Source organism: Apus apus, chromosome 4, assembly GCF_020740795.1.
Source record: "Apus apus isolate bApuApu2 chromosome 4, bApuApu2.pri.cur, whole genome shotgun sequence".
Classification (NCBI taxonomy): domain Eukaryota; kingdom Metazoa; phylum Chordata; class Aves; order Apodiformes; family Apodidae; genus Apus; species Apus apus.
The window spans coordinates 71,585,407-71,657,495 of NC_067285.1; the positions used below are offsets into that span (position 1 = coordinate 71,585,407).

At 38.3% G+C, this 72,089-nt stretch overlaps 2 protein-coding genes across 4 annotated transcripts; one reads left to right on the forward strand and one right to left on the reverse strand.

Annotated features, from left to right (window-relative positions):
- The first annotated feature begins 296 nt into the window (after window positions 1-296).
- GUCY1B1 (guanylate cyclase 1 soluble subunit beta 1) lies at window positions 297-45,748 on the forward strand. 3 transcript variants are annotated; one of them, XM_051619849.1, is made up of 14 exons: window positions 297-382; window positions 741-814; window positions 16,534-16,634; window positions 17,608-17,726; window positions 22,730-22,927; window positions 29,875-30,105; window positions 31,537-31,653; window positions 32,492-32,625; window positions 33,351-33,548; window positions 35,349-35,586; window positions 37,759-37,899; window positions 38,987-39,141; window positions 39,447-39,573; window positions 39,925-45,748. In XM_051619849.1, the coding sequence occupies exons 1-14, from the start codon at window positions 380-382 to the stop codon at window positions 39,985-39,987; spliced, it is 1,899 nt and encodes a 632-aa protein (XP_051475809.1). In that variant the 5' UTR covers window positions 297-379; the 3' UTR covers window positions 39,988-45,748. The 3 variants fall into 3 exon arrangements, with proteins under 3 accessions (XP_051475809.1, XP_051475810.1, XP_051475811.1); XM_051619850.1 differs by having other exon boundaries at window positions 298-382; window positions 44,441-45,748; XM_051619851.1 differs by lacking the exon at window positions 741-814 and having other exon boundaries at window positions 314-382.
- Window positions 45,749-64,391: 18,643 nt separating this feature from the next.
- Window positions 64,392-67,873, reverse strand: ASIC5 (acid sensing ion channel subunit family member 5). Its single transcript, XM_051618289.1, is given in 6 exon segments — window positions 64,392-64,591; window positions 65,385-65,541; window positions 66,479-66,534; window positions 66,537-66,594; window positions 67,723-67,749; window positions 67,751-67,873. Coding segments are annotated over 6 exon segments (621 nt in total).
- Between the last annotated feature and the right edge of the window lie 4,216 nt (window positions 67,874-72,089).

A 72,089-nucleotide genomic window follows, 5' to 3' on the forward strand; every position in this document is an offset into this window, starting at 1 on the left:
TCACTTTGCTCGCTACGGCGAGTATCGAGGAGCAGAAACGAGGAGAGGGACCCACGCATTTCCTAGGCCTGCCCTTCCTTCCCTCTCCCACTCGCCGGCCTGGGGCGACACGAAGCAGGGCGCGGGGGAGCGGCGGCTCCAGGCGGGCCCCGCGGCAGCCGCTCCCGCTTCCCCCGGCCCAGCCCCCGCCTCCCGCAGCCGCCCTCCGTCCCGCCTCCGCCTCCGGTTCGGGGAGCAGGGCGGCCTGCCCGCCATTGGGAGCTGGAGCCGCCGCCGCCATTGGCTGCCGGCGGGTGCCACTCGGGGCGGCGGCGGCCGGGGGAGGTGCGGAGGCGGTGGGGAGCGGTGCGGATCCGCGGCTGCGGCGGGTGGCGGCACCATGGTGAGCTCCGGCGGGCCGCCGCCCTGCCTGGGAGAGCGGGGCTGGGGGAGGACGTCTGGTCTGCTCGGTCCGGGCCCGGGCTCGGGCCCGTGATGGGAGGGAAGAAGCTGAATCTGCTCGGGAAGAGGGAACCAGGGGGAAAGCCGGGCCCCAGCCCTTTGTTCTGGGGGGAGATGGGGGAAGGTGTTGCGGAGAGGTTTCTTCCCGCCGGGGTGACCGGCACCGGGGTGGGAGGCGGCTAGGGTAGGGTGAGGTGGGGTGGGTGTGATGCGGTGCTTGCGGTGCTTGCGGTGCTGCGGGACGGCGAAAGGGGGGTCGGTCCCCCGCCCGATCCTGACCGTGCCGCCCTGCCCCGCAGTACGGCTTCGTCAATCACGCCCTGGAGCTCCTCGTCATCCGCAACTACGGCCCCGCCGTCTGGGAGGACATCAAGTAAGTGTCCGTCTGTCTGTCCCTGCGTGTGTCGGTGCGTGTCCCTCCGCCCCGCGGCGGGGGCGGGCGGGGCTGGGGGTACCTGCCAGGTACCCGCCGGTCTGTGTCAAGGTCCTGTGCGACTGGCAGCGGCTCCCATCAGGTGGCTCTCGGCTGTGACAAGCCCAGCACGGTTCTTGCCGCGTTTCGTCCCGCTCGGAGCCTTTGCTAATGGAGCAAAAGCCCGCCTTGTTCCGTCTTCTCCAGGAGCCGCAGTGGAGATGACTTCCCACCGTTGTCCAAAGTGTCTGGCAGAAGTGACGAGGAGGCAAAATGTCCCAGAAACCACAGATGCCCTTCCTTGAGTCAGACCACCAGATGAACTGTGCAACAGTTGCACCTCTTTGTGCTCCCGAAGGAATTGAAGTACAGTTTTTAGCTAGTAAACTGTCTAAAAATAATGTGAGATTTAGTTAATGGGCTTAGCTGGAATTTTCAAAGTTTCCGCTATAGAGAAGTGTAACTTCGTGTGTGTGTAATTTTTTTTTTTCCTCTTGACCCTGATTTCCAAGGAGATTACTGTCTCCACTTTAATTTTTTTGATGCATTGTGGGATTGCACACAAATTTTGGAAAGAGTAGTGCAAAGAAAATTATTTTTACCATAATTATGGTAGTATTGATAGTTAGGCAAAACTACAAGAAATATTTTTTAAAAGACATAAAAGCTCACAGAGCTGTAAGCTTACTTTGTAAAGCTTCAGGTGGTTAATGTGATCTGTTAATATAATGTGTTTTCATGGAGAAGCAGGTGATCCAACCTGGATAAAGCAGTCTTCTTTCAACTGGATACCTTCTTCTATGCTCCTCTTTGCCATTTACTTTGGGTCAATTTTCGTATGTCAAGTTAGCTGTTTTGCCATTGTCCTAATACACTTTTTGAGTCAAAGAGCTGCTCTTAACTGTGAGATTTTTGTGACCATGACATTTTATTTTATTTTTAATCATGAGTCCGTTCATTAAGACTGGTAATCTTACACAGTACCATGAAATTAGACAATCATGTTAGTTGGAAGGGGTCTCAGGACATCACCTAGTCCAGTCTCTGTTGCAGCCAGGACTGTTCCCATCACTAGGTCAGGTCTCAGCTGTGACTTCTGTCTTGCTGAATCTTTAAAATCACCCAAGATAGAAACTCCACAGTTCTGATTCAGCAGACACATTTCATTGTTCCAGTGATCCCTGACAGTTAGTGAAATGCAGTATTAAGGACTGCATGGGTGAGTCTTCAGCGAATACCACACGGTTTTGGGCTGTAAGTTATGTGAGCTATGTAAGGTTATTTTTCTTACATACCTTATCTAAACACACTGATCAAGTTTGAATTCTTATGGTTTGATACTGGTTTTATAGGACACATGGAAGTTAAGAGACTTAGTAAAAAAACCCAAACAGATCCATATATCATTTTCCATGGAAATTATAATACAATATGTATAAAATACAGTAAAGAATGCTCACTCATTCCTGGTGTGCCATCCCTTACCAACACGCTTTTGAGTATTTTGGTCCGCTTGTGTCCAGATTACCTACTGAAGAGAATTTGTATTGAAGTGATCCATCTGAGAAAATACAAAGTTTCACTTCTAGTACAAGATTGTGTTGCAGACTGTCAGAACTTGGTCATAATTCCTGATGCATCCTATCTCTAGGAATTTACACACACCTGATATAATATTGAAGATTACTAACGCCTATGAGGAATATTACTCATTTAAATTTTGGAGCATTTTAATAAAAAGTAACAAAGTATTTTGCTAAAAGTCAGCTGTGAAAATTCAGGGAGCTGCTACATCCTGTTTCTGTCTTTCAGCTGAGAAACATTTCTGCCTTGTAGCAACCCAACAGTTAGGCTTTGCTGTTGACTCACAGAGAATACAGCTTTCTGGGAGGAAGTTGTTCCACAACACCATCCGTAGAGAAAAATGGAACATGAGCTGTAAGAAGAGCCAGCATATATGCAACACGTGCCATGGCTCCTTATGCAGAAAGTCTTTGCAGCAGGGTATTTATTCAGCAGGATTTGTCCTAAAGATAGTGTATCCTGGAGTATAGAAACCAGCAAACAACCCCCTATATATCTCACTGGAATGGATTATTGTGGTTGTGCTGGTTTAGGGAATGGTACGGGGTCAACTGGTAGCCATTAATTAAATGCTTGTTGTTTTATGTGCTTCAAGTCTTGTGGTGCACTTACAGAGATGTGGAAGAGGTTATACGTTTTACTTCAGTTAAACGAATGAAGGCTTCTTTCAAAGGCTTTGTTAGAACTGTTAATCATTTACGAAGTGATGGGAAGATACAGGCCTGTGTTGTGACATGCTGGTTTGAATCAGTTGAATGACTGAATTGGAGGAGTAATTGTTGAGGTAAACAGTCTTTGGCTGTTTACAGTAAAAGTAGAAGAACTGTGCAATGTTAGTGTGGTTGAATTTGCAAGAATGTAAGCATTTCTGTGAAGCATAAAGGTCTCTGTACTGTAGTTCTGCACAAAATTTGACATCTATGCTTTTTTTTGTTTAATGTTGAGCTGATCACATATTGTTATTTTGCTTTCTCTGAAGTCACTGCAGAAGTTGTGACTCAGCATTGCACAGTGGTGAATTGTGATTACTGAGTGATTCTCCAATGCCAGTGGGTGAATTTGTACTTAATATTGATAGGACTGAAAAGAGAATATAGAACTGAATAAACCAAAGTAATGAAAACAGATTGTTCTTCAGAAAAGAGTACATTCAGAAAAGTTAAATACTGAATTGAAAGGGCATGCTGCATTAGAAACATGAAAACTCTTGTCTCCTGTAGCTTCTTCAGTCAAAAATGACCCTGAATGAGATTCTTAAATATAGAATTTGGGAGAACAAATTGTTGAATGTGGTGCTTTTATGAGAGTGGTGTTTTTGTTGCCATCACTTACTGCTAGCTGAATCAGAATGATCGTAGCTGTTTCTGGTATTTCATTAATTTTTCAACATGCTTGTGAAACCATTATCTCTCTGAGAAAGATGCATACCAATTTTGTTTTCAAATGTCACAGAGTGGAATTCTTAGGAAAGTCAGACTCCATGTTTTTCCAACCACTTTTAAAACAGACCATAACTAAACAATGGACTGTATTTTTTTACGCATCAGGCAACTGATGACATTAATGATGTCATTAACTGATGCAATGAGACATTAAGCTCATGGAAAAATTACAGTTATACTCCCTGAAATTTTTACTGAGTATCAGTTTTGTCAGCTCAATGGAAATATGGCTTGGTTTTGCTGAAGAGCTGGAATTAAAATGTATAATACCCCAAACAATTCAAAGCCATCAATTTCTGAACCAACATTGTTGATCCTAAATAGATTGGATTAAAAGTAAGGTGAAAAAAGCTGGCATATGATCGATGGAAGATGATCTTGAGATTTACAGAGACTCAATTCATTTTCTCAACCACAAAGTCTCAAAAATTTGTTTCTCCTTAGTTTTTCTCTGGTTACTACTCATATAATTGAGAATTTGAGCTTATGGACAGTTTTTTCATGATGAATACCTACAAGGGTTAGATGGATTTAGCAAAGCTGGGTGAGAGAGGAGGAGTGAGAAAGCCACTTGGAAGAGTCCTGCAGTTGCTGAATTCTGTAGCAGCAGAGTTTTCATAGTGGAAAGTGATGTTTTTATGTAACAGTTTGTTTACTGGTGGTTGTAAGCTGCATATACACTTCATATTGTAGTTCACTCCTTCAGTCCTTGGAAGGAGAGATTTAGGACTTGGAATGCATGGAGACATGCTGCTTTGATCAGCACTCCACTAGTTCTGAAAATAGTTATTTTCGTAGTAAAAAAGTTGTTACTTTTTTAGGTTAACCCATTTCTACTGAGAAGACACTTTTGATTTGCTCCCTTCCTGCTTGAGAAAAAACCTCTTTCAAATTCCTTATTTTGTCACTATTACTTCCAGGGGGTTATTTCAGATCATGTGGCCACAGTTGCAATGGCTTGAAAAGATAGTTCTCAAGATTCCTTTAGCATTAGGTTTCTTCAGTTCCTCTGCAGCCAACAAAAGCACTCACTAACAAACCAAAAATTGTCAAACCTGACCATTCTCACATACATTTATTTGTGTGGTCATGTCTGATCAAGGCCAGATTGGTACTGCTGGGTGTATGAATGTGACATTAAGTAGTGTGTGTGGAATTATTGCCTATGTTACTGTCTAAAATACAAGCGGAGAGATTACATAGGGGGAAAAAAAAAAAGTCCAAGGCTTAGGAAGATCTGTCTTCTTTGGCATGTTTTTTGGTGGACATATTTCAACAGGGGCTTCTATCACGATAAAATGTGAGCTCTTCTGCAAGAAGTGTCACATGGCTGAGCTGAACATCCAATATATGTGAAATTCTGAGTGCCCCATTCTATTCAGCAGCTCTAGCAGTTTAATTGTGTAACAAACAAGCATTAGCAGGGATGTCATCTTGAAACAGCTCGAGGGCAATACGTGGGAGCTAGGGCCATGTCAGCAGGGAATATGTGCGGTCAATATATAGTAATTCATCCTGTGTTTCCTAACAGCATCCCTCTGTGTTTGAATAAATGAATAGAAAATTTTCCCACGGGCTTCTAAATCTGAATTTAGGCCAGGTTAGATGCTCAAACTGTGACACTTTCATATATATTGCCAAAAAAAGGAATGAGAACTCAAATGTAAGAAATGCACTAATATGCTGTATCTCAAGACTGTAGAATAAATTAGTATTTTTCCCACATAGAGGTATGTGAAGGATCTGGTTTTGGGAAATTAAATGGTACAACCAGTCAACTGCAGTTTTCATCTTCCTTCTGTTTCTATAGTAAAAGTTCCCACAAAATCATGTATAGCCTGACAGCATGGAAAAAAATAGAACAGAAGTTGAAAACACTGTGTTTGCAAAACGTACATATGCAGCAGTATTTTTTAATTGTTTTTTTTGGAAAATAACATCTATGTTGAAACTTGCACAGTAGCAGGATAGGCATTTTGTGCACCTAGAGCCATGTATCCCTTCTGGCTGTGCCTTCAAATGGGATGCAGAAAGCAATTAACAGTCTTATTTTCCTGTTGCTCTGCTCAGCATAGAATTAAGGCATCATCCATCCTGCCCTTGCATTGTTTTGTCCTTGTGGGTTAGGCTGGCATGTGCTGTCCACACATGCTCTGAAATGCCAAGACTCGAGGTCGGGAGAGACTGCTGGGTAGCACAAACTTTACATGGACCAAATGGTCTGGAAATGCACACAAAGAAAGAGCAAAAGTGAATTGCTTCTCCTATGAGGAAGGAGTTTTTTACTGTATTCCCCCAGACTTCACACTTTACCACCTACCAAGACCCCAGGCTAGTGGACTCGTCAGAATTTGTTTTCTGTAACTGTTCTGTTACAGTTAAAACAGTGAAACACTGAAGGTTGAGAAATTCTTCTGGTGCAAAGTAAGTGGAAAACTACTCTCCTCGATTTCAAACTGGATTCAACTGTAGTGGTAGAAAATGCTGTACAATTTGAGGGACTGAAATAAACTGCAGGGTTCTCTTTTGACAGATACAGAAACTTCTGCGTCATGTTGGTAAATGTTAACATAGGTCAGACTTTAGTTACTCAGTATGGCTTTTGCAGTGAAGTGTAAGTGATTTAAGAATACATATTTATTGGGTAAATTTTCAAAGGTATTCCTAGTAGTTAGGTACATTAGTGTTGTTGCAGGTTGGCTAGTAAAGTCAGGAAAAGTAGATGATTTTATTTATGCATCCTAAAATGTCCTTGACTTACTTTCACTAGAATTTAGATACTTAGGAGCTTATTGATAGGATGTAATATTCTGATTAATTTTATTTGCAGTTATATTCCAAAGTAGTAAATAATACAAAATCAAATAATGTAATAGAAAATCTACTCAACTCTGCCTTTAAGTATATGTATTACAATTTTTGTTATAGCGGACAGAATTGTTTTTTTAAAAACTTGCATTTTTTTTCCTGGGAATTTCTGGCTATCTATTTTCTCTGCTTCTTAAACAGAGCAGAGAATAGAAGACTTTTTGTAGCTGCAGAATAAAGGCACTAGCTTGACTTGTGTCTATATTCTGAGTTCAGAATGCCACCTTGTCAGATCCTTTTTTTCTGCTTACTAATATGGCAAAACACAATTTACATTTGTTGACAAATCCTGTAAAAATGAAGGTTTTGGCCTATTACTGTTGTTTAGCACAATGTTTAGATGTAGCAATAGTTTATATGCTATTTTTTGCCTTTTCAAAAACCTAGAAAAATACACACAAAAGCTGTAATGAAAGACTGTTGTTACAAGTTGCCATAGTAAGCTCTTAGGAGGTGTTTGAATTCAGATAACTTGAAGGTCTGATGCTGGTGGCATGTAAAGTCCATGAAATCTGTGTTTTGAGCATAAAAAGTACAGAGCACCTTCAAAAAACAGGTCCACCTGTCTCTAACTGGGTACCCAAAAATAACGAAACTATTTTCATCCGTGGTAATCTTGCCCATTTAAAATGGAAGCAGTATAATTGGCCTCTCAAGCTTGTCGGAGAGCTAATTAATGCTTGTGCATATGAGTAGTATAGGGATCAATTCCACAGGAAGGCTTGTTGGAAAGGAGTAATCGTGTCTTCAGAGCTGGATTTGAAAATTATGTTGCAAATCAAGCCTGAGGTTATATATTGTTTAATGGGATAAAATACAATATGGAATAGTCGTGCATTAACTGAGTAGGATCTAACCTCAGTCCTGAAAGTATCAGTAGGCTGGAGGAAAAGGAAGAGGTTCTGTGGGCTCATGGATGTGACTGGTAGGTTGTGTCATGCGGGCTCAGGGAGAGGAAAGGAAATGTGGCTGGGAGCAAACTTCACTAGTGTTGCTACAAGTGGTACCTGAGTCCATCTTTCCTGCTTTCACAAAACAAAAAAACACCTCATCAAATGCTTGTGGCTCTTTATGAGACCCTTGTTTTATTTTGTCATAATCATTCTGGGAAATGTCATGTTTTGTACATTTTCCACTGGCTGTATTTTCTATATACAGAGGCAACCACTTAAAAAGCATGTAAAACAGGACCATAGTCTACACCAGTCTGTGTGCAGTGTTAACAGTGTCACTCCTGCTAGGAGAGAAGATGGATAATCATCAGCTTAGAATGCAAAGGTTTTGGAGAGACTATATTTGTATTTGTGGATACATAAGGATATAAATATTTATGTGTGCATATTATGTCTGAGTAACCGCAATGTGGCCTGGGCAATAAAATGCAAACTAAACAGCATGTAAGAATCAAATGTCTGAACAAATGTGAGATGTGGCTTTTTAGTTGGTTACCATGTGTAATTAACTTGCATTAAAAGCCTTCCAGTTCCTTGTAGCATTTTTCAACAAGGGTTGATTTGCATGAGAACCTCAGTGCCAAACTCCTTTAAAACATCTAAATATAGGTTTAGATGTGCCTAGGATTTAATTTTTTATTTTATTTTTTTTAAAATCCTATTAATGCCTTTGAGATTTGTCCCATCAAATTGCTGCTTTTCCTATGCTTTTCTTAGGTACTTCTCTTCCAACACACTGTAGAAAAAAGTCTAGGTGGCTAACAAGTGGGTTATGGATTTTACTGCATAGACATGTAGAGCTGTATATTGCGGTGGTGGTAATCAGTCCCCCATGATTCATCTCTCCTGCTTTGTTGAACTGCTGTGAGTTTGCTCCATATTTCCTTTTCCAAGCCCAGAACTAATTCATTATAAAGAATGCTTACTGTACAGTTTACCTAAAGTTACTGATCCTTTGTGTTTAAAAATGCTGTAGACGTACAAACATGAAAACTGATTTTTTCGCTGCCTCCTTAACACTATGTGGGTTTACTCAGTGCTAAAGATGAAGCGTTCTATTCAATCAATTTCATAACAATTATGAAAAAAACGCAAATTACTTATAAATAAATATCAGAAAGAGACTTTTGGAAGCCATTATTGTTGAGAGGACAATAGTTTGTTGTTTGTTTTTTTTTAATCCATACGCTTCTTAACATTAGTGAGTGTTTATTCAGAAAGTGGGGTTAAGTAGGAACATTTACTGTTGTTACTGTTTCTAAGTTTTTATGTCATAGAGCTGCAGAGTCCTAAGCAGTATTTTTAACGTTTTGTTAAAACCTAGGCTGAATAGATGGTTCTTCACGGGTCCAGAGGTTAATATTCACAAGATTTGTATGGTGAGGACAATACATTTCCTGCCCCTTCAGTTCCTCACAGCGGAAGAACTTGCTTGGAGGTCAGGAGTTTGAACTGTGTGGATGCCAAATTCTTTGATTTGTCTGGGAAAGGCTTGGCTAAGGGTATAGTGGCATGTTGTTAATGTTCTTGCAGTATCACTCAGGTACTTTTGCAGTTTTTCCAGAACTGGGAGGTGCTTTTAGACTTGTCAGGATACCAGGTGTTATAAACATACTGCTCATTGTTATAAATTCAATGCATAAAAGAGTATTTTGTAAATACCATTCCTTTTAGTCCACTTATATAAAAGGAAGCAAAGTAATACTGGCTTTATCTTTTTAATAATATTTTTAGTATTTGGAGTAGTAGCAAAGAACTGCTACATTTGTTAACTGTATCTTCTAGGATTATCTTGTTTTGAAAACCTACATTAAACACTCTCATATCCAGCCTGTAAAACTGGGAAATAGCTGAGAACTCTGAAGTCTATAAATACACCTATTTACTTTATTCAGAACGTCATTTTCCTGGACAGATTCCCATTTTTATTTAATCTTGTAACTTAATATAATTTATGTTTTTCCCAGCTGGGTGTTTTAAAATATCTCTAGACCATCCACAACATGTACGAGTCTGTTTTCTTTTTCCTTTTGGAAGGACTGAGAAGAGTGGTTTAATATTTTTAATGACTTTTTAGCAAAGCACCTTTCTGAGATACATTAAATAAAGGTGAGAAGCATTTTGAAAACACAAACCATCTGTGAAGTAATATAATGAGCAGTGAGTTTGCCATTTTAATGGAAAAAGGGTGCAAAGGTGGTGAGTTTCACTGCTACCATCTTTAGTTCTGACACATGTAATTCTGTTTAATAGTGTTACTCTTGGAACAGAATTAAACTTGACATACTCCTATCAGTGAGATCAGAACCATGCTTCGTTTCTAAGTGCAGTAGTGTTATTTTGTCATTAAGGTTGTTTTGACTGGTCTCTTCAATTTAACGAGCACTTTTTTCCATCCTTGGTACACCAAGAGTAGTTAAGCACAATGGTGGCAAAGGTCCCAACAGAAACAATGCCTATCATGGAAGAAGTTCTAGAGGTGGTCTTGGAACTAGCTGTTGTTATGGTGTATTCAAGGTGACACACCCAGGGCATGCACTTCAGACTGGAGTTTTGGTAGGATGAGATCCAGTTGTGCTTTTGGGACACTAGATGATCTGTTAAAGTGACACAAACACCTTCTAAATAATAATGATATTGTTACATCACTGAGAAGCCTGTGTGTCTTCAGGATACAAAGTAATTGTTCCATGCACTCTTGTACCATCTTTTTTTTTCCCCTGATTGTAACCGTTACATGTTCTAAATATTTACTGTGTGCAAAGTTCTGTAATGGGAATGGTTCATTTTCTGTAAGATTTTAAAAAACAAAACAAACAACTTAAAAAAACACTAAAAAAATTATTGCTGACTACAGAGACAGGATAACAAGTGCTACTTTGGGGTAATAAAAAAGTTCTGACAGCAGCAACCTTCTTCTTGATTATGATTTATTCAAATTCCCTTTAAGTGCTATCACCTGACTGCAAAACTACATTAAAATCCACTTTGTGCAGAATGGGTTGTATAAGTAAGGCCAACCTCACGTGGCATCTTGTCCAGCTTTGTCATTTGTAAAATCTCTGAAGATGGCAAAATAAATCCTTGCTACATCAAAACAGAGAAAATATTTCCTCTCTGTGAAAAAAAAAATAATATATATATGTATATATGCAGTCTGTGGGTTAAAAATCTACAGTGCAAGATCTGTTCTAATTTTAAGAGTGTTTTTTGTTGGTCTGGTTGTCCACATTCAACATTTCATCCATCTCTGTGAATTATTAACACTACCTTTGAACATTAATAGTGTGTTTTAATTACTAAACTGGTTTCACAATGGGAAAAGATTTTCAAAGGCCCATTGAACACATGTAGTATCACCTGTAACACTATTCCGTGCTGCTAGACCAACAGCAGTTTGGGAGGTGTTAGCATGGCTGATGGAGAAAAGGCTGCTTTCAGACTTGATCCTGCTTTGATCTACTCAGTAGGAATTTTTCCACTGATTTCAAGGTCAAACCTGTACGTGAAAAATGTCCTCGATAAAGCTGTTATTTTCCATGGTAAAATGGTTGAGGTTCTTTGTTTGGTTTTGTTTTGTTTTTTTTTTCCCAAGTAAACGTCCGCACATTAACCTGGATAATATAAACATTCTGGAGGAAAACAAAGGCATTTTAGAAAAGTCTGGGCTGGAATCTTTGTTTCCCACAATTTGAATAGCTCTCAGTAATCATTCAAAATTAGTCTAGGGTAAATAAAGAGGGCTGCCAGACCATAGCAGTTAGGACCGGCACAACAGAGGATGTAAGTTTTTAACCATGAGGTATTGCATCCCATGTGCTGACAACGGGAGCCAATTTGGGCAAGAGCATTAAAATAATGATGTTGGTTTTTTTTTAAGTTTTGGAAGTGAACTGCATGGGGAGCAAAGCACATTCTTCTTTTGTCTCTAGAAATGTAAATAAGACATTAATTGTAAATTCTGATCTAGTTGACTGAGGAGGTTTTTTGCAGGAAAGACCATACATAAAATTTGCTACTGTAGTGCTGCTGCTTCACAAAAGAATTAACCAAGGCTTGGAAATTTGTCAGATCTTGTTGGTTTTGGCTCATTTCCAGTCAAGCCCTTAAGAAAGCCACCAACATGTTATTGCTGTTAATGCCTTTGTGATCAAACACTGTGGTCTGCAGAAAACATTAGAGCTATGCTAATTTGCTCCCGTAATTTTATCTGGTCAAAAACTGGGAATAAAGAATGTAGCAAAACATTTCAAGGGAAATACCATAGTTTTTCATAAAGCTATAGATTTTTAAGTTTTCTATGAAATATGGTCAGCCAAATATATTTTGCATCTAAGGATGCCGTGTTATATTGCAGTTCTAATGGCAGCTCATGAACCACATGTCAGCCAGGAGAGGGAAGCTGTTCAGATGAGAACAGTTGCAGCCTTCTGGTCTTTTATAGTTCACATACTCAGGTTTTTAGCCTTACCTTTTTGTTCCTCACAGACAGGTTTGTTTTCATATATGGTACTCAAAGATTATGGAGTTAAAACCAGTTATGTCACACTGGAGAAATTACTTTGATGTTTTTTTTTGTTGTTTGCCAACCACAGCAGCTCTGCAAAGCTGACAAATCAGCCTCACTTTTAGTACTGGTTATAACAGTTTTCACAACACTATATTTCATCATGTCACCCTTGTTGTAGAACTAGTTCCTTGGTGTAAATGATAGATCAGGTAGGAATCAGATAATTAGGTGAGAAAATGGCAGCCATGAGGAAACAATTTAGGAATTGCCCATTCACCTGAATGAATATTTCCATTTCTTGTGTTTTCCTAGACTGCTGGTGGCCACATCACGGGCAGCTTCCCTGGTGTGATGCTGTGCTCTTTAAAACAAGTTTATTAGAGAACCTGCAGTTTTGTAGACTTGCTGAAGGAAAAGTGCCTCAGTGAAAATATGAGTATTTTCATATTGCATTGTCCATTTTGGAAAAGCTTACAGCATCATTTCACGATCACATGTAGTCTTAAGGCTAATCAAATATTTCAGAGAGAACAACTTTCAGGTTACTGGGAGGGAGGCAGAAGGGCTTCAGAAGCTGCAAACCCAGCTAGCTCACTGGAGGCAAGGGTGACTTCAGTGAACCTCCTATCCTGTCCTCAGCCACTCGGGCTGGCTGCATGTTGTTCTGTATACACAGCAACTTCAGTGATCAGGTAAAGAAGCAGACAGGGAAATCCATCCAGCAGAAAAATGAATATCTAACTGAATTATATTTCAGCTCAGCATCTAGCTAAATTATTTGGATGTACATGCACAACAAGGCATTAGAAGTATAGACAAGGAAATGTCCTGGAAAAAAAAAAAAAAAAAGAAAGAAATAAATTAGGGATTTTAATAATTTTCAAGCACAGGCTTTAAAAAGGCAGTTTATCTTTTGACATGGGTCTAGATCAGACATTGTCATGGAATTTGCCATTTTTCTAGGACAAGCAAAGAGATTTTTTGCCCATGTGGTTTTGAATGAGTAGTGTAATCTCCTGCAGGAGTAAATATTTAATCTGACAGATTTTATAGAAAAAAAATCCCCAAATGAGATAGTCTTTTGTTGGATCAAATATTTAAAAATATACTTATCTCGTTTTAAAATAAAAAGTAAAAACCGAAACATTATTTTTGTTGGGTTTGTTGTATGTTTTGTTTGGAGTACTAGCCTGCAGTACAAACACTGGATTATTTTCTTGCTGGAACACCCATCAAGACTGCTAATAATGAGAGAGAGAATGAAGCCTTAGAGCAGTGAGTTTCACCCCAGAAAATTATATCCAAGGAATACAGATGTAACTGCTGTTTAAACTATTTTTGTTTAAAGTATCAGCAAAGTTATGTTCATAGGAAATACATCCTAAAGGCTACAGAGTAGATGGCTGCTGAGTGATCAAAAAATCTAGAGAAAGCTGGAGAAAAAACAAAATAGCTAAAGTAATTTAAATGAAATAGGCATTGAAATAACCAGTAGTGATTTTAAGAAGTGGTGGCTCAGAAAAACTGAAAGCATTGAAGAAAAACTTTGACCAAACAAACTAAAGACAATTAAAATAAGAATAAATTAAATATGGCTTGGCACAGGGGAGAAAACAGGAAAAGCTCAGTCAGTGTAATTGGAAAGAAATGTCAGAAGTCATGAAAGAGATACCAGTCAATTTTTAATAGAGAAAATTCTCATACACAAAAACTGTGTCTTCTGGATTGTGCAAGTATGCAGTGTATTTGAGGATGTTCATTGCTTTTCCACATGTGTGTGTTATCCTTTGTGGTTTGGCTGAGATCAGAGAGGCTAAAAGAAAGCACACTATATATCAAAGATATGGGAAAGTTTGTTCTTCATTTGCAAACTTCCCTCCAAGCTGACTCTGACTTCCAGTTACATACAGTGTTACGGGAATCAAAGAATCAAGATGGTTTCCTTTTCTCATATTAATTTCAGTTCAGTTCTTAAGAAATGTAAACTCTACCTTCTTGTCTCTGACTGAACTTACATGCTTCAAGGCAATGTTTGCCACTGATAAGTCTAGCTCTTCATTTAGGAAAAGAAGAAACATGTGGCGTGGGAGCTGTTTTCAGAAATCAGTGAGAGCTGATACCCTGCAGGCTGAAGTTTTCAGAGAATGACTGGGGAAGAGCAACAAAAGTACTATTTTGGCGTATGAAATATACTGTTACTTCAAGTAATGAATGTATTATTGTAATTGATTATTCTAAAAAAAAGAATAATATTGTACTTTATCTTTTTGTGTCTCTGGGAACACACTTGCAGCCAGTTTTTTCCTCCTTCCTAGTGTCCATTTATTCATTCCTTTTGGGAAGTTCCCAAAGAGTTTAATAAAAAACCCCACAGCATTAAGTTTATTAATCTTTTTCATGCCACTGAATTTAGAACCATGTTCCTTTTATGTAGAATTATGTAGGATGTTTAGTTTCACCTCCCTTATAGCCTTGTCATACTACTCTGGGAAAATTGCTTAGCTTGTTTTTAGGTCATTATGCCCATTCACACAGTGAGCATAAAAATGTATATTAAAAATAGCAGCTGCAAGACTTCATTAAGTAGATATATTTTGTAAATATTAAAAAAATGTAATATAATTTTTGGTCACCAGTAAGGTTGAGCAAGATTAAAGGAAGATGAAGAAAAAAAAGAACATGGGCTCCAAGCTTCCATTGATAAGTGAACCGTTTGTCAAAAACTGATGATTACTAATTGGAGAGTTAAATGGAAAGTAATTTCACTTAGATCAATAGAATACTGTCATATAAGATTGGAATCAGATGTTATCAGGAGTACCATTTACCATCTAGCATTTTTTAGATGAGCAATAGTTCTTAATTTTCAGGCTTCTTGCCCTCTTTGAGTAACAGAAAATGTTTCTGTTTGTATCGCTGGATAATTCCACTACAACTGTAAATAGTATTGGAATTATTGAATTGTTGTGCAGGCATTATTATTTTTTATTATTTCATTTTTAAAATAAATTATGCCAGCTCTAGAAAATTAGAATCTAAGCTTCAAAACCTTTTGGTTTTAGTGACCACTTATCATGTTATGATGATGGAGACAAAGATTTGTACATAAAAGGGAATGTAGGCTTTTACATACTAGATTTAGAATCCACTTTTAATAGGTTTATAATTCCTCAGATGACTATTAAAATTTTAGAGCAGTTAGAATTATTTGCTCTTAAACTGTATGTTTCAGCCTAATTTTTTACTCGTGATTGGTTCTCTTTCATTTGTATGTTATAAAAATGATTATTCAAGTCCTGAGTTGAGAACTGTCTTGATTTGCATGACTTGTGCTTAGTTTTTTATAAAAAAACTACCTTATCATCTATTTTTTGTTGTTTTGTTGGGGTTTTTTTGTTGTTGTTCCTTTGTTTTCGCTTGGTTTGGTTTTAGAGTTTTTTTGTTGGGTTTTTTGTTTGTTTTTGGTTTTGGTGGTTTTGTGTGGGGGTTTGTTTTTTTGTGATTGTTTTGGTTGGGGTTTTTTTTGTTGTTTATTTCCTGATTCTAAGGCTTTTTCTGAACAACAACTCCCTGTACTAATTTTTTCTGGGGTGTGACATAAGCACATGTTAAGCACATGGGGTAAAACAAGGAGGAAGACAATTGTGGACCCTCCCTAGTAACTCACTTGTGTCAAATACAAATGCTCTTGGGAGGCACAATAGTTCTTTTCCTAGAGATATCAACTTGCTCTGGCTAAATGGTGACACTTCACTCATGAAGGACTGATGTGCAATGCAAGGAAAAGGCTTACAAAATCCTACTTTTTTATTTTTAATGGGCATGTGCAGAATTCTGAAGAAAAGGTATTTGATTAGGTACCTACATCTGTATTTTAGATTCCTCTTTGAAGATTTGTTGAAATGGTTGTTAAAAACATCCCATGCCTTTTGTAAATGAAGTGTAATAAAAATCGGAATGCAAACACTTGCTTAAAAAGTGTTTAAAGAGATTATTGGGTATTCCCCTATTTTAAAAAGCAAATTCTATTGTTATTAGTTCAGCAACTTCTTTGTGAGGCTCTGTTCAGAAAAACAGTGTTTACTTTCTCACACCTAATGATTGTTTTCAGAGCACACATGGTCTGAAGTATTTATATTTTACTGTAATGACTGCCATATGGAACAGATTTATTTATTTCCAGTTTTCATCTTAAGTAACTTCATAAAGTTAGACCATACTAACTTATTTTATTTAAAAGGCTAATACCAAGCAATTTAGAATTGATTTACCAATGTGTTACTCTTCCTTGATCAAAAAGATGTTGTTCTATTTTCTTTTTAGGAAGGAGGCACAGCTTGATGAAGAAGGACAGTTTCTTGTCAGAATAATTTATGATGATTCCAAAACCTATGATCTGGTTGCAGCTGCAAGCAAGGTCCTTAGTAAGTAATATGGAAATCTTCTTTGCCTATTCCTCACAGGAGAGATGAAGCCCTCAACAAAAATCCATGTAGCAAAGAGAAACAGGGTTTAGCGCAGAGGAAGTGCAAACTAGGGTATTGATCAAAGAGACTTTTTTTTTTAAGTCTTGGAAGAAAGGATTTAATTTTTTTTTTTTATCTAAGATACTGCTATTCCAAGTCATAGGTTCACCTTAAACTGCAGTAATACACCTCATCCACAGAGCATGGTCAGTGTTACAAGCAGTCATGAAGTAACAATAAACTGCAGTATCTTCCTTGTCAATATACCCAGGTTTCAACCTCAGCTGCAAGAGCAGCCCATGAATGAATCCTTGATCTCTCTACTTAACAAGCATGACATGTTACAGAAATGTTTGTGGGATGGGTGCATCTCATTTCACATCTGCCACTGTTCAGGGTCATGTTCCTTTTCAATCATTGCAGCTCTGGAATTTAAAAGGTAGAATTATGCCCATCAGCATTATTTTATCTGCAGACTCAAGTGCAGTATGAACTTGTTCTGGATCAGTAATAAGCCAAGAACCCCTAAGACTATGATGACTATAGTAGCTATATTGAATTGGAGCAGCTGATGTGGTTTCATGCAACTCTAAACCAGAAGTAACTCCCCTGAGGCAAGCACTACAGAGTTCCTTTATTTTCAGGTAGTGATGTCTTGTCTCTATCAAAGTCCAAAATGCTATATATGCATGAAATGCAAAATGTTGCAAAGTCATAATGGCAATTGGTAAATCCTAATAAAATTTCTGTATCGAATGCTCATTATTTGCCATATGGACTCTGAATCTTTTTTTCCTCATACTCTTTATCTACTGGATCTGAATAGAGTGTAGGCACTGTCTTTCTTACTTATGAATACAAGATTAATGTAGTAAGCAAAGTGCACAAAATGCAGTGTTTGGACTGAATAATATTTTCCTGTTTTAACTAGATCTAAATGCTGGGGAAATTCTCCAGATGTTTGGGAAGATGTTTTTTGTGTTTTGTCAAGAATCTGGTTACGATACAATTCTACGTGTCTTGGGCTCAAATGTCAGAGAGTTTTTGCAGGTAAGAATTTTGTACCAAGTTGTTTCAGACACCAGAGAGAAGTATGGTCTAGTCAACAGATCTGATTGAGATTTGGTGATGCAGGTTGTAGGGTATAATCTTCTTCCTTGGCATTTCCATTCAACAGAGCTTTGCACTGATCAGCACTTTTGACATTATTGTTCTTTTCCCCACTTGGTTAATGTATTATTCAGTTACCTGATAAAGTAATAAATTTCCCATAGCATCTTCAACGTTCAGTTTCATAAAAAAAAGGAATGAGAACGCAGGTAGACTGGGGTTACAGAGGCATTCATAAATTTGAGAAGTGGAATTCCAAAGGAAAATTTTGGGTAGGAGTTTTCATATATAACAAAAGTATGGAGTACAAGAGACATGAAAAACCCCACAAATTCAAATTGTCTGTGTGTGCTAAGTAAAAAGGCTTACTTTTTTTATATTTACAGAAAATGTGTTCTTCAGATTTGTAGGGTATTTCTTCTCCAAAGTTCTCTTTGACTAATTATAGATACATTATATACAGAGCTAGGGTTCATACAAAGCTTATCTCTAAGACGTTATCCTTCATCCATGAGGGTGGGATGTAACAGCAGTGTTTAAGTCAATTTGAGTGCTTTCCTAACTGCAGAACAGTGTGATACTGCACTGTAAACCAAAACGAAAATTATTCAGTATCATTGAAGAGATGTAGTGACTTCTCTCAAGTGTGATTTCTAAGTGTAGAAAAAATTAGCTTCCCTATTTTGTCACCTGAAAATTGTTCACTTCAAAAGAACACTTTGTACTTAAGATTCAAGATATAATCACTCTTGGAGGTAACTATGTGCTGTAATGAGTTTAAAAATACAGAGCTGATTCAGATTTCATAGGAGATTGTCCAAAAAACTGACTGTCAGATGTCTGTTGATTTTCAGTGGAAATTTAGCAGCCTCTTGTCAATTGCCTTCTTAACATCTCTCCAGCAGTAATAAGATAAAAGAGGAGGGTGCATTACTAGATTACTAGATTATTGGATTACTAGAATATTTACTTCTGTGTCTCACTACCTGCCCCAAAACCTGGATTGTTCCAGAGCATCCTAGGTGTAGTCAACCCAGATTTCTTGTAGAAATCCCATGGACTGTAATTGCTGGGCAGACAGACAGGCTATGCATATGCTCGAACATGTGCACACCAGGTGTGATCTGTATACCATTGCCTGTCTATGGCATGTGACATTCTTTATATTTCGTAGCTTCATTCCCAGGCTGCCGTCCAAGCAAGCCTTCAATAAATGCCATTTTTAAAGATGACTCGTGTACTGATGTTGCAGTTAGTGTTCAGCAAGAATAGGGGAGGAGGGAAAAAAAGGTATAGCTGGCCTTTTACTCCCATCACCTTGGGTACACATGGATGGGCCAGTTCTTCCCTACTCCTTTCCTTCGTCCCCTTTTCCGTATAGTATACTTCTCTTTTCATTCTTTACCATGTGTGATGATGAAAAGACTGGACAGATTTGTAGTGCACACCAAATGTCCATAAAAGCTTGAACAGCTTACATTTATATTCTTCTAATGACAGTATTTTAAGCTGCTTTGTTTGATTTTCAGTGTTAGCGGATGACATTTGCTATCATATATCTGTGTGTAAATTTTAAACAGGACTAATGTATTAGTAGCTCTGCCAGAAGTGTATTTTCTAGCTTTCATTATGATGGAAAATCAACGTTATCCGTGATTTATTATTTTTGCATCTTCCAGCAGTCAGATTAGGTCAGGAAACCAATTTAATTGCAGCAAAATAAATGTGAGGGCACTAATTCCTCTTTTATAATAGTTACCAGATGCTCTGTATCACATGGAGCAGAAGAGCATTTGTTGTTTTTTCATGTGCCAATCACAACTCTTGTTTTTTGACAGGCCAGGATCTGCCTGATTTAGTATCACTGCTTGTTCTTGCTTGGACACCCCTTTGTGTTTCACCATGGAGCTGATCACTGCCATCCAAAGCTCTGGAATTAGTGTCTCTGATCCCAGCACAATGTCCATGGCAAACATCTGAGCAGTCTAGGAGCCAGTGATTCAGGGAGAGAGCTTAACCTGTTATTATCCATACCCGACTGCACCTCAGGTCCACAGCAGGTGAACAAACTAGGAAAAAAAAAAAGACACAGTTGTTCTTCCAGAAGCTGTAGTATCAATTCAGAATGGATCAAACACGACCAAAAATAGGAGTGGGTGTGGCAATGACAATGTCTAAATGACAGGGTCTGGGAGTGATTGCATCTTGTTGGTCTGGAAGCACATTTCTACTTCTTGACTATGTTGTTGTAAGGTTCTGAATACCATAAGCTCTTTGCTCACTCCATAATCAGTATACATAGGAAGAAAAGACACAGTAGGGTCTGAAAAGCAGCTGCCATACATCCTGGGCAAGTCCTTCACTCTGAATGATTAGAGAGTAAAGACTGAGGGTGATAACACATGGACTCACCTGTGACACTGCTTGAATGAAGTCAGTAATGTGGTGGTAGGGTAGCAAAGTGGTCCTGTAGAATGGGGCTACTACCATTTGTTAGCAATACTTGTGCAGGTAATGATTATATTAATTATACTTAACTGGTAATAATTAGACAATCACCTTATAAAAATTCTGTTCTTGACACTGGCCATTTCCCGTAACAAACTTATTTTGAAATTTTTCAGATGTTGATGACTGTGTAACTGGAAGATTATTGTCTTTTCCCATGTATCTCCTTAAGAATTTTTTCCCCAAAGGTCAATATATCCCAGCTGTTTCTGAGGCATGTGTACTGAAAGAGCAGTTCTGCCCCCAGTAAAGGAGATTGTGGGACGCTCTCTTGGAGCCAATCAGCTCTCTTGCTCTTCTCATCCACACTGTTTTGAAGCAGTCTCTTCCAAATTTCAGTGTCTTGAACCCAGCAAAGTTCTTACAGAATTTGCCTTCAAGAGTTATACTTTTTTGCAATTGAATGTCCACTAGCAGCTGGAATGAAATGACCCCCAGATTGTTGCTTTTCCAAGTTTCAATTTGGAGGTGTTGACATAGCAACAAAAACATGAATTTGAAACAAACTAAAAAACTGAAAGAGACTGCATGCATCCTACCAAATTCATTTCTATGAGTCTCATTTCCTTTGGAGGCCTCCCAGGAGAAGAGGCAGCTGTTTGAGCACTTCACAGCTCACATGAAGTCAAAAGTATGTTTTTACAAATTTGATGATCGACAGATGCTCATGAAAGGTGTAGAGTGGCCTGGACAGCACACTGGAAATATTTTCACCTTAATTCTCCTTTTGTTGGCAGAAAGCAGTATGAAAAACCTCGTGCCAGCAGTTACCTGAGGGACTGGGAGAACAACATTTAAAATATGAAATCTAGTGTTTGGTTTTAGAGCATGTAGAGAGAGAGACAGTGTGGGTCCTTGTGGACAAGACCTCTGGGACCTGCATTTCCCAGTTTTTCTTCGGTTGTTGGGTTAAAATGCTAAAGAGGCTTGAAGTAGGTAATGGCTTCCCAGGTTCACACAATCTACCAACTGCAAGATTCTTAATCACATAATGATGCAGTGGTAATTAACATCAGGCTTTATTAAAATATTTGGCATTTCAGTCAAAAGAGAACAGAAAGAGGAGAGCAGTCTTCTAGTACCTGAAGGGGGCCTACAGGAAAGCTGAGGAGGGGCTTTTCACCAGAGAGTAATGATTTTAAACTGAAGAGGGTAGGTTTAGGTTAGACATCAGGAAGAAATTCTTCACCATGAGAGTGGTAAGATACTGGAATAGGTTGCCCAGGGAGGTTGTGGAAGCCCCCTCCCTGGAGGTGCTTAAGGCCAGGTTGGATGAGGCTTTGTGCGGCCTGGTCTAGTGTGAGGTGTCCCTGCTCATAGCAAAGAGCTTGGAACCTGATGATCTTTAAGGTCCCTTCAACCTTAACTATTCTATGCAGTAATGTTCTGGATGTAAGATGTGAAGGAGTTGTATGAATTTTACAGCAAAGATAGATAATTATGTGGGTTGCAGCACTACCCAGCAAGGTTGCTTTAGGTTGGTCTTCCTGTGTTAAATACACAGTAAACAGTAATCTGGAGCCTTGATAACTGCTTCATAATCAAAGTCAGTGTTGTGTTCTAAGTGTGATTTTGATCTCATTGTTCTCTCTAATGTCCTTATTAGATACGCCTATCAATTTATCATTTACCTTTCCTCTCCACATAGCAACTTGTCTGGTCAAAATTTAAAGTTAAATATACAAGATGTCCAGGACATCAGCTGGAAAAATAGACTTCCTTTTCTTGAATAACCTGTTCTGAAACATTGCAGCAGCTGTGATATATTCTATGTATTCTTTGGATTTTTTTTCTATTAATCTCAAAGAAAGTATGTATTTGATGACTGTGTAACTGGAAGATTATAATCTTTTTCCCATGTATCTCCTTAAGAATGATACATCTTGCTACTAACTTTATTTGGCCTGAGTTTGTCAGGACCTGTAAACTTGAGTTGACTCTTAAGATGTCAGAAATAGCCTGTTTCATTGAGAATAAGGAAAAATATTCATATCTATTCAGACTTGTGTATTTGTATCTGACACCTAAGTTCACATCTGAAGAGAAGACTATAGGGACTAGAATTTGGAAGAATTTGGGAGGGATGAAAATGGATGAGGCACTGGATAGAGAAAAATACATAAGATCTTTAATCACTGGAGTGACAATCATTGGAAAATATGGCATAGTGAAGCATGAATTCTTACTATCTGGAGTAATTTTTAATAGTGCTGATTTTTAGGCCATTCATTGTCCAAGTATTGCCACAGTAGATGGAAAGAACATCATGAGCTACTTGAAAAGTCTGCTATCAGGAGAGTTCTACAAATAATAAGGCAAACGCACAGGGAGTATGAGCCACAGGAGAAAGGACATGTTCTGATCAGTCAGAATATGTACATACTTTCTTCAGAACTAAGAAAGTGAATGATAATGTCTTTAATTTCTTCTTCCAGAACCTGGATGCTTTGCATGACCACCTTGCTACTATTTACCCAGGAATGCGAGCCCCTTCCTTTAGATGCACTGATGCGGAGAAGGGGAAGGGTCTCATTCTGCATTACTATTCGGAAAGAGAAGGTCTCCAGGATATTGTCATTGGAATAATCAAAACAGTAGCTCAACAGATCCATGGTACAGAAATTGATATGAAGGTAATGTCTGAAGGGATGTATACACTGGAAGTTTATATCAGTAGGACAAAATCAAGAAAAACAGAAGTGAAGTTATGGTAAGAGTCATTGTTGCTGTCCTCTGTGAAGGAGGGAACAGTTCAGAGCAATATCCCCTTATTTAAAGGGGTTGACGTGTAGAAACTAGGTACTGGGTTATCTGGGGTGCTTTTTTCCCTCTTTTTTTTATATTTGACATATATTTCTTGCTATCTACTGTGTTCTGTGAGAACATGGACGTTTTGTCTCTGTTTCCTAGATTCTTCATCTATGTGCTAACTGCAAGGCTGATGTGTGTTGATGAGGCCAGGCTGGTGAGCAGTTTTTTCCTCCCAGCCTGCATGCCAGGTCCTTCCCAGAACCAAGATGTGATTGTGAGTCTTACACTACCACTGTGGGAGCATGGCTGGAAATAAACCTACAGTGCTGGAAGTTGAAAAATGTTGCTCAGTCACAGATTTTACATGATGCTATGTGTGCTAAAGGGAACAGGGCAAAGAGGCTTCTGCTTTGTGTCCATACACAGCAGCAGAAAGATTTAATTGATTGAGCCTTGCATATATAATGGTGTAAAATCAGAGCTTGATCCAAGGTGTAGATATATGTGGGGAAAAAAAGAAAGTAAAAGGTTTCTGCTGTTAGAAATATTGCAACTGACACAGAATACTTTTAATCAAGTAGAAAATAATCTAAGCAGGTACAGCAAGTGTTCTTTTTTTCTTTTTCTTTTTTCTTTTTTTTTTAACTAGTTCCTAGTCATATTACATTATTAGCAAGTTTCATTGTGTACTGTTCCAGTGTCATGAGTGCATCACAAAAACACAGTCTTGCTCAGGTAAGAGATTTGCAGGGAACCCCATGACAAATGTGTTTGTACTGCTGTATCTTAGTGTTTGCTTTTTAGGTTTCCTGTTACAAGCTAGCTTAGGTTTATAGTGAATGGCTAGTTCTGTGATGGTGATACACTTGATGTCCTTGTTTAGATTCTACTTTGTAGAAATCCGTAGTTCAAACTTCTACAGCAGATGTTAGTAATCAGATACGGAAGGATGCAACAGAATCAAAACAATTCTTTTCTTAGGTCCCTGTTTATTCAGAGTGTTGAGACAGACAAGGAGGACCATGCTGGAAAGTTGGCTGCAAAACTGCTGAAGCTGTTGCTTGACAAGCACTTCTGTTGGTATCACAGGCAGTTTACACAGTCCCCCTTCTTTTACTTCTCAAGCTTGGTCCTACAACAGCTTTTCAGCTGTGTCCCTCCAGCTGTTGTGAAGCTATAAAATAAACTAGACTGAGGAAATTAACTGGCTTCAAAATAAAAGGTTTTTGTTGGGTTATTTTTACCCACATTTGTGCCTTTATGCGCTTTGGTGTTCTGTTTAGAGGAGTTCTGCCAGCATAGTCAAAGGTTCATGCAGAGACAAAAGTGATCAGTGGGGCAGAGGAGATATGTGGGTTGTGCAAAGCAGCTACCACAAGAAACTTTTGATAAACTGTGTCCTCAGTCTGAATGTTACTTTGTTGAAAAGATTGTTTTGGACAATACTGATATCCATCTAGGACTTCTCACAAATAACATATGTTCCAAAGAGGTTTAGATATTGATTCTAAATTTACTTATTATTTTCATTTGACTTTGTTAGGCTTTTCTGGACATTTTCTTGTTGTACTATAATTAAATAGAAATGCAATAGTATTGGTGAAACCTATTGTAAGTGACCACCAAGTTTAACCTAAATCAAAACTATTCTTCCAGACCATCTGGCCCAAAAACACATAGGTGCCTAAAAGAGAGTATTGCCTCTAACCTGAAGAAAGTATATATTGTCTGTATTTTATTTTGTCTGTTACCCTGTTTTTTCCCTGTGTTCCTATTCAAAAGTCATGTGACTTTCGACCCTGAACTTTTTCTTATCTCTGCTAGTTAATAAAGCCTAGCTTTTGACACCTTAAATGACATGAAATAGTGGTTTATTCCACAGGTATTCACAGACTTCAGTGGTAGATAAGCAGAGAATAATCAGCTACTTTTTTCTGTGAGGCGGGAGTGCCAAAATTTGTGGCTTATCCACACAAACAATGCAAGTTTCCCTCTACTACTCCACAGGTCAACTATTAATCATAAATGGTACAGAGTGAGGGTTTTAAAGCAGAATAAGCCTGCCATTGTGCAACCCACCTACTTTTACACTGTGCCTCTGTGCCCAGCAAGATTATGGAACATATAGTCTTGGAAGCTATGGTAAGGCACATGGAAAATAACAAGGTGATTAGTGACAGCCAACATGGGTTTCACTAGGGGCAAATCATGCCTGACAAATTTGTTGGCCTTCTCTGATGGGGTTACAGTGTTGGTGGATAAGGGAAGAGCAACTGATGTAATCTACCTGGATTTGTGCAAAGTATTTGACACTGTTCTGCATGACATCCTGGTCTCTAAATTGGAGAGACATGGACTTATTGGATGGCCCACTTGGTGGATAAGAAATTGACTGGATGGTTGCACTCAAATAGTTGCAGTCAACAGCTCAACGTCCAGTGACAAATGGTGTGACTCAGGGGTTGGTACTGTTGGCAGCTTGGATGGTGGATTGAGTGCACCCTCAGCAAGACTGCTGATGACACTAAGCTGTGTGGTGCAGTCGATACAGTGGAGCTGATACAAGGGAGGCTATCCAGAGGGACCTTAACAGGCTTGAGGCTTGCCCATGCAAACCACATGAAGTTCAATAAGGCCAGGTGCAAGGTCTTCCACATCCTAAGCAATCCTAAGCACAAATGCAGGCTGGGTGGAGAATGGATTGACAACAGTCCTAAAGAGAAGGACTTGGGTTGTTGGTTGATGAGAAGCTCGACCTGAGCTGGCAGAGTGTCCTTGCAGCCCAGAAAGCCAACCAAATCCTGAGCTGCATCAAAAGGAGTATGGCAAGCAGGTCAAGGACAGTGACTCTTCCCCTCTCCTCTGCTCTTTGAGACCCCACCTGAAGTACTGTGTCCAGTTCTGGAGCCCTCAACATAAGAAGGTCATGGAGCTTTTGTAGATGTTCAGAGGGCTGGAGCAGCTCTCCTCTGAAGGCAGGCCAAGAGAGTTGGGGTTGTTCAGCCTGGAGAAGAGAAGGCTCTGGGGAGACCTCATGTTGGCCTTCCAGTACCTGAAGGGGGCCTGCAGGAAAGCCGGGAAGGAACTTTTTATGAGGGCATGTAGTGATAAGACAAGGGCTAATGGTTTCAAACTGAAAGAGAGGAGATTTAGGTTAGACATCAGGAAGAATTTCATTAGTGTGAGGGTGGTGAGACACTGGAACAGGTTGCCCATGGAAGTTATGGAAGCCCTTTCCTTGGAAGTGTTCCAGGCCAGGTTGTATGGGGCTTTGAGCAACCTGATCTAATGGGAGGTGTCCCTGTCCATGCAGGGGGTTTGGAACTAGATGATCTTTATGATCTCTTCTAAACCAAACCATTCTGTGATTCTGTGATTCTACTATATACATGTTCTTCTCACATGTATTAGGGCTTTCTTTTTCCAGAATGGTGTCCTTCAGGAAATAATACTTTTCTTTTAACATCAAAGGAATGTATGTGCTGAAGGGAAGAAAGGTCTCAGTTTGTCTCTGTTAAACTCTGTTAGCATTGAGAGGAGGCAATTGGTTTTGAACTTGGATTCACAATTCTGGTTGAACAGTTCAGGAAAGCCGAGGTTGACATTAACTGATTATTTAGGTCAAATCCAGTTTGCCTTATATTCTCCAATATGGCAATCCATTTTTAGCTATATAGAGCTAAGACTATATAATTTTTGCAGCAGAATATTTAATTCTGCCAGTCTCAGTGTGAGAACTAAAAATCTTCATGGTGCTGGTGACTAGCTTTGGTATGAGATCTCTGTTAGCAGCTTTCTGGCTATGCCTTCTTTTGCTTCACTTGTCAGAGGTTGTTTGTTTATAAAGGAGGATGATCTGTGAAGGTAAAGTCAGAACAGAGATTCCTTCAAAGATAAAAATGAGACAGGTCAATGAAGAATGTTGCAGAGTCCTACAAAGCCTAAACATCTGTATGAGAACAGATCCCTCTGTAAGTACACCCTTTCCTTCCCCATGCTGAGATACAAGAGTATCTTGGGGACATGCTCATATCTGTAGAATTTAGATTTTTTTTGTAGATCTCTCTGTGAAAGTTTAACAGCACATTTGTTATATGTGCTGAATCACAGTGGTACTGCTTGATTTAATATCTTTTGTGAGGCTCACCAAATATGTTAAAGCACAAAGTGATTTTAAACCAACTGTTCTCTGAATTGCCATTCCCTGGAATTGTGATGAGTTTTCACTGGGCTAAGCAAGGAGAAACTCCAAAGATACATCTTCTGGAAGTCACAGGCAGTTTAGTAGTTAGATGTTATATGTTCTCTTTGAAACCAGGAGAGTGATTTTTCCCTTCAGATTTTAACTGCAGTTACTATGGTGATGGAGCTCTTAGACATGATGAACTCATGTCACTTCACCAGCTAAGGCTGCCGGGAGAGGAAGAATTAGACTTGATTCCTGGTTTTGTTGCTTCTATCACTGGACTTTCATTTGTCAAGCATTTATCAGAGGCTTCTTCAACAACATTTAAATGATACTGAAATTCTGTGGCTTGCAAACTTTGCTTGCAGAATAAAACAGTAAGTAACTTCTATTCTAGACAAGCTTACTGCAGAGTATCTAGGGCAGGTCTTTACGCCAGATAAGTATTTGGCCAGTTAGGTTGGATGTGTAGGTATGAGGGTGAAAGAACAGAATTTAACAAACTATGTTAATGGTCAGAAGTGCTCATTTTAAATTTGCTGACAACGTGGATGAAATAATGAGATAGGAAGATTAGACAGCGCATAAATGATGTGAGCGGAAAAGACATAATGAAATTACATATCGAAGAGGGAGTTATTTAAGGATTAATCAGTATCTTGCTTAGCCTGGAGAGGGATATTGTAGGGATTGTAGCTTCTGTTAATAAGGGTCTGTGCATGGATGACCAGAATCAAATTCAGTAAACCAGCCATATCCACAGCGTATCGTGTTTACCAGGAGTGCACAGCTGGTGTTGTGCCTGTCTTGTAGATCTGACGCATTTCCATGTGCTTGGCTTATTGTTCACTGGCTGCATTAATGTGATACACTCGTACAGCAAGCATTTCTAGATGCCCTGGAGCCTGGTCAAAACTAGTGTTGCAAACAAACTTGGAAGGTGGCTGGGGAACTGGCAGCTTTGCACTGTTACTGACACAGTTGTAATCTATGAATGTTAGGAAAAGAGCAAGTGCAGCTCCTTGAAGTAAGATCCAAGACTGGAAATGATTGGGAAACATAGATAGTTCTAGTGATAATTCCACACAATTTGAGAATGGTTACTGTGTATAAACTCAGCTATCCTAGGACACAATAATAGAAATAATAAAATAAAACAAAACCTGTAGGAGTGTGTATGAGTTACAGAAAGTAAGAACTAAGACTGCAACTGCATTCTGTCAGTCCTCAGTATGGCCACAGTCTCTTGCAATCTCAGGGATAATGATTTGAAAGAAGAGGAAGACATGGAGAGCCTTTAAACTGAATTGAGAGGAAAACTGTTTCCATCTAGTGTGTTCTGTTTTCATAGACAAACCTCCAAAAAAAAAAAAGTCCTCCAAAAAAGCCTCTCTTTCCTTTAAATGAATAGTCAAATAGGAGATCAAGGAACTCTTATCAAATTAAGCATAATTTAGCAATAAAATATTGTTTTGTTGTCTTACTTCTCCTCCACAACTGCCAGCCAAACTAGCTGATCAGCTGGGGAGTGCTGATTCCTTTATTTGTTCCTATAAAAATGGAGAAGTGTAACTAACTAAACATCTTAGGGATCAAATGCAGTGTTTGTGCGTATCTGTTCTGTTCTCATATTGTAACTATTAACCCCTGTGGCTAGACTGTGTTTAAAGGGCAGAACCAGGATGCATTAGAGATTTTAAGAAATCTTTGTTTGCTTTAGTGGCTTTAGGATCAGACTCTACATATGAAAGTAGAATCAAGTGCAACATGTTCCAGAAAGTTGCCTCTAAACAATACTGTGTTGTTCTGTTCCAGTCATTAAATCTAATTAGGCTTGAGAAGAGGTGAATTTGGCCTCTCAAGGTAAATTATGTTATTCTATTTGTTATTAGTTTTAATTATACTGGAATACGAGACTCTCACTGCATACAAAGTAATCCCTATTAATTCCATATTTTTTACTAACTTTGAGTAAAATTGCTAAAGTGTGAAATACTATATTGAAGATTTGCAGTTCAGCCAAGGTAGATTATTCTGGTTTTGCTATTATTTTATTTAGTACAGAATCCAGCTTGTAGAAGACTGTGATTGCTTTTAGTTTTATCTGTTGGTCCTGACCTTGCAGGCATCACTGCTTGAGTGTGTAAGGATTCAAACATCTGGTTCATTTACCTTTCTTCTGGCTGACTGTGACATGCCCATCCTCTGGTCAGCACTATTTGCTGCTTGATTATAGACTTTGCAAACAGCTTTCATCAAAATAAGGATTTGAGTGGTCTGTGTAATTCAAGACTTGCCACATATTCATTCAAGGGGAGGGGAGAGTCCTGTTTTCTGGCACATACCAGTAAAAGCAAGCACACTCTGAGCCTTGACACCTGATTTCAGTATCTGCATTTCACATGATCTTCAGTATGTTGTTCATGCAAAAAGCAACTGTGGCTAAACAAAGGCATAATCATTCACCTGTTATAAAGACTCCCTTAAATCAGGAATACTTATTTGAATATATTTTTCCAGTTGGAAATATAACTCTTGAGTTCATCTTTCTGCTCTAAATGTATTCCTGTCTTCGTAGTAGCATTCCTGTTATTAGCAAGTAGCAGTTTTCAGTATTTCATTTTTTCCTTAATTTTTTTCTAGGTTATTCAACACAGAAATGAGGAATGTGACCACATCCAGTTTTTAATTGAAGAGAAGGAGTCTAAAGAAGAGGACTACTATGAAGACCTTGACAGATTTGAAGAAAATGGTACCCAGGAGTCTCGCATCAGTCCCTATACTTTCTGCAAGGCCTTTCCTTTCCACATAATATTTGACAGAGATCTGGTGGTCACACAGTGTGGCAATGCTATATACAGAGTCCTTCCACAGGTTAGATGATTTTCATGCATAAGTAGTCATAGAGATTCCTGATGCTTGATGCTTCATAGGTTTACTATAAAGATTAATTAAATAGATTTAGGATTGTCTGTCTAAATAGCATTCCTGTGTAACTATTAATATTTACTACATTGTGCTCTTCTTGTTTGAAAAATGACTGTGAAAATACCCTAATTCTGTTCCATATGATCATGTCCATGTGCATTAAGAGAGTAAGCTTGAGCAGAGAAATCCTGATCACCCCCACAATAAAGATGCTAGCTTGATACCCTGATTCTTTATTGTAGCTCAGTCCGAGATACATTTGCTGTGAAAGTGGCAGATAACTCTTTAAGATGCATGTCATTCAGTTGGTGCAACTTGGCCTGGGGTTCAGGAAAGGGTCTTGCCCATACTATACCATATAGTGTAGCAGCAGGTACACAGTCTATATATACTACTTGACACTCATGCCTTCAAGTATTAAAAATGTCAGATGCACAATAACTGAGGAGCAGAATAACAGAATTGTGGTATACTTTCCTGGCTTGTGCATCAAAAGCATCGGTATTAACTAAGATGAGCTAAACTACATTTGTGATATATGTATGTGTGTGTTCTGAACTGAATGCAACTGTTGCAATTTCCTCTCGTTATTTAAAGTAAAAGAATACTCAGAGTTCCACTGAATCTTACATGTTCTGTCTATGAATAGGATACCTCAGTTCTTGCCTGAAAGAACTGACAATGTTTCTAAAAATAAGCAACAGGTAAAAGCAGTACTATTAAAGAAGCAAAAAATAAGAGAATTAAAATATTAAATGATCTTTACAATTATGTAGGCTAATGTTGCACATACTTTGTTATTACTGAATCACTGACATACTTTTAAAATGCAATTTTATGTTAATTGGTTATTCCTGCAGTTTGGTTTTGGTAATTTCTGTCTGGATTTTGCAGAAGGATTTGAAAGAGCTTTTTAAGTAGCTCTGCCAGATTTTTCCCAAGGGCATTCGCTGAACTGCTATAACTAACTTTTGAGTACTGAGGATGGCTATCAGAATCTTTATTAGCAGAGTTAATGCTTTTGAGTACATAGCATACTGAAAAGGGGGTTTGAAGGAGGTCACTTAGGGGGAAATACTGGAAAGATTTCTCTACTGTAGAGTGGGAACAGTTTGACAGATAACAAACGTGATAATCTATTGATTTCAGAAAGTCAGCTTGCAGACTGGAACTGCACTTTGAAATCACTGTACTTTTGATGTAAAATCCTTAATTTAAAAACCTTGTATTTTAATGGAGAAATGTATAATGTATATATTATTTTCTATTCAATATTGTCATCTAAGCAAACAAAATGTAACTTTTCCATCTATATTTGCATTATAAAACATAACAAGTGTATTTATTTATTTGCTTGTTTCTTTGTTTTTATTCTAGCTGCAGCCAGGAAATTGCAGTCTGTTGTCAGTTTTCTCCTTGGTCCGGCCTCATATTGATATTAGTTTCCATGGAATCCTTTCACATATCAATACAGTCTTTGTACTGAGGACCAAGGTAACTAAAGAATATTCACCTGGCTTTGCTTTAAGTATGCATGCTTTGTAGAGATAAGAAGAAGTGCTGAAAGCTCAGAAATCTTCAGAGAAAATTCTTTGCACAGTAGGATGCCAAATCCCATTGGAGTCTTGAGCCAAGAAAAGGTTACAGGTGTGAATTCATGTGTAGCTGTAAAGTAAAATGCTTTCTAGGAATGGTGAAATACATACACTTTGTGACTGATGCTTTCTTTGCAAGGGGCCAACCTATTATATGGCATTGTACCAAAGTAAATGTAGGAAGGCAATTGCATTTACTTTTACTTCATAAAAATATGAGAGACAAATATGAAATGTGTTCAGACTTGGGCCCATACGTTCATACAAAGACACAGTGTGTGTTCTTTTCTCTAGAGAGGGTAGGAGAAGAGGCAGATTATATGAACTGATGTACCATGTAGGGTAGCACACATTATGTCAAGGAGCCTGCTTATTTATAGAAAACTGTACCTGAAAGAAACAAATAAGATTTCTTAGACTTGCTCCCAGGCACAGATAAAACTTCATAAAATAGTCAGTACTTTTGTCAAACTATTGTTAAGGAATGACAAAGCAGAAAAAAAAAATGTTATGAACATGAATATAAAGAAAGATATCATGCCTTATGTCTTTGAGGTAGCAGATGACAGTATTGAAATAGGTGTAGTATTCAAATGAGAGATAATTGGGTTTTAATGCAGTCTGTAACTCTATTCCAAACATTGGCACTGTCTTCATAGTGCAGACACTTACCTACATGGTCTGATGTGTAACACACATACCATTGCCCTTATACAACTGTGACTTTTCATCACCAGGAGGGGCTGTTGGATGTGGAAAAGCTGGAGTGTGAAGATGAACTGACTGGCACAGAAATCAGCTGCTTACGCCTGAAAGGGCAAATGATCTACTTGCCTGAAGCTGACAGCATTCTCTTTCTTTGTTCACCAAGGTACTTTATAAACTTTAGGAGTTCTATAATACTGATTTGTTCAAGTATTGATTTCATTGATTTTTATGTGTTTATACGAAAAGTGGGAGGACCATTGGAACTTGACTGATTATTAAATAATTCAGTATAAACATTGGAATGCTCTGGCCCAGTTTGTGCAAATGGGAATTTCTCTTTTTTGGCAAATTTTGTCCTTTATTTATTACTCTGAGAGTGCTAAGAAATGTTACCATGATTCAATTTCCTATGTGGATTTATATTTTTTGCAGTAGTTTTAATGTAATGGAGCAGTGATTATTATAAAGTGGTTTGAATAAGGGACTGAATGGAGGGCTAAGAGCATGTTAAGCTAGCACATCAGATTACACAGTTACGATATATTAATCTTCTGTGTAAAAGGGAGAGAGTGGATGACAACAGAAAAGGAAGAGGCTACCTTAAAGTAATCTCACTTTTATTTGTGTACTGAAGTATGTACATTTGATATGTTCAAGAAACTCAGCAATGAGAATTCTGATTTAAATGCAAAAATCAAGAGCCATTCGTTAACATGAATGTACACAAGTAAGGTATTTCATAGAAGAGGTGTTTTACTGCTCATCACAAGTTCAGAAGCATAAACTTGTTTCCTTTTTTGAGCAGCCTCTGCTGTTTATTTAAGTGTTAAATGCTCCTTTGGCAAGTTTAAGTATACCTATATTATTACATATTTCTCCACATTGCAGTGTGATGAACTTGGATGATTTAACCAGAAGAGGTTTATATCTGAGTGATATCCCATTGCACGATGCTACCCGTGATCTGGTTCTTTTGGGAGAGCAGTTCAGAGAGGAATATAAACTGACTCAAGAGCTTGAGATCCTCACTGACAGACTGCAGCACACTCTGCGTGCACTGGAAGATGAAAAGAAAAAGACAGACACGTAAGAACCAAATCCTGATTTTGAGCTGAAACAGTCACAGCAATATATTATTTATAGCTACCTTCTTCAAAAAATAAAAGAATCTTGGAAGGAATATAAGAGATATTCAGGGCTGATAACTTTGGAGTCAAAAAACATTTTACTTTTAATGCCTCATAGGTTATTTCTATGTCATATTTCATCTGCAGTCTAGGTTGTTACACACACAGGTGTTTTGAAGGCTCCTTACCTGATAAGGAAAAATATGAGAAGTGAACTGACATCCTTTTTGCCTTGTGAATTACCTACAACAGTAGTTCTGCAGACTTTCTTACATGCAGACCCTGTAGCCAAGATGAATTTAACAAATGCCCAAATGCTACTATTTGACAGAGTTCTGTAAACCAGCTGTAGACCTCTTTGTCTTCCTCAACTGCCATGTTCACAGGTTAATAGAATAGAAAAAAAAATATCTTATAGGCCCTGAAAATAGTCTGTGTTAGAGTGAAGTTTTGCAATATGCTAATGTTATGAATTTGATTATAGTTACCTGTAGAAATGGATTTGAAGCTTTCTAGATAATACTGCTATCTAGATGCAAGTACATAACAAGAATAAAGTATATACATTGGGCTCCAAACCCTTTTCTACAGGTAACCATAAAATCAAATTCTTAGCATTAGTCTATGGCAGGACTACTAGCTGGTCAATTAAACAAAAGTTTGTGTGACAAGCAGTGTGAGGTTGATGATTGTGTCTCACTTATAAAACATAGTTCCCATCTCTGTGATAGAAGAATTTATTGTGGATTATGCTTGTTTAGTAGTAGAATTAACATTTGTTGTGCTACGAATTCTATTGACAGATATTATTTTTTTCTGGAGTAGAGTAATGGAAATTACTGCAAAAAAACTTGAAAGGTATAGATGGAAGAGTCAGAGAGAAGAAGCCTAAAAAATATTTTTTCTATTTATTCTTGTTGGCTTGCTTTATAAAGTAATTTTATCTTCAGGAATTCTAGCCTTCTTGGCATCCACCGTAACAGACAGTGTCAGTTACTACATTGTGTGTTCGCTAATTGTAACTCATGCAGTAGTGAAATTGCCAAAAATGCAACTAATGAGGGTTTGTGCAGGAAGCTGTGTATGAAATGATACTTAAGATCTGTGAAACAATCAGAGTTTTTCAGCTTGCCCACTTAGCTGTGTAAGGAGGGAAATATACCTTAAGATAGCAATCAGAAAGCTGAAGGAATACACGCGAGCAGGGTGAAGCTCTATGTGTGTGATTTGGATTTTATCTGCATAATCTGTAATATGAACAAGTGTTCATATGTCATATAAATTATTAATTTAAAAAAACAAACAACACAACAACAAACTAAACATACAACAAGCATTCTCAAGAGAAGAGGAAGTATTTAGCAAAGCTCAACTTGACCAAAATTGGAAAACTGATCAAAACCAGATTATATGAGCTGAGAACATGGCAGAAATGCCTAAGCATTAAGCTAAAATGATCCAAGACACTATTAACAAGACATGTCAGAAGAATTAGTAATATATGCCTCATTTACTTGGTAACTTAGATGTACTAATGTGTGTTTGAGATCTTATGGTTTTAGGTATGCTGATGTAGATCAGGTCCTATTTCTTAAGCAATATATTCTTCAGTAAACATCTTTCATATTAGTCTTTGATGATGTGAGTATGTTATAAACCCTATGGGAGACGCTAAGTTCATATTGGAAGAGTGTTGATGTAACATCTTTCTCCACATTCTTTCTGTTTTGCTTCTACCTTTCTTTTCTCACATATTTAGATTACTCTACTCTGTTCTACCACCATCAGTGGCAAATGAGCTGAGACACAAGCGTCCTGTTCCAGCTAAGCGGTATGACAATGTGACCATTCTTTTCAGTGGCATTGTTGGATTCAATGCCTTCTGTAGTAAACATGCCTCTGGAGAGGGAGCCATGAAGATTGTTAATCTTCTAAATGACCTTTACACAAGATTTGATATTCTGACTGATTCACGAAGGAATCCGTTTGTTTATAAGGTATGCGCAAGAAGTATTCAATCTGTGACTTTTCAATAATTTATTATCACTGGTGAGAGCACACCTCAAATAATGTGTTCAGTGCTGGGCCACTCACTACATGGAGGACATTGAGGTGCTGGTGTGTGTCCAAAGAAGGGCAACAGAGCTGGTGAAGGGTCTAGAGAACAAGTCTTACAAGGAGTGGATGAGGGAACTGGGGCTGTTTAATCTGGAGAAAACGAAGCTGAGGGGAGACCTTATTGCTCTCTATAACTACCTGAAAGGAGGGTGTAGAGAGGAGGGAGTTGGTCTCTCAAGTAATAAGCACCAGAACAAGAGGAAATGGCCTCAAGTTGTGCCAGGAGAGGCTTAGATTGGATTTTAGGAAAAATGTCTTCACTGAAATGAGTGTCAGCCACTGGAACAAGCTGCTTAGGGGGGGGGGTTGAGTCACCATCCTTGAATGCATTTTAAAAATGTGTAGATGTGGTGCTTAGGGACATGGTTTAGTGGTGGATTTGGTAGTGCTAGGTTAATAGTTGGACTTGATGATCTTAAAGATCTTTTCCAACCAAAATGATTATATGATTCTATGTCACTCTTTTCCATCCTTTGGGTTTTAGGCATTTATAAAAAACTAGTGATGTTCTCAGTCACTGAACTGTGTTACCTGATATTACATAAAGAGAGTGTTGTTTATGTCTACATGTGTGAAGGAACATAAAAGGCATAGTTCTCAGCAGGATTTCTGCACATAAGGTGGATATATAAATCTACTTCCATTTAGATGACCCTGTGCTTTAATTTTTTAAGTCATCTACCTGGGTCTTCTGCTTGTAAATTGTAACATTATTTAGTTATTCAATGTGAATTTCATTCCTTCATTAGGAATGATGTGTAGTTGCAGATGCGTCTGGTAACATGTAGATATCCCATCCATATTCACATTTCTTTGCTTGTGTGTTTATATATGTAAGAATCACAGAATCACTTAGGTTGGAAAAGACCTTCAAGATCATCGAGTCCAACCATTAACCCTATTCTATCAAGCCTAGGACTAAGCCATATTGCCAAGCACTACATCTAGATGACTTTTAAACACATCCAGGGATGGTGACTCAACTACCTCCCTGGACAGCATGTTCCAATGTCTGACAACCCTTTCCTTGAAGAAGCTCTTCCTAATGTCTAGTCTAAACCTCCCCTGGTGCAGCTTGAGGCCATTTCCTCTTGTTCTATCACCAGTTACTTGTGAGAAGAGACCAGCACCTACCTCTTTACAATGTCCTTTCAGGTAGTTGTAGAGGGCAATGAGGTCTCCCTGCAGCCTCCTTTTCTTCAGACTAAATAGCCCCAGTTCCCTCAGCCCCTCCTCATAAGATTTGTTCTCAAGGCTCTTCACCAGCTTTGTTGCCCTTCTTTGGGCACACTCCAGCACCTCGATACCTCGATGTCCTTCTTGTATTGAGGTACCCAAAACTGGACACAGTACTTGAGGTGGGGCCTCACCAGTGCCAAGTACAGAGGGACAATAACCTCCCTGGTCCTGCTTGCCACACTAATATAGGCCAGGATGCCATTGGCCTCCTTGGCCACCTGGACACACTGCTGGCCATATTCAGCCACCTGTCAATCAGAACTCCCAGATCCCTTTCTGCTGGGCAACTTTCCAGCCACTCTTCCCCAAGCCTGTAGCATTGCATGGGGGTGTTGTGGCCCAAGTGCAGGACCCACCACTTGGCCTTGTTGAACTTCATACAAATTACCTCGGCCCATTGATCTAGTCTGTCCAAGTCTCTCTGTAGAGCCTGTCTACCCTCAGGCAGATCAACACTTCCTCCCAACTTGGTATCATCTGCACATTCTAGCTTTTACTAGAAATCAATTTTATATCCTGTTCCAAGTGAATCCAGGGGGTGAGTCAAAATATACATAGTTCTCATTTTCTACAGAAATTGAGAAGACCCCAAAAGAGGCTCAAGTTCACTCAAACACAGAGTTCAAATTTAATTTGCTACATTGTAAGCACACAATAAATTATTTTCAATAACAACCAGAGATGACAGGAATTAGGGTGATTTGAATGAAAGTGAAGGGAAACTATATGAAAGGACAAGCAGTTTAAAAAGATGCATTCCAGTACTCTAAATCCCACAATAATAAAGTAATTGAAAATACCTATCTTGATAGGTGGAAACAGTTGGGGACAAGTACATGACAGTGAGTGGTCTACCAGAGCCTTGCATTCATCATGCACGATCTATCTGCCACCTGGCATTGGATATGATGGAAATAGCAGGCCAAGTTCAAGTAGATGGTGAGCCTGTACAGGTTAGTAAATGTGTGGGCTTCAAGCAAGAGCCCACTCTGATACGATAATGCTTTGAAATATGCTAATGTCCCAGTCCATTCAAGTTTTGTTATGATTAGATTTTGAGACTGATATCTACAAATAATAGGTAGAGTGGCATGTAGATGTGATGTGCATTCCTAGACCTTAAAATCTCAGTATTGTGCTTAGCCTTCTAAAGGACTAAATTAGATCCTGAACACTTGTGTCCGTTATCCAATCATTTCGATCTGATCAACAAATTCCCATTATGCATTAAGTACAATTAGTTGGATCTTCTTCATCTCAATGAAGAGAACAGATCCTCACATCAGCATGAGAAAATATTGCATTAACAAAAAAACCTACAGTTCCATAGGCATTTGTGGCAATGACTACTGGCAACAATGTATATTAGTGGAAGTTCACTGATTGTGAGATTTTAAGACGTTGTGGTATTAATACAGAACTGGGGACACTGCATTCACCTGTCCTCATAAAAGGGTGTGAGAGTAAAATGAGTGTGATGCATATTTCTATGTACATGAATGTTATAGGTCTAACACCTAGCTTAGATCTATGCACTTAACTTTGTCACTGGGCAAAGAAGTGAGAATGTATGATTTGAGGCTTTAAGATAATGGCAAAGTGCTATAAGAATGATCTTATCCAAACCCCTGTCTTGTCTCTTGAACTTTTAAATGCAAAATGCCATGATGTTTCCTCTGAGAAGCATTCCTGTTTCTTGACCAACACCATCCATTTCTACATTTTCTGAGCCCTCATGAAACAGACCCACAGAGTATGCCTATCTTTCCACTTTTTTATATTTCACAATACATAATAGCAGCATGGCATGATGCATGCTGGAAAAATATGGAGTTTGTTCTTTCATGTGGGAGACAGAACCATGACACTGCACTGTGAATAAAAAAAGTGTCACAAAACACAAAATACAAGGCTTCAAAGAAGTAGAAGTGGCACATTGAAAAACCAAACTCTGGTAGACAAATTATGTAATACCTGCATTTAGTCAGAATTTAGTTACATTGATTTTGGATATTCAAACTTTGTTTTTTCTCTCTAAAGATAACAATAGGAATCCACACTGGTGAGGTGGTCACAGGAGTCATAGGCCAAAGGATGCCACGTTACTGTCTCTTTGGAAATACTGTCAATCTAACAAGCAGAACAGAAACTACTGGAGAGAAGGGAAAGATCAATGTCTCTGAATATACTTACAGGTGAGTGATGCAGTATTTTTATTGGTGTTGACATCTTAAAAGAAACTACTTTGTCAGTATAACATGGAAGTGTCTTTGGAGTTGAAAGTGACAGGACTCCTGCAACACAGAATTTAAATACATGAGTTCTTATGAAACTGTTTGGCAAATTGCATTATGATATACTGTTATTGGTATGCAAATATAATAATGATCTAGAGATAGATTTTACTCCTGTTAATTGGCTTATATCTGTAGCGTGTTTAATATTTTATATAGTGCGTGTGCAGTACATACATTCACATGTTTTTTTCTTTCAATTTCAGGTGTCTTATGACACCAGAAAATTCAGATCCTCAGTTTCACCTGGAGTACAGGGGTCCAGTTTCTATGAAGGGTAAAAAAGAACCAATGCAGGTTTGGTTTTTGTCCAGAAAGAGTACAGAGACCGAGGTATGACTAACCACAGTGTAATTGTTTTAATTTTTTTTTTTAACAAGGCATAAATATGACAAATTTAATCTAAACCACTGAGATCCATTTGCATTTGCAAAACTAAATATTCCCAAGAAAAAAAATGAAGAGTTTTTTACAACACTGTGTCATTAATGCATTTGCTATCTTAACAGCACATTAAAGTCCTTGATTATTTGTCTTTGCAGTTTGTGCAGTCCCTGAAAGATTACTTTTGTATTTTAAGAAGTCCTTCAGGGAATGCCAAGTGTTTAAATATTTATATCTCCCTCTTCTTGCAAATTTCTCCACTATACTAGATTTTGCAATATACTGTTTGTTTCTGTTTAGCTGACATGTCTAGTTATCCGCACTTCAAAATTCACCATTTGCTTTCTTACACTGAGTGAATAAACGTGCCTTCAAATATTCAAGCAACAGAGCAGCAACTACTTGCAGGCAAGTTCACATCTGATGTGTATGGTGGTTTGTTAACCCTGGATGGATCTGCTAATTCAGAGATTGTTGCATGATAGAGGTCTTAGTTTAGAAATATACAAGGTGAAAACTACTTCTTTTAAATTACATATGGGTCTAAATCCTCTTCTCAAAATGGTGTAGGGTAGAGCTCTTCAAGTATCGAGTGGTCTTTAAGCTTATGCCCAATTTCAGAAGTCTGGGTGTGTATTAACCATGATCTCATCAAAAGCCTGTGAGATCTAGACTCATAATTGTGCTACAGACTTAGACAATCAGGTTACAGTATGCCAGCTGATTTGCCATACCTGAGCGGGTACATACATTCCACACATTGCCAACAGGAAGAAAAAAAGGGTAAAAGTAATTTACTTACCTTGAATTTTGTCCTTAAGTAATATGAAAATAATTTTAAGCTATAGTATTTAATATTAAAGATACAACTGACTAAAATAATGAAAATCATCAGTTACCTTGGCTGAAATAATCCCTGTAAGGAAATTTAATGACATGTCTGAATATTCATGTGCTTCTGAAAATGATATTTAGGCTGTTAAACTGTTTGGGCTCTTTAGGAGATCTGATACAGATTTCTTACCACAGTACTCAAGCATATGACTACTCCAGTCCCACGACTGGAGTGCCATGGTGGATGGTTACAGGCTTTTCAGGAGGGATTGGCAGGGTAGGAGAGGTGGAGGGATGGCATTGTATATAGTGAATGGGCTGGAATGTGTGGAGCTTGCAGTTGGTGATGGCATAGTTGAGAGCCTTTGGGTAAGAATTAAGGGGCAAACAATTAAAATAGATGTCATCATGGGAGTTTGCTATAGGCCACCCAGTCAGGATAAGGAAACTGATGAGATATTCTTTAGGGAACTACAGGATACCTCCAGGTCATCTGCATTTGTCCTCGTGGGGGACTTCTATTTGCCAGATATCAACTGGGAGCACTGCAGAGCTGGTACAAAGAGGTCCAGAAGATTCCTAAATTATCTAGATGATAACTTTATGGTTCAAGTGTTGAGAGAACCAACGAGGAAAGGTGCCTTCCTTGATTTGATGCTTGTAAACAGAGGTCTTGTGGGTGAAGTGGCAACTGGAGGCTGCCTTGGCCACAGTGACCGTGAAGCAGTCAAGTTTAACATCTATGGTAATAGGAGGAAACCTAACAGTAAGACCTCTCGAGGGCAGAGAGACCCTGCAGAGGGCTCTGGACAAATTAAAGAGCTGAGCAATCACCAATTGCATGAAGTTTAACAAGGAGAAATGCCAGATTTTGCACCTGGGACACGGTAACCCTGGATATACATACAGTCTGGGGAGCAAGAGGCTGGAAAGCAGACCTGGAAAGAGGGTTCTGGGGGTTCTGGTTGACGGCAAGTTGAACACAAGCCAGCAATGTGCCCCTGGCAGCCAGGAGGGCAACCCAGTCCTGGGGTGCATCAGGCACAGCATAGCTAGCTGGTCAAGAGAGGTGATTGTCCCACTTTACCCTGCACTGGTGCAGCCCCATCTTGAGTCCTGTGTGCAGTTTTGGGCGCCACAGCACAAGAAGGATATAAAGCTACTGGAGAGTGTGCAGAGGAGGGCCGTGAGGTTGGTGAAGGGTTTAGAAGGGAAGCCGAATGAGAAGCAGCTAAAGGCACTTGGTCTGTTCAGCCAGGAGGTGAGGAGGCTGAGGGGAGATCTCATCGCAGCAACTGCTTCCTCATTAGGGAAGGAGGAAGAGTGGGTGCTGACCACTTCTCTCTGGTGGCCAGTGTTAGGACCTGAGGGAATGGTAGGAAGATGTGCAGGGGGAGTTTTAGGTTGGACATTAGGAAGAGATTCTTCACCCAGAGGGTGGTGGAGCACTGGAATGGGCTCCTCTGGGAAGCAGTAATGGCACCGAGCCTGACAATATTCAAGAAGCATTTGGACATGGTGTGAACTTTGGGGTTGTCCTGTTCTGGGGCAGGAGGTGGAGTTGGTGATCCAGGCTGTCCAAGGAGGTGGTTGAGCCACTATCCCTGGAGACATCTAAAAAGACGGATGTGGTGCCACGGGACAGGATTTAGTGGTGGACGTGGCAAAGTTAGGGTAGTGGTTGACCTTGATCTTGAAGGTCTTTTCCAACCAGAGTGATACTGTGACTTTTTAATGGCAATTCCCAGTATTAACTCCCAGTATTGAACTTCAGGGGAGAGCCTGTACTTTAACTCTGCTGAAGCCTGTATTCTAGTATATGTTACTTACAATCATATTCTGGGGGCCACTTTTGATAATACTTTTCTATGTTTATTCTATGTCAAATTAAATATAATTTCACATGGCCACCATTCTTTCAAATTTATAGTTGTATTTAAAATATATATTAATTAAAACACCTTTCACTTTTTTTCTGCATTATAAATTATGTCCTATGATTTGTAGCAGGGCACATTGTAATTTTAAGTGCAAAATTTCATGAAGGGTACTGAGTCAGGTGGGTATTTTCCTTTCTTCAGCCTCATACATGTTTAATATGAATATAGGGTTCAGATAGTTCAGAATTTTAACTATTGCCATTTTCTTTGAGAGATCTTGTACAACAGTTAGTTTTGTCAGTTCTCACAGCAGTCCTGATCGGTACTTGCTGATACTATTAGCTAGTAATCGACCTTTTCAGAGGGGGACATGTGGGTAGGAATAAACCTGACAGAAAAATACTGTCAGTCTGATTTTCAGGAGCCCTTAAGACTCACTGTTTAAACACATTCAAAAAGTCTCTAATTTATGTTAATTTTTTTTTAATTCTGAAATTCAGATATCCATGTAATTCTTACAGATAGAATGACTTCTTTCATCACAGGTATCTCCTCAAAGTTGTAGTAAGTTTGAGAGAATACAAGGCTAGAAAGATATATTCATATGGTGATTGGAATTGATAATTTTGTCAGAGGTGATTTTGAGAAGTGCAAGAATATAATCCTCTGATCTTTCAATTAGTATTTAACTCCCTGAATAATTTCATCTTTCCATGCATGAAAAGATGCACTGAGTTTTACTCTTTTAAGTTTTTCTGAAGTGTTTGCAGTTTCTCTTTGTCTTGATAAGCTACTCCGTGTGTTATTTATGGCACTTTATAGGCTGTACATAATAGTTTTAATAGTTTTAATTTAAAAAAAATCAGATAACCATCTTCTTATGTTTGATTGCCTTACAGCAATTGCTTTGCTTTAGGCAAGCATGTAGTCTTGGTTTTCTTTTCACAAATCTTATTATCTTTTAACCTTTCAAACACATACTTATGCTAATGTATTATCATATGCAGTGCTGTTAGTTTCAGTGGGACTGTTCATAACAATAAATATGGCATATTAACACATATTCAGAAACTGGTAATTTTCTGAAAGGTCATTCAAGAGTATGGCAAGAAGTATCTTATAGAAGTAAACATGAAAATATTTCTCAAATCCTCAAAAGATTTCTGCTAATTATTCTTTTACTGTGAAGTTTTCTACATCCAATATCTTTAAATCTAGGAAAGATTCACATTAGCACTATAGTCTTCTTTTAATTATATCCCTTGGAAAGTGATTAGCTCAGCATTTACAAATCTAGCAGCATAATATTTTACCCTGAAGCCCAGTAATGAATACATGGTGAGGAAAGACAACAAAATACAGCTGGCATGGAGATGTGAAACCAAGGCTTAAAATATGCTGTCTCTTTGCAAGGTCCAGAGAAAATGACAGTGCTGAAGCAGCTCAGCACACCTCAAACTTGGTTCCTAAATTGACATCACCAATATCAGTCTCCATGAGCAGTAGTTACTTCTGAGAAAGACCTGATTTACCAGAATCAGTGTTAGAGTGCTGCTCTTTTAGTTTTATTTCACTAAAGATATCTCTTCCATGATACAATTACAGCAAAAATTAGAATTGCATCAGAAACATATATAGAACAAAAGCAGCTGTGAGGAATTACTCATTTTGCATCCGTTTGTTTGCATGTTATAAGATAAATGATTTTAACAGAGGTTCAGCTGCAGCTTCCCTACTGAGAAACATATTTGTTGTAAAAAATAAAGCTTGCAGAGAGACTCAAATGTCTGACTGCAATTTTCATCATTCCCCACTTTCAAATATCTTTCTTGTCTGCCCTGTCCCCACAATACTGATGGGACCAAGTTGAAGTGTCTCAATCAGAGCTGTTAGTCCATCAGAGAATGTAGGAATTGTTACATTCCTACGTACAGCAGATAGGAAAGAAATGCATGCATTACCTATGTTGTATTTTATTATTTTTGTTATTTACTGATACTGGTTGCAAGCTGTAAAATGTATTTTGTCACTGCATTGACCCACCATGTTGTTGCTTCAAAGAAAATCCCTTACTTCTTAAATTCTACTTGCATGCACTCAAGGAAGCAAAGCAAGATGCTCCCTGAGCTGAGAGAAGAAGAAGAGGACGCTGGATAGGGTGCAATACTGACTCCAAATAGGGTTCCAGGCAGTAAGGTTGAGTTATGGATGTTATTTCATGTCGTATCTCCCACTGTCATGTGCAGTACCACTGTCTTTTGCCCTACTCCTGAAATCATACTCACCAGTTTTCTCCAGGCTTGCTTGCTATTTTTATTTCCTTGATGTTTGGTATGGTTGTATCTCTGCTATAAGCATGTATTTTGAGCTTTTCTTTTTTTGGTATGCATATTTGCACATCAGTCATGTGGCCGTTCCTACCACCAGATAATATTGAATAAAATTTTGTAGTATGAATCACTTCAATCTGGTGCTTCACATCTCCATCTTCATTTCTGAAGTATAGTGGTTACATGAATCAATGACATTTCTGGGGAGATAAATATTTCAGTTGCTGGGCAGAACAATGAACCTAAAGAACTGGTTTTAAAAAAATAATACCTAAAGCAGCATTATGAAAACTATTGTAGAAATGTTATCAGATTTAGTTCCGCTATTACCACGCTTCCCATTCATTTTGTGAATAATGCTTGAACACTGTAAATTCCTGGTTAGAAAAAGGTTCCTCTTTTGATATCATCCTGCATTCTCCCTTTGTAGATACCATCTAAACATTTTCTATGTTGAAAGGGAGCAGTTGTTTGTCTGATACTGCCATTTCAAGCATGTGCCAATGTACTTCTACTGAAATGCTGTTCACTTGCAATGTATTTCTCATTGATTTGTATTAACTACATTAATTTTTAATGTTAATAATAGACTGCTAAACAATTTTAGACCACTTGTAGTGCTTTCCTTCTTTTCTGATGAGACCCCATAATTGAAAGCCATGCTACTGAGATATGGTTGTCATGGCTGCCTTTTGGGTTGGTCCCTAATTTTCAGAAATTATCTTATTTTATTCCTTGGGATGGCCTAATAATATTATAGGTGTCATGGCATAACTAAGAGATTTAAAGCTGCTAAGGGGACATAGTGTTTTTTATCAGCTGATATGGTTAGTAAAAGTGCACAAGATTTCAGATGCTTAGATCTTCCATAACTTCAACATACAGTGAATTTTTATGTGAATAATATCTGTTATCTGACTGGTAGTTTTGGAATATTTACATTATAAACTAGGATAGTGCAATTACTTTGTGTATAAAAATTGTCTATATCTAGTATACCTTATCAGCACAGAATATATATGTATAAATGTTTCATGTTAATGTGCAAAAGAAATTGCAATAAATTATTTTTTCCACTGACTTACAGAAATTTGGGAGTTTTCTTTTCAATGAAAGCTGTATTTCATTGTTTGATACAAACCAAGTATGTTCTCCATTCCATAATTTGAAGTTTAAGCATAATTTATGGAGGCATTGTTCCAATGTTTGCAAATCTCCAAGAGTCTCACACATTCAGGTTAATGGACCACATCCTCATATTAAAATAGTGTTCAAAATGTGTAGATTAATGCATCAAAAATAGTAGATGAAGTCACAAAAATGCATACATTCCTTTTAAGCTCTTGGACAATCATTAAAAAAATTATGAGCTGTCCACTTTGAGCAGGACTTACATTACCAACCAAAGCTTTAGGAGTGGGAAAAGAAGAGAGGAAGCCACATACATTACTTTCCATCATCTCACTGTCAGACAGCAACGCATCCCAGCACTCCATGAGATAGATTCACAACAGCAATTTGCACTTTCAGTTGATCAAGCTTACCAAAACTTTAATGGTGACTCCTACAGACATGGGATTTCTGACAGCTGTGCTTATTATGTATTGACATCATTCATGCAAATGGATGGGAAGTAACTGATGTTTCTGTATGATGCTTCAAGCTGATGGAGGATGGCATGCCAGAAAACTCAAATAATGCTCTGAGTTTGTATTTTACCTTCTTAACTGTTTCAAAGTATTAAAGCTCCTGCTGAGCTACCCTATAACATAACTGATTTCTTAAAGCACTAGAATAACAGATCATAAATCGTGTTCACGTAAGAGCTTTTTTTATCTCAAGGAAACCATTACAATTTAGGCACTTGACCACTTTTGTTACTAAAACTGGTCTTAGTGTAGGTGCTGTATTCAGCTACTAAAATTATACTTTGGTTTAATATTCTTCTCAGATTACAGTTAAAAACTTCTGCAGGTATTTAGTTCTTTTGTGTATGCTCTGTTGACTCTTATTTAACTATAGTGATTTACTTTTTCAAAAGAAGCTCTCAAACTGAAACATGAGGCAGAGTAATAACCAAAGTCTGTTTAAAAGGCGTGTACAAATGCATCTGCTTTATTTTAGTGGTGTTTTTTTTTTTTAATTTGAAACAATGGGAAGGAAGAGGAAAGCAAAGAAATTTCAAGTTATGTAATGCTTAGCTCTTTGTAATCTTCTGGATCATTTGCTTTTCTTTGAATTCAGATATATAATTTGGGCTTCTGTGGTATTATTAGCTAGGTCTGCAGCCATGCAGGGATCTCTGCTGCTCTATTGCTGTTTTAAAGTTGGCACTGCAGTTGGCTCCTGTAATGCAAGGCTGAGTGGCCTGATTGTTGCTAGTGTTTCTTGGATAATATATTCTCCTTTTTTTCCTAATACTGGGCTTGAAAAACAGCAGAAAGACTCGCACTGGCTTCAGTAATTCTTGGGACAAGCTTGTTAAGTGCATATTGTCAATTCTCAGAAATGACATTATAAAGACTTCCAGAACCAATGAGGCTGTTTGATAATAGGACATATATTTTCAGGTGCTGATCTTTACACTGACCTTCCTTATGTGGAATTCTGTCAAAACTTGATTAATAAATAAATAAATAAGGGCAGGCAAATATGTGTGTTTACTTTTTTAGCAAAAAAATTATGAATTCTAGACTAGTAAGAGTATGTATAACTACCACATTTACTTTTTAATCACCAATCACAGAATCACAGAATCACAGAATCCTAGGGGTTGGAAGGGACCTTGAAAGATCATCTAGTCCAACACCCCTGCCAGAGCAGGGTCACCTAGAGCACATCACACAGGAACATGTCCAGGCGGGTTTTGAATGTCTCCAGAGAAGGAGACTCCACAACTTTTCTGGGCAGCTTCTCACAGGCTCTGTTGAGATGTTACAAGTTAAGAGCCTTATGCAGTCAATTTTTATTTATGTTTTTATGAAATAAGATAAAAACTGTAAATCCAGTCCTCAGTGGGAACAAACTTGGGGAACATAATTTCACATTCAATAATTCTGGGAGGAAAAACAATTATAAACAATGAATGAGACACACATTTGGATGTCTATTTATGGTATTATCACAACAGTTATTCTTGTATTTTTTATATACAAAAAAGGAATTAAGTGTTGTATTACTGTAGTTAGGGATCTAGAAAAGCTTTATAAATAACAATAGTTCAATACTGTCTTGAAACTTCAGTACATGGGCAGAGCACGGGTGGGATGCTGCTGTTTTTAACTCCATACATGTTCCTGAAAAGTTACACATGGAGAAAGACCAAACAATAAGCTACACAAGAACTCTATTTTCTCTTAGGAGAGTGTGTGCTTGCAAACTTTGCCATATTGGCAAATGCATCTACAGATGTCATAACTGGGATGTAGCTGGGAAGTGCGAACAAGTCAGCGGTTAGAGCAGAAGACTGAATGTCAGGAGTCCAGCTCTGATCTCTGGTTGACATCACAAGCTATTGCACAGCTCATAGTTCAATTTGTTTCCCTCCTGTATCCAGCACCAGCTTAGCTGTAATGATCTTGGAGGTATAGCATCTCTCACTTGCCCCCAAATTTGATGATGTAAGAGATTGATGTATTATTCATTAAAGTAGTGGCCTTTATCCTTATTGTTGTGATTTGTCCTGGGACTGTCCACTAAGTCCAGCTGAATTGCACACTTCATTTGCAGGATCTCAGGACTTTTGGTTCACCTTCGCTACAGGTTTGTAGAAACAGAAGACAGTAGTATCTGTCTTAGACCTGGGCATAGTAGTGAAAACTATTGCCCAGAAGATTATTAATTCACCCTGCTGTCATCAGGCTATATTTTGCTTGGTTGGTGTTAGAGAAACTGCATGTTTTTATTCTTACCTTCCAAAGACATCATTGGAAGCAATAGTTTATTAGCTCCTAGAAAAGTCAATGTAGCTGTTATATACATATAAATAAAATATATCTTTTATATATGTATACACACACACACACACGTATGTAAAGGGCATCCTCCAGGAAGGAGTCATGAAGACAAAAATGCAAAAAACAGTTAGGTTATGTGAGGGTTTTTCATTACTTGGTTAAAGTGTTTACTGTAGATGGTAGTACAAAACATATCTGACATATCATTCTGGACAAGCTGACATTTGAAAGACAATCATATACACAAGAAGGAAATAGGAAGGGATATGCTGGCATCTGATATGAATAAGAGGTAGAGCTTGAGGCCCCAGGACCTTTCTGTGAATTAAACTCTAGTAAACTCTAAAGCTAATAAACATTTCAGTGTGCTGCAGATGAGCTGTGCACTGCAATGTACACTCTTGTATTCTGAAACTTTGATAGCCTTGTCAATAACAACTGTCTCCATAAAGCCAAGGCCTGAGGCATCTGGTACCCTGATGTGTTTTACATTCAATATGTAGGCAGATCAACATTATATAGATACCGTCACAAACTGTAAAACGGTAACATGGTTAGTCAGTGGTTACTCAATTTCCAGAGCCATTAAAAAAGAAAACAGAAAAAACAAGTGTTGGGTCATCAGGTTCTAGCAGTATGAGAACTTGAAGAAAATTTATGTTCTTCATGCAGTCAGCATAGTGGTACAAGTGGGAGTTTATGGGCTATTGTAAATGAATTCTATCAATCACTGTGTTGGCTTATCGTCTCCAAGTAAAGGGATGTTACTGGACTCATAGTCCTGTTTTATTTGAGTGCCCGGGGCACAGAGAGGGCCCACGATACTATTTTTCAGTTAAGAAGAGACTTTTTGTCCTGGGCAACAGTGTGAAACAGTTGGCATTTCATGAGACCTGACAATGAGGCAGGAGGCACGTAATAAGCCAGTAAACAGAGCCATGCTGATCTGACTGTAAAGAAGAAAAAAGTGGCTCCATTCCCCAATCGATAGCTGCACATATTAAACACTCCGGTTTTGCTCTGTTGTTCTTTCGACTTCTTGCTGGCTTTGGGTGACATTTGGGGAAAACCTACCACAATATGTGCTGTCTCCACCAATTTACATTTTATTTGTTATTAGCTGGAAAAGGCTAATGTTCATTTTCATCATAATGGTCAATAGATCTTTTTGCCAATGTGGCTCTTTTGGAGATAACAACAACCAGGGAATGTAAGAACAGTTTTGTGATTATTATTCTGGGATGAGGATGTATGTTGTCTGTTTTAAAGTTTTTGTTCCAGACTATTCCATTTATACAACAGAGAGATTGACATTGCCTCTGTTATTGTTGGTTTTGTTGCAGACACGATTATGAGTATCTAAATATATATAAAGCACCTAGTACAAATTTTGTGCTACAGTGCAATTGAATTTTCAAGGAATGTGATTTTGTGTGATAAGGGTCCATGAACTCACAGCTGTCAGCCAGTGTTTTTTATGTTTTTAATGTTTTTTATGGCAGTCAGACATTTGTTTTTTTATCTTTTCATATGCTGGACACCCCTGGCTGTAGCCTGCATGTTTTTTCATATTGCAGGTTCTCAGGGCCATTCTAGCCTTCCAAAATTGACTTGACACTTTGATAAATGTGGTACCCTGCCCAGTGCTCAAAGAACTGACTTGTAATTAAAGTGACAGAACTTAGCTGAGTCCAGACAGAAGACTGAAAGTGTTCATAGCTCCTAGCTGGTGTTAATCGTAATCCTCAACTGGAGACCAATTAAGTCAATAGTCCTTGAGCCTTTGTTTAAAAATGAAAATCAAGCAGTCCTCTCCCCCTGCCCCCTCCCCCCCCCCAAGAAAAACAAACAACAAAAAATCCACAAAAAATAAACAAACCACAAAATACTATATGGCCATAGTTTTAAGATTAAAAATAAAACCCTGTTTGAGTTCAGTATTGCTGGCTTGAGCCCCTATGTCAATATGAGCATAGCATGTAATGAAATGTGTGAAAAATCAAGCCACCTTTATAAATCTCACTGAAATATGGAGTGTACTAAGGGTGAAGAAATGCATGTCTATTTCTCACAAGTCCTCAGTGTTTTACAAAAAGTTTCTGAAAAGAAAAACTGGTTGTGTCCTGTTATTTGCAGATATTTTTTGTAAGTTAACTTTAGAAATTAAAACTTTCATGTGCAAAATGTTCAGAAACAATCTGATTTTCAAAAAATATTTATTAGGAGGTTGAGAGTGAGTATTCTTTTCCACAGAGGGCGTAGAGAATCATTCAGAGATTCAACAGCCTGTGCAAGATACCAAAGCCTTGCCTTCTGTCACATTATAGGCGTGTTCGTGGGCAATTATGTAATGATCTAGAGGATACAAAAGCTGCCCACAAAGTGAGAATACATGCCTTTTCATAAAGCCTTCCTTTCCCACATAATCCTAACCCTCAGGTTTTCTAAACATATATATATAAAGAGAGAGAGAGAGAGAAAGAGAGAGAGAGAGAGAGAGCACACTACCTTCTGTGTAGGAGGCCACCTTTCTGCTGTCCTTGCTCCTTGAGCCTGTGTCCAGGAAAAAAGATGATACTCATGACGTCTATAAAGCAGGTACCATAATAATGCAGTCATCCTGATGAAGGCACTGTGTGGAGTCTGCGTAATTACTTTCTGGTCCCTGTCTCTGCAGTCCTTCTTTTCTGTTCGACATAAAATGCATGAGCAATGCTAGGAGCATAACTATTGGCAGGGAAGGATACAGCTAGGGACAGAAGGGGAACACCTGAGCTCAAACTAGAATGATTAAAAGTGTCTCCGATTGCAAACAAACATTGTTTTCTCATCTGCGGCTCATCCTGTGTAAATGTAAGATTTGATGTAAACACACCGTTAAACGGGGATGTCAGTATTTTCTTAAGCTACAATTAATTGTCATTCTCACATGGAGATGCCAAGAAAAATTCAACATTTCTTTATTAAATACTTGTCTTATGACAGGTTTTTTGCTTACTCTCATTATTGGGCACAATTCATTTTCCTGTTGCATTATCTGTGGGTAAACGTTGACTTGTATTTTCAGTTGGAAAACACAGCACTACAGCTGGAGACAGTCTCTGTTGTCTCTTGCACTCCAGTTACATCACGTTTTAACTACAGTACTTCCTTATCTTTGGCCCATATTTTTCCTGGTACCATGGTACTGCAGCAATGGGAAACATTACTCTCTGACTAAGTGCCATACCCTATCAAAAAGAGCTGAAGTGAACCTAACAGTTTAAAAAGTCACTGATTCCTTTTCTTATGACACTTTCTTAATTTCTGGCCTCACCAAGCTAAAAACTCTCCAATAAATTGTTCAGAAAGAACCTGCAAAACGAAGAGCTGCTGTAACATGGGCAATCACATAGTAGACAACCAATACAACTGACTGAATAGCTCTTCACTGCCACTGCTGCCAGTCCCCAGGTTTTATATTTCTTTTTGTCTAATGGAAGAGCCTGTTCTGTGTCAGATTATGTCTTGTTTTGTAATTAAATGCTGCAGGGTGCTAATGTTTTCTCCTCTTGTTGCTATAATAATACCAGGCAATCTATGCAGAATGTTGCAACGGTCTTGAAGAATACAAAAATGATGTAGTATCAGACTGTTGTGTCTTGAGGTTTTGAAAGCTCTGCAAGGCTGACAGGATAAAGCTAGAGTGGTCGCTTTACTAATGATCCTGCCTGAGAATTACCTGCACTGTAATGCTACCTGGGTACAGCATTCTCCACTGAAAAAAAAAATTATTTGCTTTGTAGAATTGTAACACACTTTAGCCATGGAAATCCTACCTTTTCTCAGTTGAAACATAAATGGTGGCCATGAGATGGGTTGCTGAACTTGCATTACTCTTGCAAAAGGTATGAGGCTCTCGTTCCCAGAGCCAGGATCTGCAGCAGCTCCAGAGCTGTGCTGCTTCTGCCAGATCCATGCTCAGCCTGGCAGTGGCCACCATCTACTGAAGCACCACAACACAGTCAGAAATATTTTAGTAAGACGTTTGCTCAATAATTTTTGCTCCTCTTTCATTGCTGGTTAATTTTTACCAGGAACAGTAATTTTTCTTGGGCAGCAACTCAAAACTGTTTAAAGAGGAAGTATCACATGGTCTAAAACATTGGGAAAAAGTAGCAGTAGGGCCTTGCATTTCCCTCACCCCAGCAAAAAAAGACATTAACAGTCTCAAACAGGTCATCCAAGGGTGGAACAGGAGCTGCCTGAATAAGAAATGTGTCTGCTTTGTTTGTTGTTGGGTTTTTTTTAAATTGAAGTCTGTAGAAGAAGGAACTACGAACTGGATAGTTTAAACCTACTCTGTTTTAATGTTTAGTATCTGTTTATATATTAGAAGATAAAGCTTTCCTTTGAAAACAGGAGCTAATTGACTGGGGCTGTGTGTTTGGTGCCAAGTTACTTCACGTTTGTTAGGCTGAGACAGGAGCACAAACACATTGCACAGTGTTCCTGCTGGCGGGAACTTTCTTCAAGTTGAGTCTCTTTTGGCCAGGATCGTAATTGGTGAGTGAACCCTCCTTGTCTTGACCCATGAGCTTCTAGTTGGTTTTTTGTCCTCCTCATCCCACAGTGTGTGTGTGTGTGTGTGTGTGTGAGTGGTGAGTGAGTGGCTATGTGGCTGATTCTTTGTTGTTGGTTAGGCCCAAACCACAACAGTGACACGCACAGGTGGCACACCCCATTTGGACTGAGGACAGTGCCTCTGGATGTGTGGATTAATGAACAGGTGGTGACTAAGGCCCTTGGGAGGTGAGTAAAGCCCTTGGGAGGTGACCTGATGCTGGTGAGTGTTTCTCTCCCAACACTGAGTAAGTGCCCAGAAGTTTCATCTGCAGCCATGGGCCAGACAGGAAGGAGCAGAGGGCTGGCTGCAGGACTGTGCACCTCCAGTGCCTTGTCAACCTCCTCTGCTGTTGCCATCCTGGCAAAAGGGCACAGAGAAGCAGCTGGCATCAACCTGGAGGCAAGGAGCTTACCTCAGCTTCTGGAGGCTTGCTTTTGGTTGGAGGTAGCACGATCTTACAGGTACTTGTTAGGGAAGAAGCATAGGGTTGCCTTGCTAGTTGTTGTTGGCTTTCTCCTGACCAGCAGGCAGTTAGATCTCTGCTGTGCCTGCAGTACTTACATTTAAAAGGTGAGGGATTGATCACTGACCAAACAGGCACCTTTGACTGTGCATCCATTTGCATACTGTACATCTTGCAAAGAGTAGCAAGAGTGGGATACAGACTGCAAGATCTCAAGTCAGCAGCTGTTGGAAGAGCTGGCTTTCTTGAGGTACTCAGATCTCCTCCCAAGGAAGACCCGCTGCTTTGCTTTGGTTACTGGAAGAAAAGAAAGGTCAATTTTGTTATACACAAAAATATTTATTTTTTAAAGTAATTGCTTCCTTCAACACATAATGACTTGTCAAAGTACAGAATTATATATATTAATTTCCATTGCTCATTTTATGAGGCTAAAAAGATGATACGTAGACAAAAGTGCTGGTTTAATGATCAGATCTCTACCTCTGTAAGAGGCTCAACCTCAAGTTTCATTTGAACCTTTCCTGGGGGGAATGGTCCCCAAACCATGCTGCACACCTGCTGTGGGACACTGTCCATCCTTTTGGTTCATTTGCTTTGTTTTCACTAAGCACTGAATTCTTGTCTTACACCTGCCTGCCTCTGCCACCTTGAAGAAAATCACAAGCCTTTCCCTTCTTGACTTCTTCTAATCCTGGTTTGGATTTCAGACATCAATTTAATATTTGTGTTTATTTCATCTAATACTGGCAGTATTAATGTTATTTTTAAAACATACATCATGTGGTTAATTACATTTTACTTCAGGAATACACAAAGCAGATGTTTTTCCTCTGGTGGTTGTGTAAATGCTTTGCATTTTAACAGCTATTACGTGTAAAAGGATGTAGCATAACATAGCATTTTAAATGAAGATAAAATATTCCAGAACCTATGTAAGAAATGGTTAAAATGCCATTGATCTTTGGTAACTTTTTGGTAAGAATTATGTAACAAGATTGTTATGTAACAACTTTGATTCAAGATAAATAAGTTAAATTTTTCCCAAGCAGCACACATTATTCCCATAACTAACTTTACAGGAAGCTCTTAAAAGAAAAGCATCCTAGAAGCAACTCAAACAAAACAGATCCTATTTTCAGAGATGATTGTTTGTTTTAATTGTTTCAGACTTACAAGCCAAAGATACTATACTACCACAACATCAGAAAAATTTAATTTAATAGATAGCTTCTCATGAAATATTTTTTGGTATCATCTCTGTTTGCATTGCAGCTGATTTTATTGCCCCCATGAACCTGGAGTCTTGTGGCAATTGCAACACTGCTGTAAGATAGTGTTATATTTGGGCATTACCCTGATGCACTTATCTGGTCTCCTAATGGAATTAGTTGTTTGAAATAGCTTGTCAGCACTTCAGGAGTGGCTTCTATTGTGGACTCACTTCTTTACTAGGAATTTTCAATTTCTACTGACCAACTGTATCACTCCCAATGCAGGCAGTTCATTCTGCACATCTTTTCTTTGCTTTATGTTCATTTTCACCACAGGGCTCTGGTGAACATATATACAAGAGTTACTGAAGGTGTCTTTGTATTGCAGAGAGGATTGAAAATACTTTCCTGACTGTTGCTCGTATCTAGAGTATGCCAAAAGCCCCTAAGTCTGGTGCTTGTTGTATTCTACAGTTCTCCCATCTACAAATTGCTGCACAATCTTTTAATTTGAGGAAGTTGACAAACTGGGTGTTAAAGATTCTTTGCTTCTTTCCCTCGTCTGTTTCTGTAACAATTCACTTTCTCTTCTCTACTCAGTAGTGCAAATATGACCTTTGAGTTGCATTTATCAGAATTGTTTTACTTGCTTACTGTACTTGAAAACATCCATAAGTCTTTAGTGTTACTAACCATTGTAGCTGGGTCAGGTTGGAACATCTCCTGCTCCTAAACAACACATACTGGAAAACTCCCTGCCCATGGGAAAACAAAAGAGCTTTCTTCTGGCCAAATGGGTGAATTCTATCAGTGTGTGGCTAGGTGCAAATATACTGGGTAGCAATCAGGGAGCAGGAAATCAGGTGATGAAAGAAACAGCCTCCACTCACCATCACACAGCTACTGTTTTAAGCACTACTCTGGTTTTTTAATTGATGCCTGTTTCCACGCTAGAGTGGCAGGTGAAACAAATAATCAGGAGGCTTCTGGACAATCGAGACTTGGTGCTTTCTGAGCATTAGGCCTCATTCAGACCCTTCTCATTGTCTGGGCACCTGCATGAGCAGCAGCATGTGGGGTGCACTTCACCTCATCTGCCCTGTAGCAGAGGAATCATAGTCCTGTGGGTTCAGGGAACATGTGTGAGGGAAATGGGCATATAAAGTGCCAGAGGCTCTGGTCTGTGCTGAGAAGGTCTAGTGAGCAGTCAGAAATATAGTGATGTTGCTACTTTTTCACTTTTAACAAGAAAAAGAGGGACAGAAGTTGGGCACTAACTGATTCTGTGAGTATGACCAAAGGAATTGTGTTGTTTTATGAGTCTGGGAGCTGCCTACCATCTGTTGTCTGTTCTGGACACTCCTTAGGGTAAATATTAATGTTACTGCATGTGAACTATGCATTCATTTTAATTAACAAGTTCTGTATACGCTTTATTTCATTAATCTGTTATTAGTAGTATATAGCCAAATGCATGCAAACATAATATATTATATGAATCCATTTCTCTTGTAGCTTTCTCAAGAGGACAGCCATTCTGTCCTGATGACTGATAGCTTAAAAATCTAAAAAACTCCCAGCCTCTCCCAGCTGGTAATTTGAAAGTAGGGAGCCTTTGGGTAACCTAGTGTTTATAAATCCAGACAGGGAGACTGAAAAAAACAGCTATCAGATTATAAAATGTGATGTAACCCTCCAGATTTTGGCTTGCTTTAACCGCTATCAAATATGATTTTCTTGTTAATGAAATCCATATTGATAAGTGACTGTTGTGTGTTTTCCTTACAATGCACCCTAGGGCTGTTCCTGAAATCATGTAAATGACTGATCAGTTTGTGGATGTGCTTATCACACATCAGTATGTGGATGTGTTCTTTGATCTGTGGAGTGAACCATGTCAGTATTATGCAGTTCTGAAATGTATTTGTTGACTTTAAACTGTGAGAGTATGACGAAAGGTCCAGTAAGGGTCAATTAACAGAGCCTAACTCCATTGCTAAGTGCAAATTCAGTAGCATATTCTGCCTTTAGAGGGTATATCTCACGTTCAGTGTTACAAAAGACACAGGTTAAGGAAGAAGGCAAATGTCTAGGGTTTTCCTTAGCACAGCAACTGTTTGGATCCTTATCCTTCTGATCTTCCTCAGAGACATGAATCATACTTCTCATTGGAAGTTTCACAAGAAATACTGTGTTCTTCTGTCAGAAACTATACTTTTCTCTTTACCAAACAGGTGATTTCCCATATTTGGTTTATCTTTGGGATTGAATGCAGTTATTAATTTACTTATAGTATTCTTGATTTCCAGACAGAATTCTCTGCCAAAAGTTTCTTACTGGCTCATTGTACTGAAAACCTCTCCTGGGATATGCAGAAGCCAGCAATGCCAAGTAGACAGAATTCAGTCGTGTATCAGCAATACAGACTGAATAGGCTGTCTCCAAATGTACATATAAACCTCATAAAGCAGTATTTGCTAGTGCACTCAGCAGAGCTTATGTGGGTGAGTACTTGCTGAAGCAGACTCAAAGATGCCATCAGAACTGTTGGGTGGCAGGAAGCTGGGCCATTCAACATGATTCTAAACCATTGCAGCCTCTTTCTTCATCACTCACCAGGTGTATGACATGACTCCCTTAGCAAGAGAGGCTCAGGGAGAGTCGTGCCTATTGCTGGGGCAGTGCTGTTGTTGCTATTGTCTACTCACTATTTAGGTCATTTGTTTCATGTTAAGACATCTAAGTTTTACTTGCGAGCAGTAGGAATGAAGGAACCAGTAATAGCCATTGCCCACCTACCCCACTTTCCTATCTGGTCATTTAAAGTGTCAACCCAAAACACCTTGGCACTTGAAATTCATTGCTTTGAACTGAGGCAGATGCTTAACAGTTTTCTAAGGCTGCAGGACCTTTGGAACAGAGTTCACATCCTCTGAAGTTCCGTATACAGTAGAGTCTTAGTCTGAACTGGGATACTGAAAAGTAAGGAACTGGTGACTTGCTCTTCAGAAAAAATGAACTCTCCAAAATATAGTGCTGTACTGCATGATGTGACCTTGTTTCCCTCAGGTTTTATTTTTAGAATTATGTATGTCTCTCAGTAACAGTTATAATTTTTTTTGTGCTACTTGTTACTGTTTGCTAGATTTTAACATTTCAACAGTGAACAGCTTCTTACAATTAGTCTTAAAACAGACATTTTGTAATGTTTTTCCAGGTAAATAGTTGGGTTTTTCTCATATCTGGTTTGTTTCATGTGGTCTGTTGTTTGCTGATCTTATTCATACATTATTCGGAAGTTTGAACTAAAATGACCCACCCAGAAAAATCCATTTATTCAGACTGCAGTAAATGATCAAGATGTGATACAACTCATCCAGACTAAAGCATGCACAGTCCATAAGTGGACTGTAAGTTTACATGGGCATGATCTGAAATTATTTGGCATTTTTAGATTGGAAAACTTCCACTGAATTCTGGATCAAGTTTGTAACAAATAATAGTCCTGCAATAATAGTCCAGCTAGAAACACTGAGGATTCATTCAGGATCAGAAACAAAGTGGGCCAGGTGATCAAAAGGAAAACTGGATTCAGGGTGCCCGGGTTAGTCCTATCAGCCAGGAGTAGTAGCAGGCTTTCTACATTTTCTTAGGCAGCTACTGCACACTGAGACCTGTTGGTTAGCCCAGGAAAATAGGTTATATTAAAATTCTTAGCTAACATTATTGTATCAGCTATGGAAACTGCACTAAGAATTGAGTCATTTTGTGGGAGGCACATGGGTTGAGCGGAACAGTGCCAGAAGCAAACTTTGTTTTTTAATGAACAGGTTTTGCATGTTCTATGGCATATGTGCAACCCTGAGAAACCTACATTTTTCACTTGTGTACAAAAGTCTTCCTTCTTTTAACTACTCCTATTTCATGTGTTGCATCAATTCACAACTAAAAATGAAGTCTGTAAGTATGTAATGGATACATCAGCAATGGTCAAATATATAATAGCCAATCCTTCCTGGAATGCCTGTTTGCCAAGTCTGCAATAGGTAGAATAGATAAGGGAACCCAGTGCTGTGCTTACAGTGAGACTAGTGAGGGACAAAACCTATGTTAATCTAGGTGTTCATGACTAACTGAATACAACTGGCTAGGTTGAGAGTGGCTTTGAAAGTATAATTTTTAGTATTTTTGTTTACTTTGTGACAATATGACTACAAACTTTCTTTTCATCCAGGACCCTGAAGTGTGCTGAAATGATTACTAAATTTTCTAAGGCTCCTCAGGGTCACATCTTTGAAAGAAAACCCCACAAGTAGTAAGGCAAAACCAGGCTTCATTTAGCAAAATGACACACTTCCAGAGGTAGAAGGCCTGTCAGTATTTCCGTTTGGAAAGAACAGCTACATGTGTGGGTATCTCTCTGTCTCCCACCTGCAGTTTGTAAAAGCACTCCTGCTCCCAAAAGAATATTTAAAAATAATCACAATGAGCATCCGTGTCCTAAGATAAGATACGAATAGGGAGCCCCTTTTTGTACACCAGTTGTGTGTGAAGCAGGAAGGGCCATTCAGGAATTTTTCTTTCTAAAGAAGCTACCCTTCTTCCTGTGATGAACTTGCTTCTAGTGAGAAGTCAGCAGACGTGAGCTTCTCCTGATGGATGAAGGGACTTACAGAGCAAGAGAGTTAGCAGGACCAGGATGATTATAAGCAGCATCAAGGAGATGCATCAAGCTAGCCCTGTATCTACAGCAGTATCCCATTCCTACAGAGCTTATCGTTTGTAACCCAGTCATGTTTCGACGTTGCAGTAAGTAATTACTACAGTATGAGATTGGAGATATTTCCTGTATAGCCAGTTTAACAAGCACATAACTGTCAGCTTGAGAACATGTTTAACTCTGGATACAGTTATGGTAATGAGATGTAGCAATGATTATAGCGTAATAAGGGGTCTAGACTTGTAAAACACAGTGTACTTTGACAGGCAGTGTTAGTGAACCATTATGGTTTATCTTGGTCTGGGATTTTTAGGATCACGTTGTGATCCTTAGGCTTCAAAACTGGAGAGCAACCCCAGAGCAGTACTAAATGGGAAGGAGCCATAAGGAACCCAGGGGCTTTATCATACTTTATCATGCTCCCATGGCACACTACTTGGGTGAGAAATGCTACTTTCCTGAAGTTTTGCTAGAACCAGAGCCACACACAGTGCAAACAGTTGTCTTAGGGCTGGAGGGTAGGCACACCTAACTACCTTCAAACTTGGTTGATTGTATAGCGAAATTCCTTCCCCCTCTGTAGAGTTTCAGCTCCAAGTATTGGTGAGGATTTAGTAGGGTCTTATTTTACCATAACCACCATTTTCTTTAGCAGAAGTAGACTAACTGGCATTTAAGAGCTCCTTAAGAAATACTTTGATCATCTTATTTTGATGCAGAATAGAGCTGACTGGATAGATAGATAGATAGATAGATAGATAGATAGATAGATAGATAGATAGATATTTTGTTTGTTTGTTTACCTCTGACATTAAACTTTGTGCAGCAAAGATACTGTCACTTAGTTCAGGCTAAGTAACATACAATTTGCCAGCAACTCCTTTTTAAATATTTCCACATGTCATGCATCATAAATCAGAGGGAAATAATCTGACTCAATTTATACTGAGTAATTCTGGGGAATCAACTCCATGCTCGAGAAGGCTTGTGAGCAGAAGCCTAAGGTAAGTGGGGCATCTGCTGGTGAGACGCTGCAATGAATTACCTACTGTGGAAAAGTCTGATCCAAGTCCTTCTGTGCAGGCCGTTCTGTGTTCATTTTGCTTTGCCAGCTAGATAAGTGGCAGGCCTGTTTGCTGAGCTCTTTGGCCAAAATTGCGATTTCTCCTTGCATAAATCCGTATTTTTTAGCACTCCATTAGAAATGTCTGCCACATACATATATTGTGAGATAGCTAAAGGACAAGAGGAAATGAGCTGAAGACATACGTCAAAAGATAAGATGTAAATTTTTAACAATCTCCAAGCCCCACCCCATTCTGTCATGGCAGGTTGTCAGTCTGTCTTAGATTATGAAGTTGTCTTCCTCGTACCAGGAGCTATTTTGATACTCTGATCTGCTGCATGTGAGAGAATACAAGGACATGAAAAATCCAGAGCAACCAAACACAGGTCACTATTCACACAGTCCAATGACCTTCTTCCATTCTGCAAATAATGTTGAATGCAACAGCACGATATTCTCCCTAGTGTTAAATTAACTTTAGTGACTTCTGCGGCATTAATTTTAAAATTTTCTCTCTTTTTATTTTTTATCTGTTGTTCAGCACTTAATTACACTGGGCCACTTGGAGAATGAAATCTTCAGGCTTATGTGTTTCTAGGTAAAAAATTCTGTGTTGCATCTATGTGTACATCAGAGAAGGATTTGGAAGTAGCACAAGGGGGCTTTCTCTATTGTGTCACTAACTTCATTGTTAGGATTAACGTTTTGGAAACAAACAATTAGCATGGGAAAAGCTTGCTGATCTCTGTGCTTGGAGCATGGGCATGCACTTGTGAAAAGGAAAAGCAAATAAACAGCAAAGTAATGCTAAACTGGGAGATAATCTGATCAAACTGTTAAAATATCTTGCTTCTGCTGCCCTGATAGATATGTAATCTTTTCCTACCCAGTAAAACAAAATATTTTCTTAAAACTTTTAAAATTTCTGTGTCCCTGATAGAACAGTAGTCATACACCAGAATACAAAGGCACCCTTACTTCTGCTCTGCTGCACAGCACACTTGCTATATTTAGCTGTGCTGGGGAATCAATGGCTTTTTATAACTTCATCACAAGCCATTGCTGACAAAACCCAACATCTGAGTTTGTTACTTGACCTTGGGCAAAACACCAGTCTTTGTGCTTCCTTCAGAGCTCCTTCTGCCATGTATGTTAGAACAATCTGTAACCAAGCAGTGATTACAGCTGTCCTTGTCAGAAATCAGTGGAGTAAGCAAAAGTCATTTTAGTCCTGTATGTGCATCTTTGCTTAGTTTAACCTTCCCTTTTGGAGAACTGGCTTTTTTTTTTTTTTTTTAGCTGATTCTTTAGCATATTCTGTACTTCATTTCACTTGAGCTTTTGGCACAGCAGAAACAATACCTGTTTTCTTTTGTTTAGTGCTTACAATACTGATTTTTCTTTTGTGTAGTCCTTATTAGTCAAAGCAAGAAAAAAAAACAAACAAACATGATCGATAGCTACAAAACACTTTGATCTCTGAAATGCAAGGTCTGCAAGGTCACCAAGTTTAATCTTTCCCCTGCTTTTCCTTTTATTCAGAAGCCACGTAATACCTGATTGCTACTTCCAAAAGCAATTTCTTCTAGCTCAAGAATTCCACAGCTACAAAGTGTGTGAGTGGGAGAAATCTTTACAGAACTATTGCAGAATGGTTGCTCTGTTCTTTCCATTCTTCCTCTGCATTGGCCAATACAGACCTTGGACAGTGGGATTAGACAGACCTTTTTGTACAGCTACTGTTCCAAGCATGCATGCCCATAGTAATAGTGAGGAGGGGAAAGTCCTACCAAAACTGACCAATTAAAAAATGGAGCAAAAATATTTATCTCAAGGTTAAGGTCTCTCAAGCCTGCTGTTGCTGAGAAGTAGAATCAGTGTATCTCTTTCTAGGAGGAAAAAACATTTTCTGTATTTCCTGAGTTGCTTATCCTAGGACTTAATGTTCTTGTGTTGAAGGGAAGCTGTTGCCAACAATGGCCAAATGGTAGTATTTTCATTACTTAATATCTAACCTTGAGGCTTGGCTGCTTATTAAGTATAGTTACTACTTTTGTTGGTAAAAACTAATTTATTATTAGTGACTGGACTTGAGCAGATGGTAGGGAAGAGTAGTGTGAATTATAGAGCATGTCTATGGCTGATTGCTCACCTGGAGCTTCAGGTGCAACATGAGCATAACTTAGGAGCATGAAGACCTGTTCCTGTCTGAGGCTTGTAGAGCCCAAGTGCTGGCTGGGAAGCAGTGGTTCAGCAGTGGTTTTATATGATGCTAGTCTGAAGTTTAGATAACTAAGTTTTCAAATAAACAGGTATCTATTACAACTATGTATATTTAATTGAATAGAAGACAGTTATTCAAATCAGGATAATCCTTCATTGTGCAGTTCTAAAATCAGTGTTGGGTGCATCTTTTTAGTGTCTACTTTTCCTAAAGGGTGACCATCCATGCTCTGTTTGGTACCTCCAAATGCATCAAAAGCTCTGACTGATAGACTCTGGAGGAGAAAGGAGACTTAGGCAAGCATGGTTTTGTTCAGATGTATTCAGAGACCTAGTCTATAGAAAGAAATGTATTAAAAATACACTGTAGAACTTCATTGTATAAAGTGAAATTGTATCCTATTAACTCTGACATTTTAAAATTATTATGCTTTTTACTAAGATCTTGTTACTAAAAAGAACACACACACACCTCCCCACCTGCAGTGCACACTTCTTGTTCTATGAGCGTCTGTGTGTGTGGGAAGAGTGTCTATATACACTACACTATTACACATCTTTGAAGTTTACTTAATCACCAAAGTTTTATTTAAAAACATAAGACTCTAAACCTCTACTGGTCCATACAAATGCAGGAAAGCACAAAAGCTTTTCTGAACACTTTTAAAACAATAAACTTTCAGGAAGCCTCATCCAGCACTAAAGACACAAAAATTCTTGCTCTCATGATTTTTAGTATAACTTAGATTAAGACTGCAGTTTTATTATAATCTTTCATGACATTAAGGGCTGAACTTGGACTATGTCTGCCCACTTGCCATGCACTCAGATGCCCTGTGGTTCTCTAGTAGTTGGCAGACTCACAAGGCGTTTTCTTTATGCATTTCAGGCAAAGAGATAATACATTGTAGAAATTATTGCTATCAGGCGCACTCCTAATTCTGATAGGCAAAGATATCTGTCCTTCACTGAAACATGTAACAGCGGTAGCCTACTAGAAAAGACTTCAGTGTAAATAAGAAATTTCCTTTTTCTGCACAGCAATGATCCACCTTCATGGTGGTTAAGAAATGTATGTGTGTTCATCTGGCATGCATGTTATTTCTTCTAACTGAAAATACAGAAGATAAAAACTGGGTCAGAAACACTAAATAGCCTAGTATGTCAGTATCACTTGCTATGCTATTTAAAAACAAAACAAAACAAAAACCCAAACCACAACAAAAAGTAATTCTGTTTGTAATTCTTTAAAATAAAAATTCTAGATAAAATTTTTCGGTACATGAGAAAGAAAGCAAGATTCTGATGTTCACTCTTGCAAGTGATTTGGTACCCTTAAATAGTTCTAGGCAACAAAAGAACCAGGAAGAATAAGGAGTGCAGGGAAGGGAACAATGCAAAGTATTATTGTCTCCTTTGTGTCTTAAAAAGGAAGGGAACACACAGAAACAATTAGTTTTGTGCTTCACAAGCCACTAACATTCTTGTATTCCCTTCTTTTTATCCTTGTGTGTTGGGTGGTTCTGGGGTGGATTGTTTCACTGAGGCATTTCAGGAGGTTTCAACAGAAGAAAGATGCACATCCAACAAAAATTAGTAAAAATATACTCAAGCAGTTCTATGATTGTAATCATACTGGCACCACAAAACAATCCAAGCTGGCCACCTACATCAGCTGTAATGGAAGAAAATAAATATGTGTCATCTTAAACATTTAGTTTAGTCTAACAAGCAAACAAAACCCTGCTGGGTTCAAGCATTAAGTAAAACAATATACATAATCCATCACTTTAAGAAAACAGAATTAATATTCTTAGGAATGTTTATTGGAGAAGACTAATGTGGTTCTTAACATTCTAAATAAAGCAAGTACAACACAACACATCCTACTGTGCAACAGATACCTAAAATATTTCCTACTTCTATGCCTTTTTAACTGTTCTCTTCCTTCTCTTCCCTATATTCTCCCTCTCCCCTGCAAATCCCATAAACTTCACTGTTCTTACAGTCCTGCATGTGATATAGTCATTGGTATTACAAAATCATCATCTCTCTCTCACAGCAAAAGCAGGGCCTGATCAAACAGTCTGTCACAAAAGGGTAGTCTACTCCACCTGGATTCCTGTGGGAATCTGAGACAGTATTAAGTCTCAGTGTGTTGATACTATGTGAGTATTAAGTGAGTGTGTTTACAGCGAACTGCTGTGGAGTTCTTGTATCATATGACAGCAAGACTGTAAGATGTTGGGAAAGAAAGACTGACTTCAGTAGATACAGATTATGAAGTCCGATGATATTCCCCCCTCCCCATTGTTCCCCAATAGTTTTTTGCATCTGGAGGAAATGTTATTTTTAGGAGTCACTTTGGCATGATAAAAACTTTAACCTCCAAAATATCTAATTCATTATCATGCTTCAGAAGAGACTTATAAACAGTAAAGAGCAATTTTTCTGCTTGATGGACAAACTCCTTACCTTCAGCTGGTGGATTGCAACCTGAGTATGTGTGCCAACCGGTGTTAATAAACCTAAACTATCAAAGCTTGGAAGCTCTTCGGGTGAATGGATGACAAAAGTTATACCAGCATCAGTATACCCAAGAGCAGGTTCATCAGTGAATTGCTTCTGATAGAAAAAGAAGTATTTAAAATAGTTCAGCCTTGCTTATCCTCTGAAGCTTCAGTTGTATTTATCTCTAGTCATATCTTTGGCAATTTACAGAAAAGTATGGAAGTCAGCTGGCTGAATTTCCTTTATGGATTACCTTTAAGGGTTTCCTTCCAGCTATTATAAACTTTCAGGTTTTTTATTATTTCTGTAATCTCCAAATTTCAAAAGCAACAAAGCATAGCTAAGTGTTTACTCATAGCTTGGATATTTGTTCCTTTTACTTGCAACTAACCATCATATTTCAGCAAACTTTCCTCTACCCTTTCCAGAACCTGTCCCTCCTACCCCATAATTCCTAGAGAACAGAAGTGAATGTTTGTCATTTATTACTCTAGATTTTAGCTTTCTTCCCTGATCTCACAAGGTTATATTCCCTGAGTTTTCTGGTTTTGGTTGATCAAAAACTATTCTTATAAGGTCAGAGAGTATTTACAGTGCTAAGACCAGATCTTAGCTGGTATTGAGCACTTACAGCTGCTGGTGCAACTAAAATGCAATCCTTCTTGAAGCTGGCACCATAGGACCTTCACTACTAGGCCTTTTAATTAAAAAGGGAATTATGTTACCCAAAGTGCTTGCATAAAATTACATCACTGTTTTGATGATGTGTTTCAATGGTAGTTGAGCTGTGTCTACATATGTAGATAGATCACTTGAAACTTTCAGAACTATTTAGCTGGGGACAAAGTAAAAAATAATTCTTCGTCTCTAAGTCTGTATTAGATCTTTCCTCTCACTCAGGAACAGTCTTGGTGCAGAATTTAATGCATGACATTCGAAATGTCTGTGTACAACCAACCAACCAAAAAGCCGAAACCAACCCCCAGACATAGCACTTCTACTCATCTATAAGTTATTACATGATTGTTTATAATTAGTAGGATAGCTGTACCTGTTGGACATCAAAAAGTAAATGTAAGCCTCTTCCAAACTCGCTGCTCTTGCTCAAAGATCATTGCGATTAAAAGTAAAGCAGTTTCCGTATTCAGTGAAAATATGTTCAAAATCCTTCAATAAAGAAAAATAAGGAAGAGCAAAATTAAAGAAAGATCACTTGGCATTTCATTAGTGAGTCAAACTACAAGAGAAGGACTATTGGGGTTGGTCTGTTCTGTTTGGTTGTTTTTTTTTCCCCCTGCAAAGGCATTACCTCTGATTACAATCAGAGAAATTGTAATTGATGGAAATATTCAAAACATTTTATTCCCTTTTCTATAGAAAATGAAGTGGAGAATTTCCACATTGTTTCTTAATACCTATTGAGCTGCTCAGATTAATTTAATGGAGTCTTGTTGTTTTTCTATACTTGTTACACCATATAGATACTGTATACTAAAAAACAAGTTAAAATTTTCCAGTAAATGTTTAGTGAAGACTGTTTCAAAGCCAAAGTACAATACTTGAATTTTTTTTGTGAAAGCCACTTCATCATTTAACTGAAAACATCTGCTAATATGGCTGCATCTCATTGCTTTGGTTTTAGTTATTAGTGTTAGTCTCTTTCAGTTAAGAGTACTCTTCAATGCCTAATTTTAGAAGCTACAATTTAACTGAAGGTTAGATATATTCTGAAAGAATATAGACTGGACTTTCCTGTTCATATTTTCTAATTAATTTGGAAATTGCTCTATGGATATATTGACATCAAAATGTGACTATTATTTGGCTGTTGTCTAAAATTCCAAAAGATGGGCTCATCTCATTATTTAAAATTCCTGTGGGCTCTGCATATATAGTTACCCTGGCTGTTTATGTTCCAAGAACAGAACAATGATATCATGTGCAAAACTCCATTCAAACTGACCTTCATTATAGGGCATTTATGAAAATGGTTGTTAGGTACAGCCTGGAGGCTTTCAAAGGTTGCTATCTGTACTAAAGTGGCACTAGGTAGAGAGCAATTTAGACTGAAATCCCATTTTACAGCTCAGAGAGTCCAGCAGGCTGTCTCTGCAGTTAGTGGGAGAACTGGGGTCCTCAGGGTGATTTAAAAGAGGACTTTTTTTCTCCAATGGTTGACAGTTCAAGGGAAAACAGGGGGAACAGCTGGCAAAGCTAAATGTCTCAAGTTGAGTGGTAAGAATACATCCCCTTTCCCCTCCATGCTACTGCTTTAGTAAATTAAAAAATACTTACCTGTGGGTAACATGACTTCCCAAAAAAATTCACATTCTAGCAATGTGCTTCAGTTCAGATAAAACCCATTTTTCCTTGTAAACTCTTTGATGCTGAAGTTCAGATTCCCAAGAAGGAAATAATTTAGCTCTTGAGAATATTTATTTTCCATAGCAAATTTTTGTAGAACTGCAGACGCAAGGTTCCAAATTAAAAATAAATAAATAAATAAATAAATTTGATGTTGCCTACTGCATGAGCTTGAAACCAGTCAGTGGGAAGTAAAAAGAATTGGAATTCTGCAGAATTATAGGACTGGCCTTAAGGATGCTCTTGCCTAACCTGTGATGTGATTTGCTGTCTGCATGCAAACTCATTGATTCTTGCCCACCCTGTTGCACTTTGGTCTATACAACATGAATTACCAATATAGTCTTCAATTCTAGGAAGGTATTTTCCATATCTGAAAACCAAAAATGGACACCTCCCATGGCTATTCTGGTCAGTCATATTGGAAACATTTATATGTATGTGGTTTATTAAAAAAAAACCCAACAAAACAAAAAACCAAACCAAAAACTAAAAAAAAAACCCTGGTAGGTTAAACATCTGCATAAGCCAACAACCAGATTGGTAGATCTGATGACAAGTTGAACAATTGCATTTACACAGGGGGAAACTATCTGTGAGGAGCTGTTCCTTTAAAAAACGCTGCCTTCCAACATTTAGGAGACTGATTCCTAAGTGCATTTGTAGTAGTTTCATGTACCTGCTTTACTAAGGCACTACAGCCCAGTGTAGTGACTGTCTACCTTCCCATGAGCAACGTGGCAGTTGACACAGTGATACAAACTAAGAGTGATCCTTACTCCTAGAATCCACTTGAAAAAAAACTCAAAAATCTGATGGAGCATTGGAGGTGCTTTGCTGTTGTACAGCATTCAAGTCCTTTATTGCAGTAAAGGTTTATGGAACAGTTTTAGGTTTGAAAAGAGAATAAATGCACATGAAACTACAATACCATGTTCTTTAGAGGTTTGACATACCTCAGTAAAAGCAGAGGTTGCTGTGAACCTACTGTAAAAAGCTAAGCATCTCTTTTTAAGAGTAACATCCCATTAAAGGCCTGGTCCTTCATACTTGCTCTGAGAAATAAGGTAAAAAGGAAATGATATGAAAAGTAACTTCTTTCTTTCACTCTTAAAAAATTTCAGGATAAAATTTGAAAGATTATGGGTTCGAAGGGAAATCTGTTCTCTATTCTTTATGCTTGTAGAAGTTTGAGTCCATAACTTTGAAAGAAATATTTTTCGTTTCCATTTACTCCATGGTTTCTACAAACCAATGTTAAAAAACCCAACTTAAACCAAATATTTTAAAAGCTTAGTTGAAGAGCTATGTGCAGAGTGAAGTACATTCCCCACATGTGCCTGCATATGCTGCCCCTTGTCTCCAACAAGGGACCACAAGCAGGTCAGACCCTTTGCAGCAGGGGATGCCCTGTGGGTGTTTATTCTTCCTACACTGTGCTAGTGTATCCATACGTAAAAGTTCATTGCCATCAAAAACCACTAATTAGCTCAGTCAGCAGAAGTGTAACTTAGAATCTATGCAAATATGTAACTAAGCTGTATGTCAACTCTTGTGCTTGGCTACTATAATAATTATTTATGATGTTTTAGCTCATTGTGAAAGTTTTGCTGTTAATGCATAAGATTATCTAATGTCATACTGCTGTTTTCATTGCTGTCTTTTGCCAGAAGAATTGGCAAATTATTACTATTAGTTGAGTGCCTTTAAGAATCCTTACTCTACTTCCAGATTTCATTAGAAAATGTCATTTAAAAAAAATTAAGAAGAAAAAAAAAGATCACCTATTCTACTTAGGGTCAAGTGGTAAGTGTTTAATATTAAATTTCTCACCCATAGTGGATTTGAAAATAGTATGAAATGTGTTAAGCCAGGACTAGCAATTTATTTTGGGATTTAGTCTGTTCTGAGGAAGAGGTACATTCCAGTGATATGTAATTAATAATAGAATGGTTATTCCAGGTCTCAGTTGATGAATACTAAAATAATACACCAGAATAATCTTGGTGGGTATTATATTATGAATTATTAACTCTTCATTCTATGCTATGTAAAACTTGGGCTCTGTGTATCCGGGCTACGGTTGTGTAACCAACACAGCAGAACCAGTTGTGAGTTAGACCATCCAAGCTGATGCTAGGTAGACCATAAGTAAGTCTCGCAAGACTTTAGAAAGACGATAGACCTTAGACATCTTAGATAATAAGGTCTTCAGGGAGCTATTTCTCTTAGTAGCAACACAAAGTACAATATTTTCGTCAAAGGTGTCAATAAAGCCAAAATTTATAGAAGATCCAAAGATTAAAGGATGGATAAATAAAAAAGCAAGGAGGTAACTAAATGTTGTTAAAGTAGAAATTATGTCCCTATGTACCCCATGTAACCAGGTAACCATGGGGACATTCTATCATGAGCTTATATAAAAACCTGAGAAATTCACAGTATCTTTAATGTAAGTAATATAATGTAAGAAGTTTTTTAAACTTTTATCAATGTGTTATGGATCACAGTCTATAACCGATAGGTAGTAGACTCTTTAATCTAATGGGGAAAAATATGTAAAAGGACCCAGTGGGAAGAACTGGAAGCCAAGCCCTTGTATAGCAGAAATAAGGTACAACGGTTTTACTTTTTCATCCCCAGGGTTTAATTGTGATTGAATTTCCATTAATGAATGTGTTTTAAAAGAGTGGCTTTCTAACAGACAGCTCAGCTTCAGCCAGAGCTCTTAACTTCGAGAAGTTATTTCACAGCAGTTATATGTAGTCTCTGTGCAAGGGTTAGTCTAGATAAATCCGTAATTTCCTTTTTGTCTTACTCTAAAAATTATTCACGCGTGGTATCATTTAGAGAAGTCATTGCCTAGTTAAATCTGTGTTAGCTTTATTCTAAATACATAAAGGACCAATAGGTAAAGATTTTCCCTCACTGCTTTAGTGTAAGGTTTTTTTCTACAAGCTCTTTTCATACCTCCTTTGTGCTTTGAAATTGTACGCTGCTGTTTTCGGACAACACTGCAAGAGAAAGACAGGTTTTCTCATTTTGATTGTCAACCATAAAAAAAACCCTACCAAAATATAATTAAAGCTCTTGGTAAAGCCCTCCAATATGTAAAGTCACATACCTTTAGCATCCAATTGAATGAACCTCCCGAGCTGGTCCATGAGGTTGTGCTTATTTCAGCAAGGAAGGAATGAATAATAAGCTGCCTTATCACTGTGATCGTTGCTAGGTAATAGATTTTATAGAAAACTAAATGGGAGGTGATACTCAATAACACATAACACTGTGCAATTTACTTGCTGGGGTTGCTGTGTTATGCCTTTAAATAAAATAGTCTGCAATGTAAGAAAGAAGATTAGTTTTATGACAGGATTAGATATATATCTTTTTATATATTTCAAGTACATATTCTACTAATAATAGTACAAGTGCAAGCTTACCTTGTACATTGCATAAACTTGTAAATTTACTTCCTATTTTTTTCCTTTTCTTTAAGGAAGACAAGTCATCTTCACTAAAACACTGTGCTGTTCAGAACTGCATAGATTCTCTTTAAGTAGATGAGGCCCCTTTCCTGCTCTGGAGGGCATTAGTTGTCTGCCACTAGGTTGCCACCAGCAGCATGATGCAGCTCATCCACACTTTGAATAGCTGTCTTCATAGCCAGCTCTAGATTTCATGTTCTTGTGAGCTTTAGCAAAAACAGTTATTCCTGAGAACTAACCCCGTGGGTGAGGATGAAAATGCACGCAGAGCTAACCATTCCAGTAACTCCTCAGGAAAAAGGACAGAGACTGGGTTTGTATTAGATATGTGCTATGATTTGTTTGAACTTTATTTCAAGGAAAGAACTGAGCAGCTAATAAAAAGGCAGTTAAAAAATACTAGAAAATTTGGGCCTGCAGTGTGCTTGTTTAGATCTTTAGGAATTAAAACAGCTTTGACCCTTCTCATTCCTGCTCTGATTTCCAGAGGATGGGAATGGCTGCTGCTTCTTTCTTTCAGCAATGGTTCTGTTGATTGCTCACAGTGTTCTTGAGATATTAAGTGTACTAGTTTGTCCTCTGAGTGCCACACAGTCCAGTTGTTTGCTGACTGTTTTCTAGATATGTTTTTCAAGTCATGAACCGCAGGGTAAAGTACTGAACTCCATTTAGTTGTTCCCATGTCACAAGCAGAAGATTTCTGTACTCAGCTTCTTGGCAATGCCTGCTCTGTTTGTCGCTTTTGCCTCAGAGATGAGGCTCTCTGCTGGGACAAGCTCTTTGTGGCATTTGCATGCGCTCAAGCAGCAA

Excerpts from the sequence above, each read along its gene's own strand:
- GUCY1B1 (XM_051619849.1), top strand. Across the intron at positions 22,928-29,874 it reads GTACAGAAATTGATATGAAG|GTTATTCAACACAGAAATGA; the intron begins GTAATGTCTGAA and ends ATTTTTTTCTAG. Across the intron at positions 31,654-32,491 it reads TCTTTGTACTGAGGACCAAG|GAGGGGCTGTTGGATGTGGA; the intron begins GTAACTAAAGAA and ends TTTCATCACCAG.